Source organism: Amblyomma americanum, chromosome 9, assembly GCF_052857255.1.
Source record: "Amblyomma americanum isolate KBUSLIRL-KWMA chromosome 9, ASM5285725v1, whole genome shotgun sequence".
In the NCBI taxonomy this organism is placed as follows: domain Eukaryota; kingdom Metazoa; phylum Arthropoda; class Arachnida; order Ixodida; family Ixodidae; genus Amblyomma; species Amblyomma americanum.
Window position 1 is genome coordinate 41,315,373 of NC_135505.1, and position 72,089 is coordinate 41,387,461.

The 72,089-nt window shown below is 45.2% G+C and overlaps 2 protein-coding genes across 3 annotated transcripts; one reads left to right on the forward strand and one right to left on the reverse strand.

Moving 5' to 3' along the window:
- Nucleotides 1-22,893: 22,893 nt before the first annotated feature.
- Nucleotides 22,894-37,321, reverse strand: LOC144103830 (uncharacterized). 2 transcript variants are annotated; one of them, XM_077636531.1, is made up of 7 exons: nucleotides 37,085-37,321; nucleotides 35,215-35,318; nucleotides 31,567-31,801; nucleotides 28,761-28,819; nucleotides 28,523-28,696; nucleotides 24,382-24,480; nucleotides 22,894-23,038 (listed from the first exon to the last, which is right to left on the reverse strand). In XM_077636531.1, the coding sequence occupies exons 1-7, from the start codon at nucleotides 37,275-37,277 to the stop codon at nucleotides 22,970-22,972; spliced, it is 933 nt and encodes a 310-aa protein (XP_077492657.1). In that variant the 5' UTR covers nucleotides 37,278-37,321; the 3' UTR covers nucleotides 22,894-22,969. The 2 variants fall into 2 exon arrangements, with proteins under 2 accessions (XP_077492657.1, XP_077492656.1); XM_077636530.1 differs by having other exon boundaries at nucleotides 31,567-31,804.
- A 409-nt stretch (nucleotides 37,322-37,730) lies between these two features.
- LOC144103306 (uncharacterized) lies at nucleotides 37,731-59,931 on the forward strand. Its single transcript, XM_077636061.1, has 7 exons — nucleotides 37,731-39,039; nucleotides 39,781-40,038; nucleotides 41,736-41,996; nucleotides 43,386-43,718; nucleotides 54,703-55,058; nucleotides 58,221-58,340; nucleotides 59,860-59,931. Exons 1-7 carry the CDS (start codon nucleotides 37,731-37,733, stop codon nucleotides 59,929-59,931), a joined length of 2,709 nt encoding a protein of 902 aa, XP_077492187.1.
- Nucleotides 59,932-72,089: the final 12,158 nt, after the last annotated feature.

Consider the following 72,089-nt stretch of genomic DNA (forward strand, 5'->3'; position numbering starts at 1 on the left):
TTATACATAAAATCGAAATTCAGTTGTTCAGTATGTTTCAAGCAATTCATGATTGACGTGTACTTTCCTTAACATTACTCATGTTCTGCCCCATGCTTATATACTTGTCTTTCTTACTCTCCCATCCCTCCATCCTCGCCTCAAGGTTATATAATCTGCCACTTCTGGAATCTATAGAGAGTAGCAAGTAGCGTAGGTTCTGTCATCCCTCCTTTTGTGTGCTATCCTTTTTCCGCTTGATCTCGAGTAATTTGAACACTTACATGTCACCATCGTTCAATTGTCGAAACAGAAATGGCATAAAAATATAAACTAAATTACAAATTTTTTAGCAGTTGCAGGGAAGTATCACAGTGTGATTCATGTATACTAATGTGTAAGGCATTTGAAAGAAGGCAACATGTAAGCAAAAATTTCGCCCCTGTACTACATTTAAAGAACACCAGGTTGTCCAACTGAATCCTATATGTGTTGCTTTAGTACATTTAACCCCACAATTTACTTAAAATGGAGACTTATGCATTAGCAAAAATCAGTTGTGCATATTTTCCCACTTATTACATTCCAGGATTCGTGGATCATGATGATTCGCCAAAAGTATAAAAATGAGCGACGCAAGCTTGCATCAGACAGAGTTGTTGAGAACCGGCTGAAGTATGGAAGCAGTGTGAGAAAGAGGCTGTCTTCTGTTGACTATAATGGGGCCAGCTTGAAACAAGGCACTGTTGGGCGCACCTTGGTGAGTGATTAAAGCTTAATCTTTCTGTATTTTTATTTATTTTAGTGTTATACTTAATGCAGGTACAGAGTTTGCCTTCTTGTGGGGAAGACTCCTACAGCCTCGGGCTTCAGGAAGCTTGGCTTGTGGCTTAGTTTAAGAACCCAAACAGAGACACTTCTCAAATGAGCTTCAGAATGGAGTTAACACACACGGCACGCATGAAGCAGCTTCCCAGCATGGCGGTTGCAGCAGCTCTCGAGAAATTTCTGTATTTTATGCACACTGAGTGGGTGAGTTCATCAGAGCATGTGTGCAATTAATGAAAGATTGAGAACCTTGGAAGCAGCTGCTTTCATTGCGGTGCATTAGTGTTCAACACATTAGAATGAACTTATCTCTTTACGTGGAATCGGTGCAAAATAACATCACTGTCACTAAATTATTTCTTGTGCACATTTTGCAGGGTTTCATACTTCGGTGAACTGCAGTCAAAATTCCGCGTCTTCTAAGGCCTGCAGTGATTCTAATGTCATCGTGCAAAAATAAGTTCTTCAATTCATTGGAAAATGCATTTATTCTATGGTGTTACCAAGTATCAAGCAGTTGCAAGTTGAGAACCACTTATGTTCCTACTTCCCGTCTGATGTGTGCTGTATGAATTATACATAAGCAGGTGTTAAAGCACCCTAGAACTTTGATTACATTTTTTCATGCTTCCGTTCCTAATAACACAAGATGCCCAACTACCTTGCATCGTTTGTACACTTATGTGTGTTCAACTCAACAGCATAAGGGTTAATTCACAGCAGTAATGAAATAAACAAATAAGTAACGAGGTCGATGATTGATAATAATAATAAAAATAATTGGTTTTTGGGGAAAGGAAATGGCGCAGTATCTGTCTCATATATCGTTGGACACCTGAACCGCGCCGTAAGGGAAGGGATATGGGAGGGAGTGATAATAATATAATAATTAATAATAATTGGTTTTTTGGGGAAAGGAAATGGCGCAGTATCTGTCTCATATATCTTTGGACACCTGAACCGCGCCGTAAGGGAAGGGATAAAGGAGGGAGTGAAAGAAGAAAGGAAGAATAGGTGCCGTAGTGGAGGGCTCCGGAATAATTTCGACCACCTGGGGATCTTTAACGTGCACTGACATCGCACAGCACACGGGCACCTTAGCGTTTTTCCTCCATAAAAACGCAGCCGCCGCGGTCGGGTTCGAACCCGGGAACTCCGGATCAGTAGTCGAGCGCCCTAACCACTGAACCACCGCGGCGGGGAGGGAGTGAAAGAAGAAAGGAAGAAACGGGTGCCGTAGTGGAGGGCTCCGGAATAATTTCGACCAGCTGGGGATCTTTAACGTGCACTGACATCGCACAGCACATGGGCGCCTTAGCGTTTTTCCTCCATAAAGACGCAGCCACCGCGGTCGGGTTCGAACCCGGGAACTCCGGATCAGTAGTCGAGCGCCCTAACCGACTGATCTGGCTTACTGCTGGGATCCTTAGGCCTTCCACTGTAACTTCGATGTCAGGTTTATGTCTGCCCTTGGTGTAAATCAATAGCTCAAATTTTTGAGGAGAGCAACTGAGGCCGATTTTCGCCGCGTAATCGACCACAGCGGCCGCCGCTAGTTGGAGATTCTCTTGAATTTCTCCGTCTGATCCTCGGTTGGTCCAGATATTAATGTCGTCGGCGTAGAGGCTGAAATTGATGCTTGGGATGGTGCCAAGTCTTTGCGGGAATTTGATCATCGCAATATTGAAGAGCCGGGGGGACAAGACGGATCCTTGAGGTGTGCACTTCCCAGCTATCTTTATACTCGATGATTCTGCTTCCAAGAACGTCAGGGTGACCCTTCTCTCCGAGAGGAAGCTGCTGACGTAGGCGAAGGTTTTAGCTCCAACGTCCATGTCTCCGAGGTTTTCAAGAATGGCCGTGTGGTGAACGTTGTCGAAGGCTTTCCGGAGGTCAAGCCCCAGAATAGCCTTCGTGTCACCTGAGTGCCACTGATCGACGATGTCATGCCTCAGTCGCAGCATTACGTCTTGTGTGCTGAGGTGCTTCCTGAAGCCTGAAGCCGACCATTTCGTGCGGCCAGAGCCCTTTGGACTCCATGTAGTTATAAAGCCTCGTATGTATCACCTTCTCCATGAGCTTTCCAACGCAGGAGGTGAGAAATATGGGTCAGGTTTTCGAGCTTGTACGGTTTACCAGGCTTGGGGATGAATATGACATCCGCTGTTCTCCATGGCAACGGGAGTTTTTCTTGTTCCCAGACTAGTTGCATGTATTCCGTGAGTTTAGTGATCGAACTGTCGTCTAGATTTCTGAGAATCCTATTGGTTATACCATCTGGTCCTGGAGCCGTGTTGCGTTTTAGGCTGAGAATTTACGCTCTCACCTCCGCCTCCGTTATAGGCCTGTCCAGTTCCGGATTGCTAGCTCCAATGTAGGGTGGGAGGTCCTGGTCCACACTGTCGCCAATGTATGTCCTTCTGAGTTCCTCGAAAAACTCTTCTTCGGAGCCTTCGAAGATGTGTTTGATCTTTCGCTGAGTTACTTTTGCCTGCGTTTTAGTCTGCTCCGGGCACAGCAAGTGCCTAAGTATGTTCCACGTTTTGGAGAGGCTCATCTGTTTCTCCATGTCGTCACATCTCTGGAGCCAATTCTGTTCGCATACTTTGAAAGCCTGCTTCTCCATTTCCTTGTGTCTGTGTAGTCGCCTCCTAAGTTTCCTGTTCCATCTTTGTCCTTTCAGTCTCTTTTGCATGGTCTTCTTAGCTTCCCACATATGTAGTAGGCGCGAGTCCATCGGGGTCAGGGGCATCTTCGTCCTCGATCGTTCGCGTATTATTCTTGACTCTCGTTCGTATTTCTTTGGTCCATTTCTCGATGTCTTGGATCGCGTCTTCTGGTTGTGACTGGGTTCCTTCGTTCCTGAATTTATCCCAGTGATTCGCTGTGACCATTTCCTGTTCGATCCGAGTGTTTTGGCGAGAGAGAGGGTGTGACTGAGTACGTAATGATTGCTGCCCAGGTTACATCCGGTATTCCCCCACATAAACTCTTTTAAGTTTCTTGTGAACGTGAGGTCCGGCGATGTGTCCTTAGTGACACTGTTGCCGTCCCTGGTTGGGGAATTGGGGTCTGTGTGGAGAGTGAGATTGAGGTCGTGTGCATCCTCCCACAGCCTTCTGCCCTTAGCGTCTAGTTTGTCGTACCCAAGTCTTGATGCTTGGCGTTAAAATCTCCCATAATATTTATAGGGGCACGTGCCAGCGGCTTGAAGCGGTCCCTGTAGTTCCATGGTGGGCTGTATACGTTAAGCATAAAGATGCTGAGGGCGTGTTTGTTACCAGTGACGATTTCCACCAGTACCGATTCTATGTCTTGGAAGAATGTGTCGTGCCATATGACCGTGATGTCATTTCGAATTAGTGTAACTACCCTGGTGTCATCCCCTCTGTTGCTTCCATAGGCCTTGAAGTGCCTCTGTTTTGGCCATTCTATATTTGTTTCTTGAAGTGCGATGGCTAAAGGAACCTCGCCAAGTAAAGAAATGTAGTTTTCTAGCAGCGCTCTTTTCTGTCTGTAACTCCTGCAGTTCCATTGTAGAATGGTTGTGGGGGTGCGAGTGCTTATCCTGAAACATTTTTTCATGCTTCCGTTCCTAATAACACAAGATGCCCAACTACCTTGCATCGTTTGTACACTTATGTGTGTTCAACTCAACAGCATAAGGGTTAATTCACAGCAGTAATGAAATAAACAAATAAGTAACGAGGTCGATGATTGATAATAATAATAAAAATAATTGGTTTTTGGGGAAAGGAAATGGCGCAGTATCTGTCTCATATATCGTTGGACACCTGAACCGCGCCGTAAGGGAAGGGATATGGGAGGGAGTGATAATAATATAATAATTAATAATAATTGGTTTTTTGGGGAAAGGAAATGGCGCAGTATCTGTCTCATATATCTTTGGACACCTGAACCGCGCCGTAAGGGAAGGGATAAAGGAGGGAGTGAAAGAAGAAAGGAAGAATAGGTGCCGTAGTGGAGGGCTCCGGAATAATTTCGACCACCTGGGGATCTTTAACGTGCACTGACATCGCACAGCACACGGGCACCTTAGCGTTTTTCCTCCATAAAAACGCAGCCGCCGCGGTCGGGTTCGAACCCGGGAACTCCGGATCAGTAGTCGAGCGCCCTAACCACTGAACCACCGCGGCGGGGAGGGAGTGAAAGAAGAAAGGAAGAAACGGGTGCCGTAGTGGAGGGCTCCGGAATAATTTCGACCAGCTGGGGATCTTTAACGTGCACTGACATCGCACAGCACATGGGCGCCTTAGCGTTTTTCCTCCATAAAGACGCAGCCACCGCGGTCGGGTTCGAACCCGGGAACTCCGGATCAGTAGTCGAGCGCCCTAACCGACTGATCTGGCTTACTGCTGGGATCCTTAGGCCTTCCACTGTAACTTCGATGTCAGGTTTATGTCTGCCCTTGGTGTAAATCAATAGCTCAAATTTTTGAGGAGAGCAACTGAGGCCGATTTTCGCCGCGTAATCGACCACAGCGGCCGCCGCTAGTTGGAGATTCTCTTGAATTTCTCCGTCTGATCCTCGGTTGGTCCAGATATTAATGTCGTCGGCGTAGAGGCTGAAATTGATGCTTGGGATGGTGCCAAGTCTTTGCGGGAGTTTGATCATCGCAATATTGAAGAGCCGGGGGGACAAGACGGATCCTTGAGGTGTGCACTTCCCAGCTATCTTTATACTCGATGATTCTGCTTCCAAGAACGTCAGGGTGACCCTTCTCTCCGAGAGGAAGCTGCTGACGTAGGCGAAGGTTTTAGCTCCAACGTCCATGTCTCCGAGGTTTTCAAGAATGGCCGTGTGGTGAACGTTGTCGAAGGCTTTCCGGAGGTCAAGCCCCAGAATAGCCTTCGTGTCACCTGAGTGCCACTGATCGACGATGTCATGCCTCAGTCGCAGCATTACGTCTTGTGTGCTGAGGTGCTTCCTGAAGCCTGAAGCCGACCATTTCGTGCGGCCAGAGCCCTTTGGACTCCATGTAGTTATAAAGCCTCGTATGTATCACCTTCTCCATGAGCTTTCCAACGCAGGAGGTGAGAAATATGGGTCAGGTTTTCGAGCTTGTACGGTTTACCAGGCTTGGGGATGAATATGACATCCGCTGTTCTCCATGGCAACGGGAGTTTTTCTTGTTCCCAGACTAGTTGCATGTATTCCGTGAGTTTAGTGATCGAACTGTCGTCTAGATTTCTGAGAATCCTATTGGTTATACCATCTGGTCCTGGAGCCGTGTTGCGTTTTAGGCTGAGAATTTCCGCTCTCACCTCCGCCTCCGTTATAGGCCTGTCCAGTTCCGGATTGCTAGCTCCAATGTAGGGTGGGAGGTCCTGGTCCACACTGTCGCCAATGTATGTCCTTCTGAGTTCCTCGAAAAACTCTTCTTCGGAGCCTTCGAAGATGTGTTTGATCTTTCGCTGAGTTACTTTTGCCTGCGTTTTAGTCTGCTCCGGGCACAGCAAGTGCCTAAGTATGTTCCACGTTTTGGAGAGGCTCATCTGTTTCTCCATGTCGTCACATCTCTGGAGCCAATTCTGTTCGCATACTTTGAAAGCCTGCTTCTCCATTTCCTTGTGTCTGTGTAGTCGCCTCCTAAGTTTCCTGTTCCATCTTTGTCCTTTCAGTCTCTTTTGCATGGTCTTCTTAGCTTCCCACATATGTAGTAGGCGCGAGTCCATCGGGGTCAGGGGCATCTTCGTCCTCGATCGTTCGCGTATTATTCTTGACTCTCGTTCGTATTTCTTTGGTCCATTTCTCGATGTCTTGGATCGCGTCTTCTGGTTGTGACTGGGTTCCTTCGTTCCTGAATTTATCCCAGTGATTCGCTGTGACCATTTCCTGTTCGATCCGAGTGTTTTGGCGAGAGAGAGGGTGTGACTGAGTACGTAATGATTGCTGCCCAGGTTACATCCGGTATTCCCCCACATAAACTCTTTTAAGTTTCTTGTGAACGTGAGGTCCGGCGATGTGTCCTTAGTGACACTGTTGCCGTCCCTGGTTGGGGAATTGGGGTCTGTGTGGAGAGTGAGATTGAGGTCGTGTGCATCCTCCCACAGCCTTCTGCCCTTAGCGTCTAGTTTGTCGTACCCAAGTCTTGATGCTTGGCGTTAAAATCTCCCATAATATTTATAGGGGCACGTGCCAGCGGCTTGAAGCGGTCCCTGTAGTTCCATGGTGGGCTGTATACGTTAAGCATAAAGATGCTGGGGGCGTGTTTGTTACCAGTGACGATTTCCACCAGTACCGATTCTATGTCTTGGAAGAATGTGTCGTGCCATATGACCGTGATGTCATTTCGAATTAGTGTAACTACCCTGGTGTCATCCCCTCTGTTGCTTCCATAGGCCTTGAAGTGCCTCTGTTTTGGCCATTCTATATTTGTTTCTTGAAGTGCGATGGCTAAAGGAACCTCGCCAAGTAAAGAAATGTAGTTTTCTAGCAGCGCTCTTTTCTGTCTGTAACTCCTGCAGTTCCATTGTAGAATGGTTGTGGGGGTGCGAGTGCTTATCCTGAAACGTGGTGGGAGATTGTTGTTTACGTGACTAGCCATTATGGGCCTTCCAGACGTACTGCCGCTCCACACCCTTCGATGGCGCCCTTCGATGCAGGACGCCTCGCTTCGGACTGAATTCGTCGCTGTTACTGCATTTTTCAGCGCGTTCACTGGTCATACAAGAGCTAGCGCTCTTTTTATTTGTCTTACCTCGCCCATGAGAAAACGTTTGAGCGATAAATTTGCTTTGATTTTTATTTCGGGTGACGATTCTTCGCCTTTTAGGCCTAAGAAGGGCGTCGGCTTGTTGACAACAATGGTTCCTCTCGTAACCACCAGATGGTGCCACTAGGCGTTTAAAATGTGAGTATGTTATAAATGGCGTAACATCCGACAAAATAGCTGCATTTAGCGTACGCTAGCGTGCATACGGTTTTGGTATGTAGACAGCATCGATTAACCTCTTGCCACATCAGTGTACGCCGTGAGCAGACGACACACAGGCGATGAGCGGCGATGCGGTGGCCGGGAAGTGGCCCGCGGCCGCGGATTCCACTCCCTCTCGCCGCCAAATGTCCAAGTGTGAACGCGCCAGAAGAGAGACAGGATATATGCCGCCACGCCGCCGACGGTGCTGCTGGGGTTCTAGGAGCGAGAACCGGATGTTGCAAAGCGAACGTCATCTGATGACGTACTCAAGGGCGGGGCCCAGTTCCATACCTGCTTTCTTTATTTTTCTCTGGTGCCCCGCGAGTACGAGATGAGGGGGAGTTAGCAGTGTAATTTTTAATTGTCTATATCTTTGTTGTTATTGATGCTAGCTTAAAAATTCTTGCGTTGGGGTGACGATTGATGAAATGCCTATCTCTTGTCTGCTTTACGTAATCTCAATGTTTTATTGCATACTTCTTTTAACTGCCACAGATCTCATACTTCTTTTAACTGTCTCTCTCAATGAGGACGACCGCGCCGTGTCTTTCGTGAAGCGGTACGAGCTCATAATCGGTTTGCTCATTCACAGCAACGATGAAAGCATCATCAATAACGATTCGAATGACAGTCTGCCGGTGTGACTACCTGCGAGGCGCAGGTGGCTTTTTAAACCCTCGGGACGAAGACTTCCGAGTTAGTGGCCGCAAACCATGGATGTAAGAAGAGGGAAGCGTCCCCTGGGAACGATTTACATTCTTCTGTGTCGGTTGGATGTGCCACAACTCGAGTAGAAGCCTCCTGCGCGGGTTAGCTTCGGCTTCCAGTACATTATTGCCGTCAAAATCAATTCTGTGGTCGCATACCTCGCAGTGATCGGCCACTGCGCTGCGCTGACGGTCCATTTGTCGGATGTCCGCTTTGTGTTGCCTCATTCTCTCGGCGAAGTTATTCGTTTCCCCTGCGTACGAGGCCGGGCAGACCGAGCAGGGGATTTTGTATGCAATGCCTGACGGCCTTTCGGGCGGGGGAGTAGGCGTCCGACGGTGGTAGTCGGTTTGTGCGTTGTTAGCACCCCTTTTTTGCCGAGAATTCGAGCCAGCGCCTTGCTCACGCATTTCACATATGGAATGCAAAAACAATTTTACTTCTGACGTGCGCTTGGGGAAAGAATAGAGCTGTTTTTAATTTTCCTTTTTTTCTTTTTGGCCGACGCGTCCGATGAATGAACTGGGGTACTGTGTTTTCGTCGTGTTTTTTCGCCGTGTTTTTCAAAAATTAACGTGGTTGGTGTCTGTCATCTCTCAACTAAATCCGTTTTTTTCCTTCAACGCCTGCCCTGCAGCTGCAGGTTTATACGACCAGGTGCCTGGTCGATTACAGCTGTGTAAGGAAGAGGAAACGTTAAAACTTGCTTAATGAGAAACTGAAACGGTTTTCATATATCACGAAACGCTGTGGTTGGGAAGAAAGGACCATGAAAATCATGTGTGTAAATGTTTTCCCGATTCTATCCGCAAACGGAGCTGCAGTCGCATTTTAAAAACCCGCCGCCGGCACGCCCTCGTCCCTTCCGGAAGCGCCGGGCGAGGGGGTGGGGGACGGCAGAGAGGAAGAACTGGCGGAAGTGACGCCATTCACAGAGAGTCGGCGGGCCGTCCGGCTGCGCTTGCTTCGCTGCGGTCCGCGCATTGGCGAACCACGGATCAACGTAATCTTCTGCCAGTTCCGTTTACTTCCTCTCGTTCGGGCGTTCCGTGTAATGCTTGAAGCCTGTATATAAACCAGTTTTGGTATGGTACTCCTTTCGAACAGCGCTCAGCAGGCGGCTTGGTAGAATCTGCCGGTTGTTCTCCCCCAGCCTCTTCCACGTTAACCGGACAATCTGGTGGTACGCAGCATGCCGAAACTGACTGCACCAAATATGAGCAGCAATATTCCTTTTTTAGTTATATTACTTTCTTACCTGTTTGTAAACTCTTGCCTTATCCAGCCGGTTCACATCCCCGCTGAGCTAAGGCCACTTCCAGCACACTCTTTAATGCATACAATCTTGAACTTTTTGAGCTCGCTACGCACTGTGTGACTTTTTGCCTTTTTTTTCATTGCTTGCACCTCATGGCAGCACAAGCAATTCTCTTAATCTTTCATCAGCGCGCATCACATGCAGCTGCACCTAACTAGTGAGCAAAGCAAACATTTGCATTCATGAGCGCTTGGTCGTAGCTGACGATCGACAATGGCGCCAGAATTCATACAAATTTGTCCTTGAGTCAGAAAGGCAAAGTCGTCGAGCAGCGGTAAGCATACATCTATCTCATACACAAGTAATTCTGCTCGTTATCTCGATACGCAACAGCAACAACTATATCTCGCAGCACACTAGTTTTGATGAGCAGCACTGCGAGTTCCGTAAGGCAGCCGTAATTATTGTTCAAAAGCGTGTTCAGCATGCAAAAAACAACTTACTGGGGTAAGTGCAGAAGTTTCATGGTTGAACAGTAGCTCGAACATGCGAGAGAAGGAAAGCTCATATGGGAGCTGCCTCGTCTCTTCGCGCTGCAGTACAGCAGTAAACCCACTCCAACTCATCCAGTTTGGCATTCTTTTGTAGTTCTAAAAGGTTCTTCGGGGTTAATTAGGCAAGTAACTATAAATGAATGAACAAACAAATTGTTTCCCTGGCACGGCTCGTGTAAGCGTGCCGGTGATCTGAATTAGATCATGTTTACAGGCGTTACAAGAAATTGATGGCCAGGCTTTTATGCAGCAGCGATAGACAAAAACGTTCCGGCGCAATTTACTTTTTTTTGTTGCCACTTGCACCTACACAAAACATATGCATGCGCATGCACCCAGGCAAAGCATACGTATCAGTCGATATTTGGTTTTCGTGTTACCGTGGTAGGACGTGAAAGGCCCATGCTGGGTTAACGAAATTTCCTGCTTGCAGGCGCCGCCATGCGGTCCCTTCTCTATTACTTAGCTTCTTATCAGGTGGTGGCAATAGTTTTCTGTTTAGTCTGTAGTTCTCAACGCTTTCGGAATAGGTTTGCGCGCTCTCGTCCAGGTTTCGTCAGCCCGACGGTTCCACGGTTGCCCGGAAACAAAGAGTATGGGAATGCGCTGACTACCCCGGAGTCGACGAAGATATTGCAAGCAGAGGAGGCTGGGAAGCCATGTTGCGCAGCGAAGAACGCGCTCGGCAGAAACAAGCCAATCCGCCTGGCGGCTGATGCCGCGAAGAGATAAAACCTTTTTGTTAACGTTTACTCACGGAGGATCCGGCCCCCGCCCTCCAGGCCTGCCTGCACGGGGCGGTGAGCAGTAAGGGGTCTCCATTTCCGGTGGAAATAAAAGCTGTCATCCACCCATCCATCCAATCGAGATTTCCAACACGTGAAAATGTCGCGACTTGACTTTCGCTGCCGGCGCACTCCGCGGCGGCGTTGGTTCCGCCGTTTTCTGAAGCTGCTGATGGCTCGAACATGCATGGTGAAAGTCCAAACTGTCCAACAACGCTTGAATTATCTATAATTTCCTAAACGTAGTCCTTAAAAGCCCGCTGAAGCAACGCAGCAACGCCGTCGGTGCCGACCGGAGATCCCCGTGGATGACGTCATGACGTTCCCGACCAATCGCGGGCAAGAGCTGCGTTCGCTCGCCGCCCTGAGGCGATCGGGCGGGTCTTCAAAAAAAAAAACAGCTTGTTGCGTTCATTTCCGCTCTTTTTGAATGAGATATTGTTTTTCAGCGGACTAAAAGCTATAAAATAACGTAGATAACTTTTTTTTCTAAAAGTGCTTCAGCTTCCCTTTAAGCGAAGAAAGGAATATTCTTTCACGCTGATTGATATCGATGATGCAGAGAAACGTGTCCGCGCGATTCACGGGGGGCGACACTTCAATCTCGTATTCCACCAAAATATTGTTCGTATGAAGGCTTACCACGACAGGCTACCTGACTGAACGACGGTTCACTGCAGCTGTGTACTACCCTTTCGCTGACTTTTCCCTCCTAGCAATCCGCTGCGGTGGGTGAGTGGTTATGGCGCTCGGCTGCTGGTCCGAAAGATGCGGGTTCGATCCCGACCGTGGCGGTCGAATTTCGATGGAGGCGAAGTTCTAGAGGCCCGTGTACTGTGCGATGTCAGTGCACGTTAAAGAACCCCAGGTGGTCGAATTACCCGGTGCTCTTCACTAAGGCGTCTTTCATAGCCTGAGTCGCTTTGGGACGTTACACCCCCATACACCTAAACCTTTTCCCTCCTAGCCGCATCGTTTCGATGCTGCAGAAGATGAGTGCCGTGATACATGCCATTGAAGATGCAGAACATTAGCACAAGCAGAAGTTGGTCGGCTCTCGCTCACGCGCTCGGACCACTTAAGGACCGCCACAGTTTTTTGTCTCTGTTTCATTGATTCTCCTTCGCGTTGCACGTTACAATATAGTGTTTTACTCTGAGCTTCTCGTGCTTCGAACGATGCCTAGCCCATATCTACGCTGTACTGCCTCGTTTGTGGTTTAGCATTGGACACCTAGTGTCATCTTCCAACAAGTCTGTGATTTACTTCTAATCACGACGGAACTTCTGCCCTTGAGCAAAGAGCCGCAATCCCAAAAGAAGGCCGGCACCTTTGCTGCTTTCCATATACCGCACAGTACCTCGTATTTGTTGCAACCCCATAACGCCGTATGTTTCATTACCGCGGCATCTCTTCGCCCTTTTGCCATAATACACTGTTCGGGCTTTTCCGTGCATGTCTGCCCTTCGTTTAACAATACTCCAAGATATTTGTACTCGCCCACTCCTCGTATTTCATGGGCTTGTATTGTAAGCACCTGATCAGTTTCATCGTTGAAAATCGGGATAGCCTGCGTAAGTTGCTCTAAAACTAAAACCAACAGCGTCTCGTAAGTTGCTCTAAAATTAAAACCAACAGCGTCTCCTTCGTCTCCACAGCAATTAACCAGAGTTTGCAAATCTTCCTGGCTATCAGCTGATTGTACTATATCGTCCGCATACATTTAATCCGGAAGCCGTTGCCCAACGACTTTTCCGCCTGAACTGTACTACAGATTATAACCTAGATTGCTTCCTTGTAGCCTTCCTTTAAAAGTTATCATATAAAGCATGAACGGCATCGGTGATAGAGGACAACCTTGCCTTAATCCTTTGTGTACGTCGACAGCTGTCGTACTTTTTATCCCTTGTCAAGAAATTTCAACTTTATTTTTCCTATATATTTCATGTAGAAAATCAAGTACCTCATGCCCGATCCCTTCATCTTTTAATATGTTCCACATGAAATCTCTGTTCACGTTGTCGTATGCACTGCATATGTTCAGGAAGGCTGAATACAGTGGTCTGTTTTCTGCCTTAGCAATTTCTATGCTTTAGGTAAGCGCGACTAGACTATCGTCTAAGCGCGTACCCCTTCTGAATCCGTTCTGAAGTTCTCCGAGTATCCTATTACTTTTTAATTTCACCGCCTCCGTGCAACAGATGTTATCGTAATTGGTCGGAAAGATTTCATGTTCATCTTATCTGCTTTCCCTTTATAAATCAGATTCATTTTGGTCAGTCTGAAGTTTTGGCGAATTTGCTTTTTTTATCACTGTCTTACACATTGCTTACGCATTCCTCCAATGTGGGTGTATTGCGTAGCAATTGCAGGCACCCGCATTGGAGGAATGCGGGGGCAATCCTCCAATGCTGCGGCTGCGGCTTGGACACGGCTGCGCAGTGGTCTCATAATTTTTAACATATAAGACTGGTCAGTTTCTACCTGTTTTCTGTTGTGCTGTTCTGTGGTCTCCCTCGTTTGCTCGCTCATTTGTGCTCCCCATGACTCAGCTCTTACTGACGTAATCTAGTTCTCAGCGTTGTCTTCATATAAACATTTCCCCTTAGCATCTTGAATTTCTTCCTGCTCCATTTGGTTCGTTTTACCGAGCCAGCTTATATGGTTATAGAATTTTCTTGGCCCCCCTTTAGTTGCATCGCGAACATCAGCCAGCTTGCGGTCAGAGGACTGCTTTATTTTAGCCAAATGGAGGACCTGGACTTGCTGTTTCTTTCGACCACAAAATTCCATTTGTGGCATATTTCCTCTTAACATAACTGCGCTCACTTTGCTTGTCTGTGTTCTCATACAGCCGCCCGTCATTATTCGATTGTCTCCCTAATGTTTTTATTTCATCAGCATCGTGGCTTTCTCTTTTCGCTGCAGCGGTTTTATCTATTTACTCGTCTCTTATTTTTCTGATGAGTAATTTTGAATAGGCATATAATCCCACTTTTCCATGGGCGCGCGTTTCTGTATTGACTCCTGGATGCCGTCTGCTAATAACGCTGTTTTTTTCGACGTTTAACTTTGCGTTCTCTTTTTCTCTTCTCTGCAATTCCCTTTTGATCTTGGCTCCCAACTGTAGAGCAATACGCTTATGATCACTTCCCAGTCTGTACGTCCCCTCTTATGACCAGTTTCCACAATCTAAGAACTGATGGAGTGCTGGGAACGCCCTTCGACGCAGTATAATACCCGTGCTACACGGGCGTTTCGAATGCCTTCGAACCGAATGTCATTCGGCTCGACTGCCTAACTTCCACTATTGCACGAAAGTTTTCAACGGCATTCGGTTCAGATGACATTCGAGTCGACGGAGCTCTGCGGAGACATTCCAGAATTTGGAATGCCTTCGAAACGCGAACACAGCCCCAATCGACCAATAGGCGTCGCCGCCGTCATCGCTTCGGCCCGCCCACAGACGCGCGACTGCTTTCGGCTCTGTGGCTGCTCATCTCGATACCCGCTGCTCGCTTTTTCTTGCTGTTTGTTTAGCAAATTGCCCCTCTTCTGTCTAAGCAAGTGCTTGCAGATAATAGTACACCAATGAACATTTACCGCGTGAGCATGAAATTTCACCAAGAGTGCGCCGACGAGGACGGTTGGTTGCACTCATACTGCTGTTTACATCGCTGCGTACGAACAGCTAGCGCTCTTTGCATGATATAAAACGCATTCTGTGCTTTAGTTCTATTAAATAATTTCTTTTCATTTGTACCGGCTGTGCCCGTGCTTGTTAACGCCCAGCGACAATCTGTGGGAAGAGCCGATACGATCGCTCGCCTGAGAAACACTTGACAGCCGGGCTGCTGACATCGCGTACGACCGGCGCTTGTCGCCAATTATACCGACTTTTTCCAGCGTGACCAGTAATTTATTTTAACCTACTTTATCCAGAAGTAAAATTGGGGACCATTCGTGCTATTTGAAACACATGACTTGTTATCCACAAAATAGCAACGGCGACGACTGCTGCTGAACATAAAGCAGTGCTCGGCGGTCTGGGAAACACCGACGCTTCCCGTTCATCGTATGCGCGCCTTGCGATGTGAGCAATAGCTGGTTTCAGATCACTGTTGTCAAAACTACACTCGTTGATCATTTTCATTCGCTTGAACTTGTGGATTCGCTGTTAACAACCGCCGAATTCACACACGTACCCCTACTGATTCGCTAGGCCTAGGTAGTCGCTGTCGATTAAAATTAATTTGGCAAGCGCTAATCGCTGGTGAGTGTTCAAGTGTGCACAAGCGAAATATACCCGCTCGTTTCGCTTTTTTTTAAACACGGATAAGGTAGAAGCGCGAGTATATTCACACCATCTGCTCATCAGCGTGTTTTCGCTCAGCCGCCGGCCTGCCGAGGACAAGGCTGACCGTCCGCCGATCGGATTCGTCCGTATTGTTGGCCTAGAAAACTTGTCTCACTACAATCATATGCTGCAGTACCGTGACAGTGTCGTTGTCGCACCAGTGTGACCGCAGTGACCACCGCCATTGTCATCGTCGTTGTACACAGAAAACGAGCTGAGCAAATTTCAAATGCGTTCGGAAAGTGTCGTGTGGCACCGCAGGAGTCCGAGGAGTTCGAATGGCTCTCCAAGCCTCGAATGTCATTCGACTCAGATGTCATTCGAACGTGCCCGTGTAGCGCAGGTATAAGCTTGTCCCATATTTCACTGCTCTTTACAGCGTCGCCACACTCCTTCGAAGAGTACGCCCTCTGCAGGAGTAGATATACTCCATTCTTACGATGTTACCGGAAAAAATAGAAAAACTGCGGCGGAGCGAGGAGTCGAAACATTCAACATTGCTTTGCGAGCCGGGTGCGCTTCCTCTTCACTACGGCTGGATTTTGTTCCTTTATTACATGGAAATACTGCCGAAAAGAAACGTATAATACCCCTGTCACACGGAACTTCTCCGCGGCCTTTAGCGTAAATTTGTCTTAATACACTAAAGGAAGAAAACCGAAAACGAATAGGGGCACTGCTACACGGCAAATCTAAAGGAGCTTGTCCGCTTCTTTGCAATGTACAATATCATTTAAAGCCGACAAACCGCTAATTATAATTCGTTCTCAGTAATCATCTTTGTTGAAGTTCGGTTTTATCCACACACAGCCATATATAATGTTTTCCACATCTACGGTGAACATTTGTACTAATTTATTATATGCCTGCAAACTATTGAGCAGGTGCAGGCAGGGCTTGTATATCACAATGATACATTACTGGCGTCCGATGTCCTGAAGCGCTTCTGTTTTCCCCATAGAATTATACCACCCTCCACAGCATTAGGCTCCTTCCAATCTGCTCTTCACTAACAAACGCTAAATGTTTCTGTCATGTAACCTTGTGCATACAAAATGTCATTTTCTTTTGTGCAGGTAGAGTGTCATCCTTCTGGCCCCTGTGGACCATAAATACCGGTTTCGACACGTTTCTGCAGGCAGCCCAGGACAATGCCACGACTCCTATGTGTATACTCAAGCGAATCTGGCTGAAACAGTTGAAGGGCTCACAGTAAAAAATTGCACACCATTAAAGGGAGCATAACTTCCTGCACACCGTTACTCTCGACAAATTAGGAGTTTCTTTTACACATGCTCCAGTCCTGCACCCAAGGTTTTTAGAAGTTTGCATGAACGGGTGCATGGGGCCTTAATACTCCTGGGAGTGCCGTCGAGGTGCAAGGGTATTCCTTTAGAAAATGTTAAGTCGGCGTTTAGTCGGCTTCACCTCAGCGCTGCATGTCTTATTAATTCGTGAACGGCAAAATTTTAAAACTGGAACATAGAGCCCTAGGCTGTGTGTTTTATGGAACTAAATATGTTAATGTAGTTCCTCTGACACAATCACGAATGTCATCAGCCCTTTATCCACGTTTATGTCCATGCATCGACGCAATTATACAGGGTGTCCAGGCTAACTTAAGCCAAGGGTTAAAAATAAGATATTTGCGGTAGGCCAGAAAAACCACTTACATACAGCTACCAATCGGCTTGCGCATCCTAGGCAATTTTTTGTTTTGCAATTAATTGGCAATTAAGATATTTTAAAATATTGAATTTAACAGCAAATGTGAATTCCAAAGTTGGAGTCACATTCAGAAACCCCCCTTACATTTATTTGCGATAAAGAAAGCCTCGCGTGTATCTTTTTTCCGAGCTCCACAGAATCCCGCGAAATGCAAAAAAAAAAATCACGTGAATAGCGCTTCGCGCGCCACGATTGTGCTGCTCTCAATCCTGGCTTGAGTGAACGAAATTAGCTGCTAGCAAGGCGCGACGACCCCTTTGCTCCGGCAGGCCGATATGTCGACGGTGGTTGCGACTCCTGCGCGAGCCAGTCTGCCAAGCGTGACGATTTGTATTTCGCGGGCTTTCTTTGGAGCTCGGAAAAACGATACACCTGAGGTTTTCTTTATCGCCAATAAATGGAATGGTGGTTTCTGAAGGTGCTCTCCAACTCTGTTATTCACATCTGCTTTCTAAAGTCGATATTTACGCATATATAAAAATTACCTTAATTGCTAATTAGTTGCAAAATAAAAAAATGTCTATAATGCGCAAGCCGGATGATAAGTGTATGTAAGTGGTTGCCCCGGCCTACCTCAAATATCTTATCTTTTAACCCTTTGCTAAAGTTAGCCTGGACACCCTGTATTTTATGCCACAATGCGAACCGAACTCAACGAATTATAAAAGGGGTCCAGTATATGAACGCTTTGACGATGCCAATAGTATGCGCTGTCATTTAGGTGGGTGGCCAAGAACATATATGCGAGCTAGGGGAGAACCGAAATATTTGCTTACTTAATTCTGCTAAAAAATATAAATTCTCACTGTTCACTTGTTTGCAAATGCCAGTAAAGAATATATGGTTGGAATAATTGCTCATTGCTCGTTTGGATAATCTCGCGCTCCACTCAATATTGAGATAAAGCAGTTACAAGCAACTGCAATGATGTAGCGTATCGCGAAATTGCTATTTGATGCGACAGTGAATTTCAGTCGGAGTACATCATAGAGGCAGAGGGATCAAAAACGTTATTTGTCGTTTAAGAGCGTAATTAAACAAGATGACAACAGCTAGACGAAGAAAACTTTTCTGTATGTAAACCTCAACCTGGCCAATTTAATTGTTGCATTAGTATGACGATATTATGAATGTCTACACAAAAGCTAGCGTTATGCTTTACAAAACATTTATATCCCGACCTACCCACCCATTCCTCAATTGCTTCTTCGCGCCCTTCGGCCTCGAATGCTTTGGCGCCGGCCCTGTGCAGGCCTTCGAAAGTGACGGACCAAGCAAAGACTGCTCGTGTTACCAGCCCACTGCATTACTCGAGCAGTCTCATCGCTCGATAACCGTGAGCCAGGACAACGCGCAAGTGGAGGTTGAGAAGGCTTGCGCCCCAGCTTGCACGGCTAAACAACTGATCAACAAGCACGTACCATGCACCTATGTAAGAGTGCTTATAAGGACAACCAAATAGTCTATGGCGCATAGCCTTGTGTTCAAATGAATGCCACCGCACGACTCACGTAAAAGTTTCTTCCTCCTGTCCTCCCGTGCCAATGTACATGCACCATGGTCAATGGCTAGCGAACCAAGTAGAGAATGTGCGCCATCCCAAGCAAATTCAGCAGCAATATGAGGGCTGTCCTAGAATGTGCTATGCCTTGCCGGTCGTGCTTTTCATACTTGCATCCATTTTCAACGACAAGATAAGCTGCATTTCTGTTTAAATTCACCTCCATCAAATTACAGCTGGAGTGGAAGAAAGCAACAAAAAAGTAATTCATTAAGTATAGTGCAATAATTAGTATCCAGTTCAGTTGACACTTCAAAGTGGTTTTAGCGCTTCATGCATCTCTCAGGAACAGGCCAACAGCCTCCCTTCAAATAAAGCTCAGTCCCTTTTAACTGATCAGGTTCATGTATGTGACTTATAAGAGTGTGCAACTTAAGCAAACTGAAATTGTGCAAAGATGTTTTCATGCATATGTTAATAGTCTCATAAGGTGCTTTAAAAAACTACATAACCTTGCACTCTGCACAATAGCAATTGAGCCTCCTACTGTGTTTGCTTTAGCACTTAAAAGATCCTTAAAGCCATTCCCAGCCCCCAAATTGCTTTAACTTGCGAGAGCAAAAGGCCATGATGCCTACTGCTCCTAACCCAGCACGTTCGTCACAAGCTGAGATAGGAGTAGCATATACTACCTCTCAAAAGTTCTTGTTTAGGTTAGAAGCTTTGAGCAAAAGGCAATGACTTTCATAAGTGTGCTGCTCGAACATGCTTGTAAGCCAGCCACAATGCTGTGGAAGCTATTAGCTAAATCACATCAGTTCCACTCCATTGACAGAAGTTGCGAGATGGATTGCAGTAGTACTGCAGCCCAAAAGTTCAAGGCAAAATGTAATAGTCGCTCTCTTTATCATGAGCATGCGCTTAGACTGGGGGCACCCAGCTGATATATGGGTGGCTACTGCTCTACAGAACTGTCTTTTTTCTCTGAGTCCAGTTATTTTCACTGTTCCTTTTTGGTGTCTTTGCTCAAAGCCTCCAATCTCCTAAACAGTATAGCAGCTCTATACTTAATCCTCTCGGATTGCACTGATTGCAATAAAAATAGAAGCCTTAGTGTGTATGCTAAGCCTCTGTGATGGTACTATTAGCAATGAATGAAACGCCAATAAGAGAACTCAAGTATGCATGGAACAAGTCACTTCTTTCTGTCAAAAAAGGTTTAATTACAAGTGCATAGCTAGTACTACAGCCAAAGTCAGAGAAAAATTAAGGCGTGAATCAGCACAATATAGCATAAGATTAGACGAAATGTGCTTGTAGTCAGCACAAATGCTTTCAGAATTAAGCAAGCCACATGTCACGCAGATTTCAGGGAAGTCCCGCTTAAATTGTAGCATATTTTGCAGACACAAGGTGTTTATCACTTATAATGTGAATTGTAAAGCTGTCCATTCCAAGACATGTCATGTCAGTTGCAACAGTCCTCTGTGAAAGCTTCCTTACCGCATAGGCATGAAAATGTTCATAAAAGTGCAATGTTTCAAGCTTTTGCAAGATGAAAAGCAAGCACCTGCTTGCAGAATAAATGCCAGTGAGCAGAACAAAAGTGGGCAAATCTGAAGATGCGTCTGTGACTATGATGCTACCAACAGCATATGCAGTACCAGTACGACAGACTGATTTGAGAGAAAAAATCTCTTTGGTACTCATACCATCTGCAGAAATGCAGTCTTTCACATCCAAGGGCAAATCTTCAAAGATGACAGATTTGCATCCCACTGTGTGCTCTAATGTATCACTCTCGGAGCATGACTGCAGATACATCTCATAAAATTGGTGCCGGCTTGCAATAGTAAGCGTCATATTCTTAAAGCACTTCAGCTTTCGGGCCATGTCCTTAAAGTACTGATGTTTTGCTTCATACCGCATGACCCAAATATTGACAAGTGGACCATACATCATCATGTATTTTGGGTAGTGAATCAAAAAGTGCAACTTGCAAGGTACAGCTACAGATGAAAAAATTCCCTTGAAATCTGCACAGAAACATGTAATGAGGCGCTCAAGGTAGGCAATATGCTCCACCGTTAACCGTCTGCTCATAATTATGTCAACAATTCTTCTCAAAAGAAGGTACAGTTCCCACACCTCTTGTCTTCTTGGAACCAGCTCACCCACACAGAATGGTAGGTATCGAAACAAGCAATAAACTTGAGAGGCACTTCCTTTAATGGTATTTTTCGCAGCATAGCCAATGAAATCAATTCAGGCTTATTGCACCTATCACTCTGAGAGTAGGAAAATCCAGAAATTAATGGCCGAGTTTAAGCAGTCTATTGTGAAAAACCCATCTTTCACAAGACAAGAAATGGCTAGCTTTAAAAAAAATGGAAGGACGCCTTCATGCAAATCATGCATAACATCAGGAGGAAGGTGCTGTGTAGGCTGGAAACCTGAAACGTTCACACCGCAGTTGCTGCGCACTCCATACAGAGACAAGGGGCTCAATCCACGGGAAAGCAAGCTGAGGTGCTGGTCATGTACGGCTTTTGTTCTTTCAATAAAGTCTGATGGCCGGTGTTTTCTAGATATTTCATCACGCAGTGCCATGCAGTGCCGGCATATTCTGCCATGTCTAAAACTGCACTTAAAGCCACCAAGCCTGTGTAAGGAAAGATTGTCACCGGTAACAAAAAACACGGATTCTGTTCTGACTACTCCATTGATAACGATTCCGACAGTTTCAAGGCAAGCTATGTCGTTACATAGAGGCTTCAGTATCTCATTTAATCCATACTTGACAACAAAGGTTTCTTTAGCAAGCACTGCCAAGAGGATAGATGACAGCCGTGACCTTGCATCGACTGGAGCATTCAGAACAGTGTAATAAACTGCCATTATCTTGTGCCTGCCACGCCTGCTTCCAAGAGGATCACAGACCTCGAACTCATCGATATAATGTTGACGGCAAATTTTTCGTGTATCTCCTTGAAAGAAGGCATGTTGTCGAAATGCACTCTCATCAAAAACATCAACAAGGTAATCGCCTTGCTTTGATTGATGACTGGAACGTGCATCAGCCAAAGACTTTTGGAATGAGTACTCCACAACCTTCAGTACTGGGACATAACTGTAGGTTTCCTGTTTTCCACTTGAGTCTGTACCATGAGAAATAGTCTCAGCTGAAACAAATGGCAGAACATGTTTACAGTACTTTTGAAGCTGGTGTTCACTCAGGAGACGCTGTAAATCAGTTTCAATAAAAGATTTGATGTTTCTGGGGGTGCCCTCAGATGCCGTAGATAAGAAATGGTCTGAAAATGATTTCAGGTACATAACAAAATCAACTGATACATCTTGGAGTGTTGTACTTGGCAGCCGCTTTCCCTTCTTCCATTTCAGCTGAAGGAGGGCAAACTGCTTGAAAAGATCTGGATGTTCACTAACTGCAGCACCTGCCATGGTATGATCAGCTTCTGCACAGTTAAGGTCACTGTTGTTTTCAATGTCACCACTGTCTTCTACCACTGCTTGCAAGTGGAACCCAAGATCCTTATCGCTGAAGCTGTCCAAATGATGCCTTGACACATGTTTCCGGTATGCCCTACCGAAAATTTCCATACAACGGAGAAAGCGGATCCATACGTACGGAATTATGGAACTACGGACTCCACAGTGTACGGGTATCCGCGTTCATCCGTACTTGACGGATTCTTATGGATCTCCGCCTGTTATGGACTCCGTACAGTTGAACTGAACGGACTCCACAGCAGTCCGTAAGCGGTGGACTCCACATATTTGTGTGGACTCCGCACTACCATGTGGAGGGCGATTCAGCCCGAATTACAAATGCACACTGTGGGAATGCAACAGCATGCATGCAGCTTTTAGCAATATGAGGCAACTATACAGTTCTATATTCGTATTGATTATTATTTGCAGAAGTAAAAATTCACAGTGAGACGGAAATATGTACAGTATATAGACAAAATTTTCTCGGATGCAGATTCGAGAAAAAAAAAATATTTCTGCATTGTCTCAATATGCAGTCAGCTGGTATTTTTGCAAATGGAGCACGCATGTGCCCTCATGATCCAATGATTTTGATTGTCTTGCTTCGCCTAAAGAAATATTTTTCTGCAAACCCACATCATGCAAACTTTTCTCCATATATGACTCTACATGTATGTGTTGACATGCATGAACAGCACTCACTGCCAGTGTAAGTGCTGCTAAAATGTACAGCTAAGCAAAGTACTTTAAATATCTTTAATTCATATATGTAGCCACTCAATTTTTCAGCACTTTCAGCATGTCGCCAAGGGATCTATTTATGCTGCGCAAGCGCTCCTCCCTCGTTTTGATGCTGGGATGCTTTTCCATGTGCATCTCGAAGGCCGCTGAAAACAGTAAAAATAACTGAGTACACAAAGTTTTGCAAACTGATGCAATCTATGCGCTTTTTATGGTACTGAAAGATGAAAAAAATGGACCCTTATAATTACTTTCTACTATATTGATTCAGACTGTTTCTTGCACCATATGCTTTGAAAGGGTGACAAGTGTCGTCTTCATAGCAGAGAAAGTTATTTCCCTCTGGTTAGTTACAGGTTTGTACCTACAATTATGGAATCCTCAAATCAACTTCGTATTATATGCAACTCCAAGGACCAAGTGTTAATGCATTATAGTCTCCAAATATATGAATGAGAAAAGAGTAACATGCAGCGAAATACTTTACAATGAATAACATTACCTCGGAGAGCTTTGAGTTTTTCGGGCGTAAGAGCCCGCCTCTCTGGTAGCTCAGGAACTCCCTCTTTGTGCAGGAAACGGTGGCAGGGCCTACCGGTTATGCTCCTATTGTAGAGCTCTTTCATACCCCATAGAGCCTTTGCCATTTCCCGCACAAAGAGAGAGTCCTTGGGCTGTGTCTGCAGGTAAGCCCATTTCCCTCTAGGGAGGGTCACCCCACAGGCCAAGTGCACCTAAAAAAATTTTGAAGTAAGGTATGTCAGACACACTAAGAAAAAGTGCATCATCAAGTAAAATATTGGTTACTGATAATCAACAAAAACTGTTTTAATCTTCATACAGTGCTAATGCTAACCATAGTGCATGCAGCAGCTGGGCTACGATAAGGAATAAGAGGAAGTTATGACTTGTAGACCACAACAGTTCCGAAGCCTGAGGAAATGCAGGCCATCAGTGCAGCCCTAAGAATTTCCAATTTTTAATCTTGTTTACAGTTCCTCATCAGAACAGGTACAAAGTGCCTGTCTCTATGACTGCTTTCGAGCTTCTTTTACGGGTGATACGCTCATAAAAGTTCTATACAAGCACATCTCTCTTGTGAGCCATCTCCAGTTAACCCCCTAAACGAAATCAAGCGAAATATTTGTAATTCCCTGTTAGCTAGCCATAGAAGACAATGCAACAAAGTTCTTGCCACAAACAACCATTTTTCAGGCTTGTTTTCACTTCAACAAAATTTTCGTTCAGTGGAGCTGGGCTTGAAAATTCATTTTATGATAACATAGGCATAATTAACGCATACTGTAGTAACTTTTCGTACATCCACACCACTAACAACAACATATAAAATTAATGGGTGACGATAATCAGACCTGAATGTTCTTTCCAAGCTCATCCTGACTGTCAGGCTTTGTTAATTCACCTGATGGCCTGAACCTTATTCCATTCATTAAATCTGCGAGTAAAAATGAAAATCTCCATTCTGTACCTCCTCGTTTTCTCTACCACCATTCTGTGTGTCGCCTCCTCTTGGGGCCCCTTGCCGCTCCTGGGCGATTACCGATGAAGTGGGCACATAAATCTGCGCCTGCAAAAATAAAATTGTCATTTCAGTTCCCAATTATTGTACACAGGTATTAATCAAGAACTCTGCAAGTAAAGTGCACTATTACCATTTATTTAAATTTTAATTAAAGTTCGTCACGGTGTTAGGTTATTTGCTATGCAAGCAAGTTATGTGACAGCACCTTTGCAATAAGCAGGCATGAGGGTTTCATATTGAGTAAAGAATGAAAAGGTAGTAGTCTAATACCCCTGCCACACTAACAAATTTCCCTTCAGTTTATTTTCATTAAAGATCCCAAATGGGGTGTTACATAAAGGGTGGGATAATGGTGCACCAGTGACAGCAGTCATAAACAATGATGGGCAAGTTATGGCAGCGATATGATAGGGAAGGCCGTCTACAGTCAGTTGCTACTCAATAAAATAATGAGTTGGTAAAGACGTTGGCACCGGCACACAGGTGCAGAATTTCGAAGAGGGTGATCGATGCGATGGGATCTGCGTGGTGGTGGTGCACAGATGTAGGGTTCTTGTCTTTAATGTCACTAAATTAATGTCATTCGGTCTCTTTTGGTCCTACATGGTAAAAAATAATGTCATTTGCAAATTATGGTAATGACAATTGCTGAAAAAAAAGTCTAATTAAAAGACATCAGCGCCCATAAAACGTGCTTGAAATTGTTGCGTACTGTTTCAAAAGCTGTTAAGAACATTTCTGGGCCATATTAAGGCTTCAAATATTATTTCTGGCAATTCTGCAGCACTTAAGTTTAGCCATCAAAGTCCAGCCAAGGACAGAGTCAACCGCAAATCTGAAAAATGTAAACAAACAAAATGGCTGGCATGACACGGTGGAGCGCAGATTGTTGAAATAACTTCCAAAAAAGTGAAGTGCTCAGTTACAGCTTTAACTACTTCCCAGCCAAACGAACATCGAATGCCAGCCAGCAATCTACAAAAATATCCCCATACAGAACTCGAGCATTGCTATTAGAATAACTTTTGAATTAATAGTAATAACCACTGCTGTAACAAATGTATTTTTGAGGAGATGCCAGCTATCCATCTCATCATTCTGTGTGGAGTAATTAAAAGGGTATACGTGCATCTTCTCGGGAAAACTAGTTACTAAGATAGATTACTCTATTCAAGCCCGTGACCAGCCAAAACAGAAAAAAAAATTCTTGCATGACTGCATATGTGGCTATTAAATACACAGCTCCTCATGGATTTAGATTTTCCCCTCAGAAAACAGTAGCGGTTCTGTTCTCTTTGAGACGAGGCCTACAGGCCAACCCCACAATATATCTAAACCAAACCCAATTACCTGTCAAACAAGAGCATAAATTTCTAGGGATAACTTTCGATACAAAGCTCACTTTCTTGCCACATATAAACACCTTAAAGAAAAAAGCTTCCCAAGCCCTCAATGTGCTAAAACTACTGTCAAGAAAACGCTGGGGATCTGATAGGACATGCCTATTACATATATATCGTTCTCTGGTTCGCTCTAAGTTAGACTATGGGTGCATAGTATATGGCTCAGCAAGACCGTCCTACATAAAACGACTAGATCCTATCCACAATCTTGGTTTAAGGTTGTCTTCTGGTGCTTACAGAACTTCACCAATAGCAAGTCTGTATGTGGAAACGAATGAACCTTCCTTAGAAGATCGAAGAACTGCACTAACTTGTACATACATCCTCAAAATCCTTTCTCACCCCAAACATCTCTGTTACTCAATCGTCACGAAATGCCCATCCAGAATACTCTTCAACAACAAGCCTCACGCAATTAAGCCGTTGCTCTTGCGCTTCGAAGAAAAATGCCAAGCACTAAACATACTAAATGAAATTAAAAATATTGCCCCAAGATGCGAAGCGCTACCACCGTGGTACACTCTTCCCACAGTGTGTGACGTCACACTAACACGCCTCAGGAAAACTTGTACACCACACGACCAGATAATACAAGAATATCTAGCACTACAAGAAAAATACAGAAATTACACTCCATTTTATACTGACGGGTCAAAAACTTCTGCTCATGTAGGAAGCGCAGTAATACAAGGAAAAAATGAAAATGCAGTACGACTTCCCTCATGTGCTACAGTTTTCACCGCGGAGTGTTATGCTATTAGTGTTGCGGTGCAGAAAATAACAAATGAAAACATCAAAAACAGCATCATCTATACAGATTCACTGAGCGTCCTTACAGCATTAAACTCTAAAAATGCCACGGAGCCACTGATACTGATTGGAAGCATCATACATAATACAGTAAAGGTCACAACACAAAAACATGTTATAAAATTGTGCTGGGTTCCCAGTCACGTTGGCATTCAGGACAATGAGAGAGCCGACATGTGTGCTGCACAAACCAGAACCATGGAAATAAAACATGTGAATTTGCCTCCTAGGGATTACATGAAGTTAGTGCATAGCAGACTAAGAGACAAGTGGCAAGCTTCCTGGGAAAATGAAGGACACAAGCTGCATACCATAAAACCCATTATAAAAGAATGGAAATCATGCCACCATAAAGAGCGTTTTATCGAAGTAATTTTATGTCGTTTACGCATAGGTCACACACACATCACCCATAACTTCTTATTAACAAAAAAAGACAAACCTGTGTGTGAAATGTGTGGTGAAGAGCTCACAGTAAATCACATTTTAATTTCTTGTTCGCATCTCGAAGAACTTAGACAAAACGTTTTTACGGTATTTTACAATGAACACATTCCATTTCATCCCGCATTGCTTTTAGGCGAGCAAACACTCGTCGAATTTTCACTTGTTTGTAAGTTTCTAAAGAAAGCCAGTGTTTTAAATCTATTATAATGTAACCTCTGTACACTTGACATAGCATCATCTAACCTTGTGTTTGGCGCATGATAGCCATAGTTGCTTATGCGCCATAAAACCCCATACAACAACAACAACAACGACACAAGGATGACACGAACGATAAGAAAGACTGGAAAATTTTAATTATATTCGAGAAGTAACAGATCAACAGCAAGATCCATTATCCCACACAAGGCATTAACACACCTTGCATGGGAAGTGCAGCCCAGAAATAATAACTAATAAGAGGATTTTTCACCACTGCAGTGAAAGACAGGACATATTTGACAGGGCACAAAGAATGTCCTGCCAAATGGCAAATTAAATTTGGAAAGTGATACGCTACATGCCATCTTGCTTTCTAAAAACGCAACAAAAAATAATCAACACCAACCAAAAGAATGACGAACTAGATATTTCAGCTACCACACAGGAGCTTTGTTCACAATGAGGGCTGAACGAAGAACGAACACATTGCTCCGCACCAACCGTGCACGCGGCAGTCTTGCAGCAGACAACGGCACTGTCGGTTTATGACATAGCTCAGGCTGCTTCAATATGGCTGTTGCTGTCAGGGGGAGGGGCTTAGAGCTGATAGCTTTAATTGAAATTGCCACTTGAAAAGCGCAAGTCCAGCTCCGCATCTTTTTTAGGCATGCATAACAATGTTGTGGCTAGTACCTGCAATGTAAAACCACGATTTGTTGGTAGACCATGTCATGACCCCTTTAAGACGTCGACTCTACCTTTTGCCCTCACTGTGAACAAGGCTGCCGCGTGGAAGGCGAAATGTAGTTGTCTTCGCTCTTTTGGTCGGCATCATTTATTTTTTGTCATGCATCAACCCGACCAGATGGGTTTCCGTCAAAGTGTTGACTTCAATATATTCTAAAAACACACTGCCAATGTATGTTTCCACGAACTATAGTTAGGGCCAGTAGTTTTCTTTCGTTAAAAATATTGATTTAAATAAGAACTTGTTTCCCAACACAATCAGGCTTACTTATAACAGCCATATAGTTATAATGAACACTCAGTTATGATAAAACAACGAAAATATTACTCAGGGCAAATGGGCTGATCTTCTACCCATCACACTGGAAGACTTGTCCTACTAACTGAACAACATTCAGTGCACCAAATACCATTACCTCTCTTTTGGCACTACAAGGTAATAATGGTCGTTAACTGTATATATCATGTGTGCCACTCACTTGCACTGGTAGCCCCTGCTGTGCTGGGCTCGGACTGCTGGAGGCAGCAGCCTCTACTGCAGTTCGTGCAGCTGCAGCCAGCTCTGCCAGCCCTTCACCTGGCACGTCTCGTGCCCCAAGAGATTCTGAGCCTAGCTCAGGCTCCCTCGTGGCCGGTATGTCTGAGTTGCACACCTACAAGACAAATTAAAAATGCCCTTGTATATGCCAGTATTGAATCTCACTACACTTCACATACCTGTTGCTGTTCACTGCACTGGAAGGTTTTTCTTTTCTTCAGGTGTTCTTGCAGCTCTCCTGCACGATGAAAGCACTTTTATTCATGCCAAACAGATAGCTTCAACACCCCGTCACAAGTGAAAACCCAATAATGATGAAAACAAAACCGCAAAATCTGGAGACAAAAAATGCGATTTGTGCAACATGTTAAACTGAGTGTTCACATAATGAATACTTCTCAATTTCTGCCATTACAGATGGCCTTTGTAATCTTTTTTTTGCACCCATAAGCAGAGACACTGTAGATACCGCTTGTGTGCAACATAAGAAACAAGCCTGTTTCCGATTAAAAAAAAATCCAAGAAGGCCATGAAAATAACATTTCTTCAAGCCAGTAAGTTTTCTGCTTATTTTTATCCAATTTCATACTTCAATATACACTGTATCGCATACCAATGCACTCAGCAAGACTGCATAACTGGGGTGCATAGCAGGGGAGGTGTGAAAACCGGCCAGGCAAAACTGGCCCTTGAATGCATGAATGACCTGACAAGAGAACAGAGCAGCTTAAGGTCTTCAAACCTTTTTACAAATTAACTATTGCGACTGCGCATTTCACACATCACAGGGCTTTATTTTTCTTTGAGCTCAGTTCGAGATTAAGCTCACATAGGAGAGAAATCCCTCTAGAGCAGAAAAATATGGCCGCTCATTGCGTTGGTAGTGTGCATGATCATCTGCATTATACTGAATTAACTCTCAAGATGTCTGAACTCAAGTTGCTGTCCTAAAGGATGCCACATTAATCCCAGAGCACTTAACACTGTGCCAAAATTTCTTTTCATCTGCTGTACTGTGCTTTTTTTTTACTTCTGTGCTTATGTGACCTGCCTATAGAAAAGAAATACCCACATCAAGACTGCATGCAGTTCCCAATTACTTTATTTTAAACATTGCAAGAATTGCAGCACAGCATGGGTAATTATAATTCATTTCAGGAGCATTCACTTTATTTAGATTAAATATAAACATGTTGAAACTGCACCTTTCATGAATAAGAGAGTTCTCTTCCTGACACTCGTCTCCTTTAGGGTACTTGTGTGTAAACATAGCAACCCTATCTTTTTAGACAGGTGCGACGAAGAGAAAAACTTTTGTAATGTAAAGTTCGAAATCGCAACCTTATACAGAGCGACATTGTCAAATCCCTCAATGGCGAGAGGCGCCACTCGGCTCTTCAAGGTGCCGAGTGTCATGCATTTTATCGAGCAAAATCACTGTCATGTTCTTATACTCATGAATCACCATATCACAATCCTACATGAGATACCTACATCGCCAACTTAACCAAGTGTGCTCACATGCTGTTCATACTTCCAAGCTGCCTCCCCGCTAGCGTGGTGCCAGCGCCCTAGATGGCAGCTCTTGATTTTGCCCTAGTGACATTTATGTGCAAGCAGGCTACTCCTCTCAATGGTGAATGTACTGCACTTTTCACACCTCCCATTCTAAGCACACCTTAGCATATCTGTTTGACCAGTGGGGTGAATGACAAATTACGACACAGTGCTATTCGTGAAGCTCCAATTCAACAACAAGCAGTCTTAAGGGCGACCCACATGGAGCATTTTTCTTGCAAAAAACTGGCGTCCGGCGGGGCGGCCGTTCGCAGCTGATCAAGCCGGGCTAGATATATCCGCCCGGCAGTCAGCCGCTCGCCGGAAGCGGCCAACGTGGGCTGTCAGCGCGGACCAATCAGGGTGCGACCGCGTCAGACTTCCGTCCGCTTCTACAACATGGCCGCACCTGCCGAAGCGGCCTCTCGCTTCACCACGAACTCGTCGTTACCGCTACACTGTGCCTCAGGTTCACGGCAAACAAAAGTCGCACGAAGCTTTCGCTTTGTCCGAAGGTGCCCGCAGCACAAAATTTTTGCTATGAAACGCGCCAGATTTTCAGAATTCTGGATTTGCAAAGCTGCTAGGCTTAGCCACTACACGTCGGTTGATGTCAGGAAGTGCAAGAGGTTCAAATAGGTTAACTATTTTGGTTCAGTAAGGGGTCACAAAGAATAATTCGTCCTCTTTGTCATCATGGAATCAATAGGTTAATTGTAAATGCACACCTGTTCTTTTCAGCATTTTACTAAGCATATGGAATCACGCCGTTTTTAAATCCTTGCAGCAGCGGTCTGGTGGCAGCCACCCATTTTCCGCCGCTTGTGGTGTTGCACGGCGGAAGAGCGTTGGCGTTCTGCAGTGCAAGTTCGCTCCATGTGGGTCCCCCTTTAAAAACGAGCAATGAAGTAGACCTCAGGCAAAGACAATGCCAGCACCAAACGTGATGCCCGTTTGGAAATGAGGCAAAATAGATATGTCATGTTATCTTGATTGCATCATCATTGGCTGGAAGCCGTCACTCATTCTTCTATGCACTACACACCACCACTCATTCCACTATACACCTGCACTCATATACTACTCAAAAAGATAAAACGGAATTTCTCACAGCAAATACCGCCACAACGTTTTGAATTTTACCCACCAGAAAGTCAGCAATGAAAATATTATCAAGACCCTGAGGCAAAGAACTCAATTTCACAAGGCTCACCACCTCATTTATGATAGGGCATCTTAGTCAAAGCATGCATTGCCCCTGCCTAATGTTCTCTAAAAGCCCAAATACATGCTTGCTAAGAATAGTTGCTATAAACGTGGAACTAACAGCAGCCACGCTGACAAAGAAACACCTCAGCAAACAATGTTGGCACTGCATCTCTCATGCACCAATTTTGTTCTTGAGATGCAAACAGTTATGTGCCTCACCAATTCCTTTTATGACCACTTCTTGCAGGTCATAGTTTCGTTGGCGTTCCTGTGACAGCTTTTTTCTAAGGGACCTAATTTCCAATTGTAGGTTTTCTATTTCTTTTTTTTTTCCATCCAGTGCCCTCTTCTCCATGAGGTCTTCATCTAAAGAAGAGCTTTCTTCAAAAGAAAAGCTCAGCTTTTTGTGGCAAGCCTCCTTTTTCTGGGCCTTTTTTTGTTTTTGGCTCATAACCTGCTGAAATGAAAAGGAACATATACATCTTATTACTATCATTCTAAAGCACATTCATGGGCAAATTTCCAGTCCCATAAAAAACTAACTTCTAAGAACGAGATAAAATGGAAGAATAACCATAATTATGGTGCAATTTCTTGCTTTCAGCACACATACCATGGGGCCCACTAGAAGTACTTTCCAAACAGCATAACCAACTTGCAAGTAGTCTGCAATTGTCTGACTACAAAAAACAAGAAGTGTTGCCCAACCAACTCTGTCATCATCCTACGCAAGGCTTTTATGCGAATGAGGTGAAGAAAATTTCTGTGACCATTTTGACTCCACATGGTTGCATCTCGACAAAACAGATAATAACATTTTAATGCCATAAACTCATTATCAACCAGTGAAGAATTCCAATTTGTGGATGATTTTGCTATTAAGAAGCAAATCAACAGGTGATGTCACTATATTTAAACACATAACTGCCTTTTAATGTCACTATTAAAGGGAAACCAGATGGGAACACTAAGTTCTGATAGATTTATAGATTAACATCTCAGGATGATGACAGTCAGAAAATTGCCTCCAAGTGAAGCACCTGTGGTAACACCCCATGCAGATTCAAGAAACTGAAGCTCGTGGCGTGCCTGCTTCGCCAGTAACAATTGGTTGAGTGGTTCGACGCACGGCCAAGCAGTCAAGAATGTGAAATACATAAAAACAGCGCAAACTAGATGATGGACAGAAAGGTGAGACAGGAATGTCACTACAGAGACTTTTACCTTGCATTCTGTGCATCCACCCTGTGTGCAGCCATGCTATGAGCATGTTTAGAATGGTATGCTTGCAACAGATTTACACTCCGTTTTGTTTGCTCGGCAGACAGTCAAGCGGTTCAGTTCTCGGTTAAGCCTTTGAACAGGCTTCTTTCCGCGCGCTTGTGGCATTCTCAAATTATAAAATGTATTGTTTTCTCCTGTACGGGCATGCTATGAAGGATAAAATCCTCACCATTGAAAAGGTGGTACGTATGCATAAACAACCAAACTCGCGAGTCTGTGATGAACAGCGCTTGTGTACCTTATCCACATCGAAAAAAGCAAACCGTGCGGTTGCATTTCATAACTTCACACTTTATTACTAATCAGTAAGGAACTTTCGCCATAATCTTGAATTTCGGTCAACGGTGGACCGCCGGCCCGTTTCGTGACGAGGCCTAGCGAGTACGCAGGATTCGTGTGTGCGATTTCGGCGATTGCAAAGAGCGAATTCGCGAGTTTTAGCACCTTAAATAGCTGTTGAGCTTAACTTTGGCTACAGTGCCCTCAAAGCGACGACTGCCTACATCGCAGGGTGCGAGTACAATAAAGGGGAAGTGTCGATATGTGACCCGGTGTTCACAGCATGTGCTGAAGGCAGCCGGCAGCAGCAGTCGGCGTCGACTGTGGACAACAAATCTGGTAGTTTTCATTATTTCAAGTAATGTCCAAACTTATCTTTAGCTAAAGCGCTTTAAAATCAAATACTGATGACATAAGAGGAAGCAGATGCATTCAGCGGGAAGCGCCAGTCCTATGCGAGGCGTTTCCCAAGCAGGCGACATAGCATCAGCGGTGCTTATTGCAGTGTTATCATAGTGTGTAGACGAGGCAAGCTACAATTTGCGAGCAATACTACGTAATATTTAAGATAAGGAGAGCCCACTTTGAGTTTTATGCCAAGCAGTACTGTTTGCGCACAGCTATGTAAACAATCCCAGCGCGGGGCTACATGTTGTTGTGATCATCGCATTCCTAGGCCGCAATGCGCACGCACAGTAAACGCTAAATGATGTGCTATCATTTTCAAGCACTCATCTAGACGGCGGCGACCATTCATCGGTGTGGGCAGTGAAAACATTCGAGTCGCGTAGGGATTTGCAAGCGGCTTGGTTCCTGCAAAAGGCTTCTATGAGCCGAAGGGAATGTATGTTACAAATGCACACATGCAGCGGGAAGCCGTCTCATTCGGCATTTTTCTCTGCTCCTTTCGTGCCTCAAGGTTACTCCAGTGCCACCTTGTGATAGTTTGAGTTTAATTATCAAGCCGATGAATAGCGGACAACAAACTGGTATCCAGCTACAAAACGACGCGGCTTTCACGGCGCACATCGGCGAAGGCATGCAATGCACGGCACGTGCCGCTTTTCGCATACAAAAGCACTCGACTGCTCAAAAGAAACCACACTCATAACATAAAAATAACTTGTTTATGAGCGTAAATAATAAAACAGGGGTCCATCGATTTCTGTTTCCTCAACAATCCGAAAAGGGGTGCCACAAGCAAGTCTGCTTTCCTAAGGATTTCTCAGCTAGCGTACTAAGCTGACGGCTTCCGAAAAGAAAACACTGAAAATGTATTTTATTTGGATAAGCTCAAAAAAAAAAGAAAAGTTTTCGAGCGACCGCCGTCTATGACGTGCATGCAAGCACCTCAACAGCGCGCAGCAGACAACGCGGCGTGCGCATGCCCTTCTAACGTCAGCGATCAGAGGTTGTTGCCAGACCAGCAAGCAGTTCGCAGAAGAAACAGAAAAAAATCGTTTTCAAAATATTTGCCGCACAGAATCAACTGAAAGTTGGGGGAATTTTAATTAAACGAGTTGAGAATTAAATGCGATAAGCAGGGTATGCGTGAAAATAGGCTGTCAAGGCCCCTTTTTCTTAGTATTCCCATTCAGTGTCTCTTTACAGACAGCTTGTGCACACTGAGTATAACTCTATTATTTTCCCTGAATTCTCAAATAATTGCTGGTCTTCCAAATGTAATCTGCAACAAGAGTTGAACTCACAGAATACTGTTACATACAAGGTCTTTAATGGTCAAGGATTGATAAAACTGCCAAAGCTAGCACTAGTTCGTCGGCCAGGCTTCAGGTACCCGGTTTATTCTTAGGCTACAAAGGACATTATTGTCAGGAAGGCCTGATAAGCCTCCCACCGAGGTTTGACTGGAGCCCATTAGAATAAATTACGAATACTGATCATACACAGGCTGCTTCCTTTCCTTTGCGCATCTCCCCACTCGCTTGTACTTCAATCTTTCAATCCACAATGGAGCACACCGCTAAAATAGGCAAGCAAATACATAAGATGCACTACGAAATATTCGAAAGCGAAGAACAGAGGAAAGAGCTGCTGCTAATGACACTTTTCCTGATGCAAGGTCGGCTTTGGCCAAACAGTGCCATGCTACAAAGTTGTTTCGTTTAATGAAAGTGACTGTTTACTCAAAGTGGGAAGCCCCCGACCAGAGGAAAGCTTTTACCCACTGTATCAACAACAGGTTCCCGGCATCACTAAGAATTGAATGCCACACTTCCCACATGTGAAGCAGATGCTCCAATAACTTGGCCACTGAAGTATTGCAAATTGACAGACGGATACCTGAGCACTTTGCTGAGCAGCTTCATGAGCAGCATCATCAAACACATGCTTCGGCCACCGGATCCTTCGCTTGTTCAGTTTTTTTGCCAGTTCTTCTGCCGTTGCTGCATTATAGACATCTCAATTAAACATAATACTCATGAAACTATACAACATATGAACAAAGCAGTGTACAATTAGCAGAACAATTTCAAATATTATTGTCAGCCATGGATTTATGTAATACATGCTGGAGCAGCTTGCCATTCTATACATGAGTGATGCAAGGTTAATCTCTACCTTGAAGAAATAATTTGTGCCTATTAAGAGCTGTCCAACACCAGAATTGTGCATGCTTGAAGTGGTAATTAACATGACAAAGCTGTGATTATTTTGTTACCATGTCTTTTGTTACCATGACTATGGTGTCAGCCGACGCTTCCTTCACTGACGGCTCGTGCACCCAGTCGCTCATTACAAGTTGTAGGCCTCAGCGCCTTCCACAACTTCAGTTGCTTATGAGTAATGAAGCTTTTTCTTGACATTCAGAATTAGTGGATGCCTGAAGCAACCACGCATGGCCACAAGTCAATGTCCTGGATGCAGCTGCTTGCCCGCAGTGGGAAAGGGTCCAGCTGTTTGTTTTCTCCTCATAACGCTGCCTATCATATTTGGATAGAGTCGCTGTGTAATCTCCAGGAACCAAAGCCATTCTGTTTGCAAACAGTTAGGCTACTTGAGCACGTCACTTACAAGTAGGGGTTCGACATTTCAGATAAAACCAAAATAAACCGATAAAAGTATGCCGATTTCAGTTTTCGAAAAACGTCAGTATTCTCGGCATGCAAGGCAAAGATAGCTGGCTGTTGAAAGCGAGTTACACTCTGCCAAAGCTGAAATTAAGTAAGCAGGAAGCCAGGGGCATGATGCAACAATGACGTTGATCCCTTTGTCCTTGCCCATGGGGGACGAAATTTCCTCAATGCGTTCTGGTTCGGCATAGAAGTGGGTTTGAGACCCCTGCTAGAAGTGAAGGGAGGACAGGAACATAGAATATTTGTTTGTTAGTGGTATCTGACATTGTGCGCTTATTGTCACAATATGGTTTATGGTTTATCAGGGTTTAACATCCCAAAGCGACTCAGGCTATGAGAGACGCCGTAGTGAAGAGCTCCGGAAATTTCGACCACCTGGATTCTTTAACGTGCACTGACATCGCACAGCACACGGGCCTCTAGAATTTCGCCTCCATCGAAATTCGACCGCCGCGGCCGGGATCGAACCCGCATCTTTCGGGCCAGCAGCCGAGCACCATAACCACTCAGCCGACGCGGCGGCTTGTGTTGTCACAATACGTGCAATGCGCCCTCCCTGATGTGTTAGCTTGTCCACTCACGCATGTTTTATCTATGAGTATCGTAAGTAATCATGGCTCAACACTGCACATTTGTTGATCACGTGTTTCTTATGTCTCTAGAGTAGACGAGTACAATAGGCTGACTCAGCAACGTGCGCAGTCGGGTGGGAATGACTACCGGAAAGTTGAAGCCGCGCAAGACCTGCAAGCAAAGCTGTACCCCGATAGCGACTTGTGATGAAGTCACAAAACCGCTGTCATCATGAATGCTAGCGACAGTCTGTTGCGGGTTTTCTCCAGAAAAAGCCCTGCCTGACGAAACTGCGAGGGCAAACAGCCTAGCATTTCCTGGTCTCTCCAGTACTTGTCACGCCCGCCTGCACTCGCGAGGGGTACCCTCAAAGGCAGCTGTACCGCATGCACTAGCGTCACGCGCGCTGCGATAGTTTATAAATTTGCACACCTCCTACAAGCGTAGCAACGAGACTGCTTTCCGGATTTCTTAGTGTGGACAAAAATACTGTTGTCACTTACCAGCCAGTTCTTCTATATCGCCAGGATAATAATCTTCATCACCGCCATCCGGAGCGTCTTTGTCCCGCCAGTAGACCAACTTGTTTTTCGCCAAGTCCTTTGTAGATTTTGGGCAATAATCTTTAATTAGGCTGACTGGCACGACGGCCTTTTCACCGTCTTTATACAGCACGTATGCGAGCAACGGCTCCATAATAAAGAAATATTTTCGTAGGCTAACAAAGCAGCGCAGCTAGGGACCCCAAAAAATTGCACCTAATACCTAACACAGCTACGATGGCTAGAAGCTTTGGATACTTTTGGCTTGTTATGGCCATGCTTTGAAAAGGCAATTTTTTCTAGCGCGCACGCGGAGCATATTTTAATGAATACTTATAAACTTTACAGTTCTTTTTTGCGTAGAACAAAGCTGACTGCAGGTACCCAGTGGACTTCAAATTGCTACAGTGTTTTGCACAGCGCATTTCGCGGTTGTATCCGGAGGGCGAAAGTCAAGACAATCAAGACTTCAAGAGTCAAGACCGGTCAAGACCGATAGAGCAGTGGTCACTTGGTTGTCACCTTCTGCTGCTATTTTGTTCAATTTCTCCCATTCTAGTTTGGTATTTTTTGCCTGCCTGTTTCATTTAGTTTTTCTTAGACTACTATGGATGGGGACGTGACCAAGAAACGACGGAAGCGTTATTTCTACAAAGACGAACCGTTTGTTGTCCCGAAGACCACACTTTACAGGAGGCAGCAAGAAGTGCGGCTTCGCGCTCAGCATTGTGCCTCATCGACGTCAGCTGCCAACGACGGAGATGTCAACGGCGGAGGCGTTGTGGGCGATTTGCTGAACCTTCCAAGTGGCGAGCAACCAGCAGCAGAACAAGGGGCGCAGCCAGCCTCGCCTACTTTGAGTGCCCACGATGAGCAGGCAGGCGGCACCTCGTATGACGATGACGAAGATTTGTTCCAAACAGACGACTTTGACCGGCTTGGCGAAACACCCGAAGACAGCAGTTCTACGTCGGGAGAAACCGAAAACGACGACGGCGAACGCGAGTTTCTGGCATCGGACTTTGTCGAGCTTGAGGCAGCAGTAATTCCGGGCTCCACAACGACAAAGGCAGCCGCGATAATAATGATAATGGCGTTTGTCGTCACTCATGGACTCACTTGGGAGGCCCTGAATGATCTGCTGCGCCTCATAGATGGTCTGTTTGGCTTTAAAGGTGATGTACTTCCTCGGTCAAAGTTTGTGTTCCGAAAGCTTTGGTCGTCGCGCAAGGAAAGGCTGGTGAAGCGGTTTTTTTATTGTGACACCTGTGGCAGTGTGCTTGTGTCAGTGCCCGGAATGTCATCAATGAGGTGCCCGGACTGCGAGGTTAGCACGGAACTTTGTGTTCTAAAAGCTAGGGGACATTTTTTCATCATTTTAGATTTGAAAGAACAGATGAAATGTTTGCTTGCAAAATCAAAGGCTGCATTGTTTGAAAGACTTGTGAACTTAAAGGCAGTCATTCAGCAAGGAGGAGCCGCACTGTTGCAGGACATCACAAGTGGATCTATGGCCGAGGAGTTGAGGAAGAGCGGCAAAATTGGCTGGATGGATCTTACCATCACTATCCACACAGATGGAAGCCCCGTATTCAAGTCATCGTCATCATCTGTGTGGCCAATCCAGTTTTTGATTAACGAGCTGCCACCTTGCGACAGGCTAAAGAACTGCTTGATAGGTGGGCTGTGGTTCGGCCAGCACCCGTACATGAGAACCTTCTTAACCAAATTTGTTGAAGAGATCAATCAGTTTGGCAAGATCACTTGGAAGGCAGGTCATACATTGCTGTCATCAGGACTTCATGTACTGTGCTGCTGCGTGGATGCGCCAGCCCGAGCATCTGTGATCAACATGGTCCAGTTTAATGGTCTCTTCGGCTGCCCTTGGTGCTACAATTGTGCCGAGTTTCACGAAGGTATGGTTGATCAAATTTGTCATTGCATCTGGCTGAACACTTGTGCATGTATGTTAACTTAGTGGATATGCTTAATAATTTCATATCTTAATTTTGAACAGCTTGTAACATGCCCTGAAATGCATTTAGAGTGTTCTGTCTGAGCTGGCTATGACCAAAAAATGGATAAGTTGAAGCGGTGTTCAAATACTGCTAAGGAAAAACGTTGCATTTGCAGCGGTCAGTTTGTATCAAAGTTGTCAGTGCACTTTATGAAAGCTCTGGCTGCTGAAAAATTTGCCATTAGAAACATGTGATATAGATCATGTGCCACACTTCTCCGTGACAGCAGATATGAGGTGCAAAGTATTGAAGGCGGGCCTAAAATTCCCCATCTAGATACATCATGCGAATGTCACGTGAGAGGCTTATACCCAGCAAGAGTACTGTCATAAGCAAAAGTAAGGGCTTTCAGTCTGCACTCCAAACCAAACTGCACTGTATACATGTGGATGCTACCTGACGAAGTGCTCCTAGTGTCAAGATTGGCACACTGCGACGTTTTCAACAATATGAGCGTTTCGTCAGGCAGCGCCAGCATGCAGCGTGGAATATGGTTCGCACCATGGACAGTTGGATCGATTACTTTTGCTCATAATAGTTTAGTGCATAAAACATAAGCAGGCATTGCTTAATTCCTGTAGATTCTGCTTTCTGCAGGCAAATAATCGAGCATGCACACTATTTCTCTCCTTTCAACAGGGGCCCAAAGGTACATGAGTGTTACAGTCGGTGAGGAGCGGACCCCAGGGGAGATGTCGAAAGACATGGAGTTTGCGGAGAATATCAAAGATGCTGTGAATGGGCTTAAAGGGCAGTCACCACTGAATCACCTGAAACACTTTAACATTGTGTTTGGCCACACAGTGGAGTATATGCATTGTGTGCTCATTGGGGTCACGAAATGCCTTACTGACCAGTGGTTTGATTCAGCAAACTCTCAGCAACCGTTCTACATTGGTAAGTAGCGGAGAAAGTAAAAAGGCTACACTTCTACTCATTATAGCACTAAGTAACCTTAAAATTTTTTCTAATACTCTGTACTACATTGCTGAAGGGTACATTGACCTAAATTAAGCATAGGAAAAAAGTGATAACAAAGGTTGTTACTGGCTGGTACTCCTTAACCCATTCCGGTCATACCTCGGGCATCACCCGACAGTGGAAAAGTATGCGTGTGGTTGGTATAGTCCGGCATGGCTCGGCACAGGGCTTTAAATAAATGTTTATAACCAAGCCATGATGTGGCACTCCCTTTCATTGCGAGGAGCTGGAAAGACCAAAAGAATGCTGACCATTGCAGGAGTCAGTGGGGAAGCTATACCTGACCAGAAAGGGTTAATTAACTGTTGCCGTCTAGTTCAGCTGCTGACACGATGGAGCTTAGCTTTGATGTTCAAGTTGCAGTGCTCATTCAGCTGGCTCCTCAAACAAGGTGTGGTCCTATGTCCTGCTATCAAAATTAGACATGAAAAATAACTAACTTACGAAAAAGCACTAAGGGACTTATGAGCATGAGGAGGTTCATTGTTTCACAAACAATAAAGAACAGTCTGGCATGCTTGAGTGCTCAGAAAGTTGGGTAAGCTGCATTTGTGCAGCTCAAAAAAAGGAACCTGGATATGATTTGCATGACAGCCACGCAGTGCCACTGAACGCCAGTAGGGGTTCATATTATTTGCATTGGTTGTAAGCAATCACCAACAGCTTGCAGAATGCAACTTTGGCAAAAATTTCAATTTCTTAGCATCTTGTTCATATCACTTGAAGTTTAATGCTGCACCTTCTAATTTAAACATTTCAGGCTGCATGCAAAAACAGCAGTGCAATTAATTTCTCTATCTGATATTGCATTCCATAAACATCAAAATTGGCTTTTGAGGAAAGGAAATGGCGCAGAAACTATGGGAGTGAAAGAAAGGAAGAAAGAAGGCTCTTAGTGTAGGGCTGGGGAATAATTTCGACCACCTGGGCATCTTTAACGTGCACTGATGTCGCACAACACACGGGCGCGTTTTTGCATTTCACCTCCATCGATGCGAAACGTGGCCGCCGTGGTTGGATTCGAACATGGGAACCCCGGCTCAGTAGCTGAGCACCCTAACCACTGAGACACCACGGCGGGTCTCCATAAACTTATGACAGTGGATCCAGAAAAAATTCATTTATAGAGCTTGAATTATGAGTCAAAACAAAGTGGTGTCATAATTTTCACCTTGGAATTGTGAGCTGTGCGACATAACATCTTGGTATGTTGTGCCATGCTGGAACGTAACCTAATCCAACGCCTTTCACGTTGGTTCACTTATGTTCTAATTCTGCGTCACAGCAGCCAGTGCCATCTTCTCAGCCAGTTTGTGTGAATTTGTCTGCAGCATGTGAAGACAAAGGCAGAGATTTTTTGTTCTGTTACCCTTCTCAATGTTTTCTATGCAACGTAAGTGCCTGACGTCATTTCAGTGCCCTTTTTTTTTTACAAGATGTCCTGCTGCTATGTTGAGATTTAATGCTTAAAAGGGCCCACAAAATTTGTGCATGCAGCTTCAGCTGCTATGGTTAGAAAGCTGCTTTTTAGACTAGAACAGTAAACAGTGATAAGCCATTGCCCTTGTTACGTGCACACCAGCGCCAAGTGCACAACATTTTTATTTGTGCAGGGCGCCCCGTAACAATGGCCAAAGTGGACAGAAGGCTGCTGGCAATAAAGCCACCTCATTCATTCACCCGTCTGCCACGTTCGCTCAAGGACAAGTGCCACTGGAAAGCCAGCGAATGGCGGCATTGGTTGCTTTTTTATGCCCTGCCCTGCTGCTTGGGCATACTACCTCAGCGCTACCTGAACCACTTTGCATTGCTGGTTGAAGCCATATTCACCCTACTGCTGGAAGAGCTGACATTGCAGCAAATAAATCATGCAGGTGAGGCCCAGCTGTATAATGCAGTATTAGAAGCTAGGCACCAAAAGTACTTATTGGTAGTTCAGGGAAAAAGTGTGGCATCTCAAAGCAAGGAGAGCCTTGTGCTTATGGTCTGCAGGTGTTTGTCATGAACAGTTTATTGTGGTTTGTAGTATTTGTGCTGCTTCTGATTCTTTTATTCTTTGCTCTATAGATTGTGTCATTCTTGAATATTTCACTAAAGTGGTGCCACTGCAGGATGTACTAATGTAGTCTGATATAGCTTAAGGACGAACCTGCAAATGAGACGATTCAAATTCATGACGACTTGACTGGAAAGGACTCTGCGGTCACTGCATGAAGCGCATGGCAATGTCAACTAGGGATATGCGAGTAAAAACTGCCTACATATCATTGCAGTTATCATCTGACAACGACTGATGGTGGTGATATCTGCATTTAATTTTGTGATGTTTTCTAGTTCATAAGATTTCCCATTGCATTTTTATTAGGCTGCTTTAATCTATACAGGCCTACTTCATTTGTCACTCAGTGTTCCTTTAAAAGTTGAGTGTTTGCATGTTGTTGCCCACTTGAGGGGTACTGAAAGCTTAATTAAATAGTCTCTTTGCTGAAAAAAAGTGCATTTTTGTTAGCCATTGATAGATACAGCCTCTAGTCTTGTGTGTGCTGTGCTTAGTGGTGGTCTTTCTCTAAGAGTTGATGTGACAGCACTCTGCAGCTGCTCAGTTTTTTTTTAGAAGCATTCAGGATTGTCTATCTTAGGGTGCCTCAATGACTAGCGCTGCTTTCAGCGTGCAGTTTAGTCCAGTCTATTGACCACGATACTCTACATTTCTATTACTTTTCTGACAATCAGGATTAGTAGTTTCCAGCTGCAGTTGCATATTCTCTAAAGAATGCCGTTTAGACAGCTTGTTGTTCACCATGAGAGGTTCCCCTCTCTCTCTGTGTTCTCTCTGTTCATTGTTCTATGGCCATCCATCATTCGTCCACATTCTGCTCACGCCAAGCATGAGCCAAGTAATGCTATGCTTAAAAGGACGTTTAGAAGCTCATGGTTTCATGAGCGCCGCATAGCAGTGGGCTCAATCCTTTTTTTTTCCAAAGTTATCTCATGTTTGTTTTTATTATTAAATACTGTTTTTCTGTTTCGAGCCTGACTCGGCCGTATGAGCTTGCATTTCCTGTAGTATGTTCCCACAGTGTTCAACATCCCTTCTCTGGTTATCAGCTTATTCTAGAAAGTACTTATCAGTTGTCCTCTTGTGGTTCACGTAATTACTTTCTTTATCTGATATTACTAATGGAACGCACCTAAATTACACGTTACATTTTTGGTATCACTAGATATTTTTACAGTGAGATGTTGGTACTATCTTGGTGCAGGCCGCCTACTAGAGGACTTCGTTTCACGGATGCCAGCACTGTATGGAGCGCGGCTGATGACATTCAACGTCCACCAGCTTCTCCACCTGGCGAAGGCTGCTAAGAACTTCGGGCCACTGTGGGCACATTCGGCATTTGTTTTTGAAACTGGGAATGGTAGGGTGCTTAGAGCAATAACATCAGCAAATGGGGCACCTGACCAGGTCATTGAAAGAATGATTATGCTGCAGCAAGTGGATTTGGCTATGGCACTTTGCACTGTTCAGGAGCAAGCCAGAAATTACATATGCACAATGCTGGGGCACCCACTCACTCTGAATGCCACACGTGTGGGTAACTCTTATATGTTTGGAGCTTGTGATCCATTTCCCGTGCTTTCAACAGAAGAAAAAAACAGCCTTATGTTGAGCTTTGGATGCGTTCCTTCTCTTGAGGAGCATTTTCGGTTTAGTTTCCGCTCCACTGTGCTGCACAGCACAAGGTATGAGAGGGCAAAGAAGAGCAACAGTACAGCTATTTGCACAACAGAGAATGATTTCTTTGTTATAAACCGCATTTTTCAGGTTACCGAAAATGAAACCAGAGAATGCATTTTGTTGTGCACTAAGGTTGTTTGCATGGAAAGCCAGCACAAGCTACCTCCGCACATCATGGAATGCTTTCGATCTCTTTCAGGTGTTATTACTGTATTGAAACTGAAAGATATCCATGCGCCATGTGTGTTGATTGAATTTGCGGAAGAAGAGGGGCTGTACATTTGCAAGCTGCCAAACTTCATTGAGCGTGATTAAAGGCACAGTAAAGAATCTGAAGTCGTCTTTTTACCACGGGAACTGTATCTACACATTCCGGGCATTGTTAAAAACTTCGAATTATTGTCCTGTGAGGCCGATTGCCCTAATTAAATCGGATGAAACGTCCTGGCTCCCACCTTCTTTTTTTCTTAACTCAACATGGCAGGTAGGAGGAGTCAACTAAAGAGTCGGGCAGTCCCATGGCGGCTTGCCGCTCTGTCATTGGCGAAGTGACACGTAAATCAAAGAGTCCACATGCATTTTTATTTCTATGGGCATAACCTGTGCCTGTATTGTCTGTGACTGAAGCTGTTTATTCACAGAAACTTAAAAATAAGCGAAAGTGAAGCCGCCACTGGGCTGGCTAAAGGCACTCCACACGTTGGTTGACTCCGCTTACCTACTGCGTTGAGTTCAAGCAAAAGGCGGGAGCCGGGATGTTTAATCCGGTATAATTAGGGCAATCAGCCACACAGGACCATAATTCGAAGTTTCCAAGAACGCCCGGATTGTGTAGATTGAGTTCCCACAGTAAGTTCAGATTCCTCTTTAGTGCACGGTGAAAATTTAAAGTAAACTGTACAGCATGGTCGAACGTTCCAAAGCAATACCTGGGCTATGAGAGGTGCTGTACAGTGTAATCCACTTATAATGATACCAGATATAACGATATATCGCTTATAACTATCAAATTCTTTACATTTCTCAATTCTCCCATTGCCACTATATGAAAATCAACCGTATATAACGATAGAATTATTGGTGATATAGCAGATACAATGATAGGATTCTAACCACCCAGATGGTATTTACAGTCAAACTTTTTCTGAAAGCTTGATAAAAAACAAAATCCTTTGAAGTGAACGAGGTAAAAACTCCGAACGGACCGGCATGGCGAAATCCGTGGGGGAGCGTTGCCTACGGCCTCGAGAACCAAGCACTATCGTTGACACAATAGCTGGAGGGAGGAGCTTGCTTGGCCGCTGCCGCGCAACATTGACTAAAAAATTAGTTTCCGCCCAATGTGGTTGAGAATTTACTTTTTTTAAGTGTTCCCTTTTCTTGCACGTTCCCCGTTTTGCGCTGTCTGCATCACAGTCCTTGGCAGTGCACCAAGATGCTCTATGATGATTATGCCGATAACATTACTGCCTGTTTATCTTTTGACGGGAGCTCCGGAGGGGGTGGGGTGGCTCGCTCGGCTAACTTGGCAGAGTGCCAAGACGCTGTGCGCCCTTACATTTATGGAGTAATGCCTACATGCATGGGGGAATACATGGATGTGTTTTTTTGCCAGTCCAGATATAACGTTAATTGGTTATAACCATCAAATTTTCTGGTTTTTCTAAATGTCGTTATAAGTGGATTGCATTGAAGTAAAGGGCACCAGAATTATTCAGACAGCATAGTTTTTTTTAACACGTGCTGACAACGCATAGCACACCGCTTTTTGCACTCCACCTTCATTGGAATACGGCTGCTGCTATCAGATGACCAGGGGATCAGTAGCTGAATGCCACACTGAACCACTGTGGTAGATTGACTATTACAGTGGAGAGGACTCGCCAAAAGATAAAGATTTTATTATTTAGGAATGACTAAACATATTCGAGATGCTTCTATCACTAGGGAATTTTCTAAGTGAACTGCGCAGCAAGTAAACTGCTTATGTGGGTGTGCTATTATGAAGGCACGGCATTAATTTCGCAGCTCTGGTGTCCTGAAATATATGCAAAGTTGCTCATTTTCCTGCCGCTGGGACTGAACTTTCAGCCTCATGCTGAGTAGCAGAATATCACTCCCACCGAGGCTGTGCAACGTGTAATGCAAAATGTACCCTAGTGCACAGCTGGGGAGGGGACACTCTTGGTTTCATTTTGATCTCAATCTGTGCCAGTTTGAGAGAGGAGGAAGTAGAGCACGGCTATCTTTCTCACTTCATCCCAGGAGAGAGTACAAAGTGTGATAAATTGCAGGGGGGGTGCACTATGCACACATATTAGAGTCGGTGGTGAAATGTGTAATGTTAAGTTTTCAAATGACTTATTTGAAATGTTACACAGGTCCACATTTCCACTACAAGAGCTCTGGAAGCCTTGCAAGTGTGCCTCAATTTGAGAGTTCATTGCTGTAGAAAACCTGAAGGACCTGTGGTGCATTACGCAACTTATTGTATGCGACGCTGTGGACAAGGCAGAGGGGCGTTCTTAACGTCCCTATTACAAAAGAGCTGAGGACTGCTATATCATCTGCCCGGCAGCAGTATGCTGCATATCTGGAAGCAGTAAAAAAGAAGCAATGTGATGATGTCAGGGAATCAAAGAGGCGCTGCATCGACGAAGAGATCGATGCATTAAAAAAAAGACACTCCAGGCAACAATAGCTGACATCCAGGCTTCAGTGGATACGTATGCGGAAAAGGCAGAATTAAGCAGCTAACGATCTGAAGTACGTGGCCAGATCAAATAGTCTGAGGAAGGCTGCACGAAGCAAGACTGAGGAACTGTGTAGCATCAGCCAGAAGATTCAGGAAAAGCGGCAGGTGCTCTCCTGAAGTTGCTATTTGCAGTTTTGCAGAATGGATTGCTGTTCGACATATTGGTGCAATGCACTGCAGGGTGTTTCTCAAGGACGGAACATATATTATGTAGGTTTAGTGCAATACAAGCTGTTCCTAGAAATGTTTTTTCCTCGACTTTGTTCAGTAAAATTGGTACCTGGTATTGCAAACTGCCGCATGTAGCATTGTGTTGAGTCCTTCAAAATACTCCATCTAGGCCTTGAAATTCCTTCAATATCCTTGAATGTGCCCATTTTGAGTCTGTACGAACCTTGTGAACTGTTTTGCATTTTTCAAGAGCAGTTTTACTGCATTGATATTGTGACCTGAATTTCACCTTTCCTTGGGTAAATGATTTTAGGTCACATGCCAATATTTGTTTCATGCTTCATTTAATGGTCAGTACATTGCAACGTTCTTGTTTGGTGATGACAGTGTGCGTTCAAAGAAAAAAATTGTCTGTGAGCTAAGGGGCAAGCCCATACATACGCTTTGAAGAACTGAACTCATACCAGCAAGTGCGCTGTGCAGTCATTTATGATCAGAATTCCTTGAGCTCTCAGCTGTGCTAAATTTAGATGCAGCAACTTTCGAGACAACTAGTTTGTATCCTACTGCATCAAGAAAGGCTGTAGGCAGTGGCAGAAATGTTGCTATAAGGCTTGCTGCTCAGAGAATGACACGCGAAATAGTCATCACTTCCAAGCCATTTCTATCCCACGTGTTGCAGAAGAAGGTGATGCACAATTTACCGAAGACTTGAAATGGCGTACTTCTGTGCTGCAGTCCTGTATTGTAGTTCTGTTTTCAATACCTGGTTACTTTTCATAGCAGCTTTATTGAATCAAATTTTCCTCACTTTTTGTGTTATCCAGTAAATAATTTGTTGCAGAAGTGTGATATATATGTATTTAAAAAATACATGTGATTACCTTTTCTTCCCTTATTCTTATTATCAAGTATCTAAAATTTTACCTCAATTTCACTCAGTAACAAGAAATGACCTATGCGTTCTGCCGTATCAGAGACCAATGACTGTTTTGTAAATATATGTATATATATATACATGTAACATACATGTACCATAACATGTATGTGATGATGATGATATGTATCTATTGTAAATATATGTATTTAGTTTCTTTGGCGCGCATTTCCTTGAGCACTGCATGGTCGGCTCGGCTACTTATGATTTTCAGCAGTTTTACTTGCAGCTCCTAAACCGCATTGTAAACATGAGAAATATTGGTTTTGAAGTGCATATATCAGTTGTATTCAATAAACCGATCATTATGTGTATGAGTATGCATTGCAAGTATATGCTTCATTTGTGTTACTTAATTGTGGTTTATGGGGTGTTTAATGGGCCATATATGAGGGATGCCATAGTGAAGGTCTCCGGAAATTTCGACCACCTGGGATTCTTTAACATGCACTGACATATAGCACAGTGCATGAGCCTCTAGCATTTTGCCTCCGTCGAAATGCGACCGCCGCAGCTGGGATCAAACCCGCATCTTTCGGGTCAGCAGTCAAGCGCCTTAACCACTGCACCACCGCGGCGGCTATAAAATTAAATTGATTATATCTGGTACTAATATACTGCCATTGGAGGCTGTGGTCATTGTGCATACCTGGTCGTATGCCTTTTGCAGGAATTGCAAGCTTCAATTGTGTTCTCAACCCACTTCCACACTGTCCGTCAGTTTCCATACATAATTGACGGACTCCGCGTCGAGATTTTATGGATTCCTGTGGTCCACAAAGTCTCTCCATAACACCCATCCATAAAACTCCATCACCCGTAAAGTCATTGTCCACATGTGTCCGCAACCACCCCACGCACTCCGCAAAATCCATAACTTTCCACAAACAGTTTTGTGGAAAAATATGTGGACTCCATAAGTCCATACAGCATCCATACAAATTTTTGTGGAAATATGTGGAATCCATAAGTTTTCCATAAGGCTTCTTACGGAAATTTTCGGCAGGGTGCTCCATATGCTCTAAAGGTCTTCAGGCATCCCTGCAGACCGCATAGCCAGTTCCTTTCATGGCCATGCGCTGCATGGAAGTGTCGAAAGAGCGATCTCATTGTCACCTCTCTCTTCCGACATTTGTGGCACTCAAAGAAGCGCAATCCAGGCATCTGAAAAGTATAAAGAGGCATATATACCATATTTATTTTGCTAGATTTATTTATGCCTAATTGCAAGGCAGCAAACAAACCCAAGTAGAACACATAATATATGATGCTAAGAGGTACTAAGGAACTTTTCTGATATTCCGAGGCTCTAATCCTTAATTCATGGCACTAAGCACCTGTTAAGTGGAAGCCCACAGGGCCGATCGGGCACCCCTCCCCGCACCTGTTACCAGGAGCTGTCATGCCCGGGGGGGGGGGGAATCAAGGAATGTACGTCGAGGCGTGACGCCCGCGCTTAAGGTGAGCTGCGGCACCAATCCTTTCTGTCCCGACGCGTGGCAATCGGTGGATCGAATGCGCATGCAGCGAGCTGCGCATTCCACTGGGCTCGGACCGGCGAGCCCTGGGCTCCGCCCACTTGCACATACGGTGCCACTGCACTGCGGATGGAGGCAGTACCTTCCGGAAGGTTGACGGAGCACAAAATCTTGGGGAGAAGCCCCGGGGACCAAAGTCCAGGCGAGGCCTCGGAGTCAAGGCTCCACGTCAGCGCTGACAGCGAGAGAAGCGTACCTACGGAGCGAAGCGCGGCGACTTCGGCGGCATCTGTGGCTGGCGACTTCATCGGCCTGGAGGACGTGACGGGCACCGCAGTGTGCACCGGTGGGACACCCACCCCTTCCGCCACCAGCTGAACGTGGACAGCGGAAAGACAGACACCGACCCAGCGCAGCACGAACAAGAAGTCTGCAGAACACAGGTGGGCCCTTTCCCGTTTTCTACGGGAACGCGATGTCAGTCACTACTCGAGCACAGAGGCTGCGCGTGGGAAGTCAAAACGCTAGTGACACGGACTCTGACGGGGAAGACACAGAGAACGTGACGATTATGGATGGGCAGAACGCTAAGACCCCGGCGAGTGACAGCAGCCAGGGTAGCGCGCGCTTGAGGGAGCAGGAGCTCGAGATTGAAGCTCTTAGGCTAAAAATTCAGCTCCAGACGCTGATTCATAGAGGTCAGGGCACCTCGGGAAATGGCAGCAGAAGGGAAAAAATTGGGTCGGCACGCGGATGATCTAAGGGCAGTCCTCGCGCCAATGCCACAGTCGGAAGACCTCATTCCTGCATGGTTCAAAAGCGCCGAAAATATGATAAGGGCCTGCGAGATCCCGAATGACATCGCGGGGCCACTTATAATGCCCTTCCTGAATGAAAAAACTCGGGCACTCGTGGCTAACCAGTCGGTCGACACGGTAATGAGTTTCGAGAAAATTCGGGAGCTAGTACTCGCGGAGCTCAGATTGACGGCTGAAGAATACAAGCGGAGGTTCTACACTTGTAGAAAAGATGCCGAAAGCTGGGGTAAGTTTGTCACCCAATTGGACGTAACGCTTGGATGCTACTTGCAAAGTAGGAAAGTGAGAACATTAAAGGACGTTCGGGCCTTAATGGTGGCAGACCGCGCTAACCAGACTATGCCGGACAAAATGCGCGAGTACATTCTCCAACAGGAGACAGATAAGACAGATAAGTGGTTGAAGCCCAAGGAGCTTGAGCAACTTGCCGAACAATATGAAGACAGTAGGCGTGGGCGCCGTCAAGGGGCTGCAGAGGAGCCGAAAAAGTATGAGGCAAAGCCGCGCGAGCCCGGAACCAAGGAAATCGATCCAAGGACAAACACAGGGAACCGCCAAAATGCTATGGCTGCGGTAAATTCGGTCACGCGCAGTGGAACTGCCCACAGAAGAGGCCCAATGTAATGTCTGGTAATGAGCTAGGTCGTCACCAGCAGGACGCAAAGATGACAGCGAGAGCCGCGGTGGAATCTGTAACGCGAGCTGAGGGTATGTATGGGCGCGTCCCTCAAGGTCCATTAAGAATCGTTCAAAAGACATGGACAGGGAACTGGACACCACCTATGGACCTAAATAAGGCTACGTCAGAGTTTCTGATCAAGCTGCGGCAGCAAATGGCTGAAGTAGCAGGGAGGGTAGATCACCAAATCAAGCAGCTGCAGAAAGCGTATGCGGAGAAAGACAATCTAAGGGCACGGGCCAAAGGGTTCTGTGAGGGTGAGGAAGTCCTCGCGTTAGATACGAACCAGCAGAACAAGTTGCGACCTAAATGGGTGGGCCCAGCAACGATTAAAGAGCATATACGACCCGATAGCTATGTTGTGAAGTTCAGAGATGGTTCTGAGCGGTGCGTGCACGCCAATAGACTGAGAAAGTATTACGCCAGAGTGAACAACGTAGGCGTAATTTTTGAGTCTGACGGAGAGTTTGGGGATATAAAAGGTGTTCCGGAATTGCATACTGGGAGTTGCACCTTTGAATCCACACTACATGAGTCCACGCATCTGACCGAGGAACAAATCAGGGAGCCGCCTGTGCTAGGTAGATGGATCAGACTTCGCGGGCCAAGGAACGTACGGGACGGTGGCCCAACCTGAGTGTGTGTGTGTGAGTGCTTGTGGACTGCCATCTCAAGTGCATTAATGATGGACTCCTTGTGTGATGAGTGTTTCGACTGTTATTTGCTCGCAAAGAGAAAAATATGTAAATCTGTGAGTGTAGATGCATGCAACAAGATATCCTTGTGAGCATGCTCTTTTCGCTATTGCCATAAGTAGGATGTGAAGTGACCCTCCTTGGTTTTTGTTTTTTTTGTGCTGGTACAGCGGCCAGGGGGGGCACGGACCCTTGTGCTTTTGCGCGTTTTGTATGTTGTTGAAGGCCGCATCCATGGTGCTATTGTGGGCTTCGGTATGTTGTGTGTACAGCAAGTGTCCCCCCAACATTCTTGGTGGGGAGGTGTTAAGTGGAAGCCCACAGGGCCGATGGGACCCCCCACCCCCGCACCTGTTACCAGGAGTGGTCATGCCCGGGGGGGGGATCAAGGAATGTACGTCGAGGCGTGACGCCCGCGCTTAGGGTGAGCTGCGGCACTAATCCTTTCTGTCCCGACGCGTGGCAATCGGTGGATCGAATGCGCATGCAGCGAGCTGCGCATTCCACTGGGCTCGGACCGGCGAGCCCTGGGCTCCGCCCGCTTGCACATACGGTGCCACTGCACTGCGGTTGGTTAAAATGGGTGAGAGCTAGATTACTCAAGCTCCGCCCAATTATCGAAGGGGCTAAAACCCGTGGGAAACAACGTCTTGGGACGAGCGCGCTGAGTCTCAAGCTCGGCCGTTTTTAACAGCCTTTTTTAAACAGCCTTTCTTTAAACTGCCTTTTCTTCAAACTGCCTTGTCATCACTGCCTTGTATTTCGGTCCCGCCTTTAATAAATAAATTTTGCTTTGAGAAGTTGGAATTGCTGCCCCAACCGGCAACGTGTCGCCGGACGAAGACCTGAAGTGCTCTTCGTACTGCTAACCGCCGTTCCCATCAGTAGGAGGACAGGAAAGTTTAACTGCACCTCTCATATTGCTACAGGTAGTACTGTAATAGCATGCGCATCTCCATGGCCACCACAGGATGAAGGGTTTGGTCTAGAAATCACGGTAATAGCCTCCAGCCATACCAGCAGCAACCATGGCGTTTAAAGCATGATGAGTTTCTGCATGAATTAAAGCCAAGCCACGTGATGCTCTCCATTAATATTTCCTTTGGTTCAGTGCAATGTCATGGCACATTGAGGAACCCCACCCGGTTTAAATTAATCAAGAGCCCTCCACTGTGACAATCCGATAGATGATGTGTTGCTTTGGGATATTAAAACCCCACAACTGACAATGTACAATTATTTGACTCCCAGTGCTCAGAAAGTTAAAACAATAGCATCAGACACACAGCCCCAAATTGCTGCTGCCTAAAAAGCAGAAATTCGGTGTTTGGCAAAGCATATACCTTTCATTTTTATGAGTGTCGGTGATTGCTGACAGCATTCTGAACAACTATTTGAGTGTGCGCCCCCAAGAGCAACTAGGAACATTAAATAACGACACCCTAATTTAATACAAAATATGCAGCATCTTGTTGCACGAAAATTCACTTCTAGAGCTGCTAGTTCATTTCATAAAACACCTACCGGTGTATCTTTATAAAAGGAGCCAGTGCACTTCTATGCATAGCCAAAAAACAGAAGGTTAACGCTCAGTCGCAGGTTGCTCCAGAGAAACTGCTTTCCCCACGCTTGCCGGTTGCTTCAGAGCTGGCCAGAGTAGTGCAAAAATATCTTCACTTAACCTCTCTAGTTCATGCTCGAATCTCAATAAGCGATTGCAAATGAGTGGCTCATCATGACAAGGAAGTTATTTTACTGCAGGCGTGATTGAATTCCAGGTGACACCCAGTTTTCTTAAATTTAAACACTCAGGGCGATTCAATATGGCTAGTATGCATGAGACAAAAATTTGTCAGAAACACTTAAGACTGCCTAAATGTGAGAATGCGAAAGTATTACAGTGCTCAGTCATGCTATGTTGCAGAATGACTATGACTGAGGGCTGTGACTATGACCCATGACCAGACATACTTTGTTCAAACTCTACACACATTACATTGTTACTTCTAAAGTGCTCAGTCCAGCTGCATTGCAGAATGATTCATGGATCAATATTATGACCACACGTACTTTGTACAAACTCTAAACACCTTTCATTACTTGTAAAGTGCTCATCGTGATATGCTGCAGAACGACTTAGTCATGGCTTTCATAGGTCATATTATGTACGCTCCATCATTCATAACTATGCAGACTATCGCAACGCTAAACGTGCACTATGCGAAGGCTGCTTGTTAAAGGGGGGGCGGGGGTTGTCGCCACGCAATGCAGCCGACGACGTGGATTTATAATTAATTATGGTCGGACCAGGAAAGCACATCATCCAAACTTGGTATAGAAAAAGCAAGACTGGCGTATGCCATCTCTGCGTCATAATCCAGCGCGAATAAGCGGGCGATTTAACCGGCAGAAGCCTTTTACGGTGCGCGTTTAGCGTTGCAACAGCTTGTACGTGTTCGCTACATTTTTGTTGTGGCATCGTACACCGGCGTACTGCATCATCCGAAGCTCCTGTCATAGACCACGGCGGACGGCGAATTTCGTGCCAGGAACGGCGACGGACGCCGGCTTTTGTGTTAATTGGACATATATGCCTCCGTATTAAAATAAAAACGAGTAGGAGATGTGCCCTCCATAAGGGATTTGATCCCAGCGAGCGATGTGCTCTCCGTGTCGAAGTGTGATGGGGGAAATTTCAACGAGAAATGATACTTACCGCCGACGGTACGCTCTGAAGTTACCGCAAGAAGGGCCCGGCGCTTGCTGCATGAATCTTACGATGCTTACAGTCTTGCTGGGCTTGCCGTTAGTATCTCAAGTTACAATCATACAGTCACCCAAGGCACTGCCAGCGCTATCTCCATGCAAGGCACGGTGCAAGCCGAATTCAGAACTATATAACCACTCAGTGTTTGTGGATCTTAAATGTACGTTTCTCATCCACATTGTATTTCGCCACCATCGGTAAGTTGCTTTCTTTTCCATAGAATAAAGACTAAAATAAGAAAATCAAATAAATTTTGTATTTTGGTGGAAAATTCAGGAACTGAAAGCAATTTGTTCACCGCACGCGACGACTGGGAGCAGCGCCGTCTGCTTCGGAGCACAAGCAGACGCCAGACGCCCGCCGCTGCTGCTGCGCGTGTTCGTTCACGCGTGCTTCTACCGTAGTGGCCATAGTCTCAAAAAACAGTCCTTATTAATAGCTTACAGAGACGGATAATTCGGCACACGTACGCTTTTCGTGCACTAGAACGAAAGCAGTGAGAAAAATCGCACGCGGCCAAGTATTTTTTTTTTTTTCGCAGCTGTAGCGCTCTTCCACGACGACGTTGATGCTGGCGCCGCGGCGCGCCGAGTTCGAATTTTGCCGGCGTACCGCCGGCGGCCGCTACCGCGCTGCCCGGACATGACACAGCAAGATATCTTGATACGCTGCTGTTCAAGAGGGAGAGAAAAGCAGCTCAAATGCGCAGTTCCTTCGGATGCTTCGGAGCTCAAGATGGCTGGCGTCGAAGGTGCGGTTTGTTTGTTGCGGGTGGGCGACGATGGCCCTCGGCGAAAGTTGAAGCTGGCTGAGCGTAATCTACGAGGTCTGAAAGCCGCCATCAATGCCTGTGGTCTCCTGGCTGGAGAAGTTGATGTTGGCGTCGGCCGCTTTCAGGTAACTTTTTAACTTTTCAATGTGCAATGCATTAGCTGATAATTCGGTGACACGTATCTGTTAGTTTGTGTATATTCATCAAGGGTATTCAAAACCGCCAGTAAACGCTTTTTGCACGCTGTTTGTTGCTTTGTCATTGTGCGGACGTTAAATTTACTTAGCGTGAGTCAGGATGGAAGCTGATTGTACACGCACGACAAATCACGAAGAAACGGGAAGGAGCCCAAGATGGCAGGCGCGCTTGCTTCTTTTCCGGCGCATTGTTCGCTGATTGTGAAACGTAATGATTATAACTGGCGCAAGGGCACCAGAGTATGTGCATCATCTCGCAAGGACTGTTTTTGCTTTCCACCGATATTTCATGTGTGCCGTTTCGTGCAGTCGCAAAGACTTCGCACTGGCATGCATGGTCTCGTTTTGTTTGGTGGCGGCTTTGGGCCTAACCCCATGCGGCCTTGAGTTGCGGCCGGATTGAGACAAATCGGGCAGCAACTGTTGATATCTAGCTCACGAAAGAGGGCGATTCCACACTGAACAGCCAGATGTTATGAGTTGCGGCTAGATTATTCTCAATCCGGCCGCAACTCGGGGTCGCATGGGTAGTGCTTAAAGACGCCACAAAAAAAAAAAAAAACGACACCATGCACGCCAATGCGCAAGTCTTCACGACTCGGCGTAAACTTCAAGTATACAATTATATATGTAATCGTGCACTTGAAGTGTACGCAGAGAATTTTTGGATAGATAATTTTGCTCTTACAACTAAAAAATGTTGCGGAAAATGCCCCTTTAAAAGAGGCCCTGCTTCAATTGTATTATTGTTATGCTGTTGTGGCTAGCACTCCCCTTGCTCAGCTAGCTGCAAGGGGATTAATTGTGGCATCATGACATTTTCTTTGAAGGGCGTTTACCGCGTTCTAAAGTGGGTGTTTGAGTATATGTAGTAATGTCCGAGAACATTAATTATTTACTTATTTATTCATGTTACCTTCGAAGGTCCACAAAGGAAGGGTAGTTGGGCGGCGGGTATGGGCCTGTACGCTCGGTATTCATGATATTCTGAGGAATTGCTCCTCAAAAAATACCTAAAATGAAAATTCAACAGCGAGAGCTTCGGGCAATCGTGTTCAATATTGAGTTGTATTGGCAAAAGAGCCTGTTGCAAGCTGGATTATTGTCACATCCGCCCGAAGAAAGTGCCAGGTAATATTTTTGCCATGCAGATTTCTGCGCACGCAGCCGCTGCCCTACACCTCCCCATGGTGGGTCTTCGCTGCCTGGAATAAATTAACAATCAGTGCTTTCAGGGGCAGATTTGTAGCTACTTTTGGAGGTGGCAGGGGAAAATCGAGTTGAATGGGGGGGGGGGGGGGGTTGATTTGAGCAATGCGTTTCTTAAATTGCCTTTGTTGAAAAACGGGGCTTATCATGGTTTTCCCATAAAATGTCTTACTAAGGGGAACGAGGCAAGGAGCCCCTCCTCTAAAAAAAGAAGTCTTGTCGGGGTGTTTCGCATGCTACTGCTGGGACTGTCTTTACCTAAGTTCAGCAATAATGCACAGGGATGCTGTATTTTTTTTTGCTTGCATATTATTTTTTGTGTGCCTTCCTCTATTTCTGATTTCAGACGTTTAAAAAAGTACCAATCTCGTTTGCTTTTTTAGGCTGTTCTACATGTGGAGGTTTGCACCTTGGAGATGTTGAAGAGCCCAAAAAGCAAAGGGATTGGCATTTTTTCCAGTAGTGCACTGCTGAGCTGGAAAGAATTAATTTAGCCCACGGTAGTTGTATATATATATATATAATCAATGAGCAGAAAAGTATATCTGTTGTTTAGTATAGTAACGCACCATGTGAAAATATAAGACATGATTGATTTGATGTGCATATGGCTGTTAACCGAGTGTAATGGAATTAATTGTGGAGGTTTTATTTTAGGTTAGAAAATAAGTTGGATTAAGTTTTCATACCTGACTTCATACATCCATTTCCCCACACACCAGCCCAACACTATGATGGAACATGTTCATGGCTGCATAGGGTAGAAGGATGCCTGCCACTTTGCAGCAGCCAAATTCTCCCCTGTTCCTCGACTTAGCAAACGTGGTTGCCAGGTGCATTGATTCATTTTGCACTCCCCTTCAGGGAGCACTCGTGTTGCACATTTACTGTGTCATTGAGGTCAGAAAATGCACTTCACATATATTGCTCTGCTATTGAAAAGAAATGTGAGGTATGTGCCACTCACTAATATGGTTTTAGTCAAAAGTACAGATTAATTCTGAAGGTGAGTTAGTATTTTAGGCACTCTAGAAATTCAGCATAATTTCGCCGACTTGCAATCATACATAGTAGATGTACGGAATTGTGGGACTGTGCAACTACCAAAGTTTATTGTTCTTTTGTTTTTTTTCAATAAGCAGTTGACATCAATGAGGCACCTCCATGGGTTCAAAGTTGATAAATCCAGCTATCAAAGGAGCTCTGCATTTTTTTAAGTTAATCTGCTGGTGCAGATTGGAGCAAAAACATGAAATGTGGCGACTTTTGCGTCTTGATTACTTTATAAGTATTTATTGTTGGGCTACTGAGAATGCATTGAGTGTGGTATGTAGTGCTAGGAAATCATACAAATAATATTAAATGGAACAAATTTACTTTTTATCACGCACTCCTGTCCCATCACTTGTGTTGTTTTGTTTTCCTGGTGTCACACCATCATAAGTTAGCATTTATGTCGTTCAGCATAATTTCGCCAACTTGCAATGATACATAGTAGACGTATGGAAATGTGAGACTGTGCAGCTACCAAAGTCTATTATTCTTTTGTTTTGTTTTTTTTTCAATAAACAGTTGACATCAGTGAAGCACCTCCATGGGTTCAAATTTAAGGGGCAAAATTTAGGTTTTTAGTATCATGATGTCTTGCAGAGGCTGCTGAATATTAAAAAAGTGGAAAACTTGGAATGGTGCGTTTATTTTCTGATTCCAAAGAGAGGACCAATTTCATGTTTTAGAGTAATATAATAAAGAGAATCAGTAACAATGTTACATTTACACAGTATTGCTGAGCTTACAGTTTTGATCATCCTCTAGTGATTGATATGTTGTACCCGGTTTACAAACGTTCTCAAGTCATCCTTGTTTTTACATTCTGTGCAGCTCCTAGACAGATATTTCAGTGAGTATGTTGACCTCATGGATGATGATGATGATGTGCCTGACAAGGCTGTTGTTCGGGTTGTGGAGCAGCTTACTGGCACAAGGGTCACGACAGAGGAGGTATTTTATTAATGTATGTTGTTATTGTTATTTTTTTGCTGCACTGTGCAATACAAGGGACATTTAGAATGACCAGTAGAACCCTTACCAAAACCAATGCACAAAGCTACAAAACTAAAGAACCAAGTCAGATGAAAGGAAAGGAAGTGTGAATAAAAGAAAGTTGGCTTGAAGCTGGAACCAATAATAACCCATGTCTGGTGTTATTATTTTGCAACAAAGGGATGAAAAACTGAAACTGCCATGCTAGCTGTCATATTTTATACAGTCCCACAAAAAACTAACTCTGCTCTAAAAGTACTCTGAAGACAGTGTGCGTGTTTGTCTTTAAAACGAAGATACTTTTGTGGTAGTATCAGTTTTCCAGCCTAACAGGTTCATGCCAGGAAAATTTAGCAGAGAAGTGTGGTCCTGAACAGTAATTACCATACATAGTCATTTTCTGCATGACAGTGTGGCATGCCCAAACAAAATCTTGTCCTAATGTCTCTTAAATATTTCATCTTTTAGTGTGTTGTTTGGTCAAACTGGAAGCGAGCAGATGGAACTCTGGATGCATGTAGCATTATGATTGGCACTTATTTCCTTTTGCACGTATTTTACTCCTACGTTAACTGCACCACTGTGGCATAAGCCAAAATAAAAGTAACTAACTCCTGTTTTTTTAATGTATTTTTCAGGCAGGTACATCAAGTGCACCTAGCACAATGATGCCTAGAGTTCCTAGCCCTATCCCTATGACATCAAGTGTACTCAGCCCTGCAGTCTTTGGAAGAGCCTCTCAACTTCATTTTAACAGAGATAAATCAGGGTTGCTTGATATCATGCTGCACTAAAAGAGGGAGGAAATATCTGCTTTACCATGAAATGATTTTGCAGTGGAAAGTTTTTTTTCTGTGTTTCAGCCTGCAAGCAGACATTTATATGTTGTCCTGTTTGGGTTATGAACTTATTGATTTGATTTTGGAAGGGCCCACATAATGAGGTTTCTAAGCAGTATTTCATTAATTAATGTGCATTGGCAAGGACCAGGGAAAAGTGAGGGATGGCAGCAACAGTGAAAATTGCTAATCATTTCCTTGAGAAGCTGAATAGAAGGCTTTTTTCTGAGAATACAACGCATGAAGAGCCTCCTACTACAAATGAAGCGCTCACGATCGCATCATCCGGAGGACAAAAAGCTGGGCAATTGGTTTGAATTGCCATGTACTAACAATACTGAAAATGCCAGACCAAGAAAGATGCAAGACAATGCAGTGCTAATATAACTGAATCCTTTTTTTAGAAAGAACTGTTTTTATGTAAATGCTGCACATGGAAACGAGGGTAAGCAACGAATACTTCCAGAATTTAAAACGATGAAAATAAAATGGTTCAAACAGATACCAGTGGGACATTTTTACATACCCCAGCCCTTCAAGCAAACGAAGTGCCAAGATGGCAGGCAAAACGCAGTCAGAGCCAATCAATCATGCCATGCAAGCACAAATTTCAGGGCTGCACTCGCATTTTTATGCAGGTTCACTGGAGCCTTTGTCATACACGGTTCCCCATCTTCCAGGATAAAAAATGCTTCTACCACTTCAAGTGACACTTGGTTCCGACTTCTGTATAGTACACTCATGCCTTTCAAATCATATTGACAACCCCTGCAGTCCCAGCATCGCAGAATGTGATTGGAGCAAGGCAGTTTGTCCATGGAATGCTGGTGTTCTTTGAGGTGTGTATTACACTATGCCCAGTTTGCCCTACGTATGTTTTACCACAGGGAAGAGGAATTTTATACACTACATCTTTTCTGCATGGCAAAACCCCTTCGTGACGAATACTGCATTCGCTCCTGGTGTCATCCATATTGCTCTGTTGCATGACTGCTGGACTTATCCTTTTCACCTTACCTTCTGCTTTGAAAAATACTTGAACCTGATACCTATCGCCAATTTTCTTAAGTAGTTTGAAACCCTGTGAACAAGTGCGATGGCAGAAGATAGCTGAAAAAGGGTACGTACAGCGGTTGGCTAGCGGCTGAGCAATGTAGATGACGACACGAGGAGCAGGTGCAGTATTCGTCACAAAGTGGCTTTTTTTGCCATGCAGGGAAGGGGTAGTGTATGAAATTCCTCTTTGCTGTGACAACACATGCACAGGGCAAACTGGGTGTTGTGTAAGTACACACCTGCATTCCCTGGGCAAACTGCCTAGTTAGCTAATCACGTCATGCAGTGCTGGACCGCAGTGGTTGTCAACCAGATTTGAAAAGCACATGGATACTGTACAGAAGTCAGAACCAAGTGTCACTTGATGTGGTAGAAGCATTTTCTATCCTGGTAGGTGTGAAACTGTGTATGGCAAAGGCTTCAGGGAACCTGCATAAGAATAGAGTGCAGCCCTGCAATCGGTTCTTGCAAGGCATAACTCACCGACCCTGACTGTGCATTTTTCCTGCAGTCTTCACTCTGTGATTACATTGATATCTGTTTAAACATTTTTATTGTCATCTTTCTAACTTCTGAGAGTGTTCAATGCTTATGCCGTTTTTCAACTGCAGCATATGAACATTTCTTTCTAAAGAAAGTTTCAGTTATTAGCCTGCGCTGTGTTGCCTTCCGTCTTCCTTGGTCTGTCACCTTTAGTGCTGTTACAGTATGGTAGATCGCATCATGCCTGCCAAGAACTTGATTCCCTCTACTCACTGTTTTGTTCTTCACACCATTCCACCGTGAATATCTTACCAAGATTTGTACAGAACAATTTGAACACTGTCATTTTAAGAGGAGTGTCAGTTCTTTGTTGGTGTGAAATTTGTTTTGAGTCCACGGTTCTACTATATTCAATTAATGGGTCATTGGGCACACTAAGCGTCTAGCAGGAAGGCATCACTGTTTTTCCAGCCATGATGCAATTGTTGACAAAGCGTTTCATTTTTTTCCCTGTATGTCTCTCATATCTTTCATTCTCAGTTCGCACAACTTTTTTCTCTAGGTGGTGGGTGGGGGGTGGGGGGGGGGGCTCTCTTTTTTGAAACTAAGATATATTAATTGCCTCCCTTTAGCCAAGAAGATGACGATGGGAAAAGTTTTTCCCTCCCAGAGTTCAGCTTTTTGCATGAAGGACAAGAAAGCCCAATTGGTTCCTATGCAATGAGAAGATTTGTTGATGCTGTGTACCAAGAGATGCTAAATCACATTGTAAGCATGACGGCGTTTTCTTCCGTTAGACTTTCAGTATTTTAATATGCATGTCCTAAAACTCATTTATATTGTTGGGAATCATATTTTGCACGTACCCTTCGAAAAATTTTTTCCAGAAAGTAGGACGTTCACTTGTGCAGCGCTACCCTCACCTAGCTGATGCATGTGGTAGTGGACATGTGAGTATTTTGCGCTGCAACTTATGTGATTTTGTTTTAATGTGATACAAGCTGATGGCAGGGCAGCCTTGTTCTGTTTATGCCCACGAGGGACATTACATGAGGGGTGGACTGAGAAGACAATTAGCATGAATACAGATGATGTTCGAGGGCGGTTTTGAACCTGCTGTAGTTTATGATGGTTGCCACTTCGGATGGAAGGTCATTCCAGTCTCCGACTGTTTTTAGAAAAAAGACAGGTGATATGTTTCGGTGCGGGCTTTCACAGGGTAGACGGTGTTAGGGTGACAATTACGGGAAATACGATGAGCACGTGTGATAGGAATAACTTTGTGATTAAAGGTATAGAAAAACTTATGATATAAGGAAAGACGGGCGACCATGCAACGACAGGCCAATGTGGAGAGATTAAGCTGAGACTCTACTGCGGAAACGCCAGTGTGGTGTGAAAAATTAGAACAAACAAATCTTGCAGCGCGATTCTGGACTGATTCGAGTGTGTCAATCAGGATAGCAAAGTTAGGATCATAGGCGGAGCATGAAAACTCCAATTTCGACCGTACAAATGTTAAGTAAGCAAGCAATTTTATGGAACGCGGTGCTAAGGCAATGTTACGGCGCAGGCACCCTAAAACTTGATTAGCTGAATTTGTTACATGGTTAACGTGTTGCGGCCAGGTTAGATTTTTACTTAAATGAATACCGAGATATAAGCATACTGATTTAATGGGAAGGTTGTTAATTTTATAAATTGCATCCTGGTGGTTGCGCCGGCGGTGGAATGAAAGAAGGGAAGTTTTGGCAGAACTTAATGACGTTAGCCAGGTTTTACACCACTCTTGTACGCGTAGCAGGTCTTGGAGGATGGTAACGTCTGACTGGTTGACTATTGGGCGTTAGATGACACAATCGTCAGCAAATAGCCGTATGTTAGAAGTGATGTTAGAGGGCAAATCATTTATATAAATAAGAAATAGAAGGTGGCCTAAAACAGATCCTTGCGGAACGCCAGACAGAACAGGAGAAAGTGATGATGAATGGGAATGAAGTACAAGTAGACATCTAATTGCCAGAAATGTTCTGTAAATCCTGCAATTCTGTAAACAATTCCAGTCAAAAAGAACCATTGGATTCCAATTGGAAATTTCCAAATGTGTTTTCGACACCATTGGAAAATACCAATTGGACTATTCCAATTGGCTGAAACCAACTTGAATATTCCAGTTGGCCGAAACCGATTGGACTATTCCAATTGGTAGACACCAACTGGTCCACTTAATGGCCGGTACTCACTGGGCTGCTCTGATTGTCGGGCACCAGATGGCTATTAAACAGTCAGGAGGCAAGCAGTCTACTAACTGTAGCAGTTTATTATAGGTATTTGCATGAAAATACTTTCCCTACAATAATGCCCCATGGGCATGTAGGTATAAGAATGAATAAATAAATATTCATGAAACAAATCTTGTTGCAGCTCCTGGCAGGAAGGCTCCATTTCTTTTGCGAGCTCCCTGCAATCAAATAGAAGCACGACACAGATTGCATTACTCCAGAGAACCTACAGACCGAAAAGCAAATAACAAGGAATAAGATTTAATGTGTGAACAAACAAACGAAATCCATTAAGCTGCACACTAAGATGCTCTTTGTGGAATCAAGTTAGGGATGAGCATTCAATGCAGTAACTGTTCTTGTCAGAAAGAAGATGGAATCAAAAACGATGGGAGCGGAGTGCGCAGCTTGGCCAGTTAGCAGGCTTTGTGACAGGAGTACGTGTGGCCGGTGTTTACAGTCAAATGCGCGGTCAGAAGAAAGGCGGCTCAAAACAAAAAAACGCGCTTTCGTAGCGGCGGAGGGGAACGCGCGCATCGAGTACGGTGTATGAATAACATAGTGGAATCGAGTCACCCTGAAGGCGGCGCGGCATGCACGCCCCAGCGTGGTGTGGGGGTGGGAGTGGGGGGGGGGGGGGGGGGGTTGCCTCTTGTCCTCGACGTTGTCCCTGGCTGGGGCGCCACCGCCGCGGTGTGCAGGGAGCCGCGTTGGCTTCTGGGCGCACCCGGTGCGAGGTGATCGAAGATGCTATGAGTTTCTTGCGCTCCTGAGATTGGTCAATTCCGCTTGCGCTGCTGGTGGCTAGTACTAGCCAAAACTGTGGCAGTGTTTGCTGCGCCCCACAAGTGTGGTTGTGGCTCTGGTACAGAGTCTCCTGCAGCAGCATATGTGCCAGGTCCATCAGCCGCTACTTCAGGCTCAAATGAGCTTTCCAATATATTTCCATGCGAGAGATAATATGTATAAAGAGGGCTTGAAACAACGACGAAACGTGAACAGAAGCATTCAAAACTGTTGGTGATATAATAGGGCAGCATTCCACGCAACAGAAGCTTCGAGATAAAGCACTTGCTCGCAAAGAAATTGAACAAATAACCCGCAAATTATTCTTTTTTTCAATGCTCTCTTGAGTGTTCTCTACGAAAACCATATTTATGTTTACAGCCGCAAACCACCTTTTTTTGTGCCGTCACAAGAGCGTTACAACTGAAATGAGCCTCTGTCCGTTAACAGAGGTGGGCAACCTCTTGAGGCCAATCTCAGCCTCAAAATGACCTCAACCTCTCGCCGTGAGGTGAGGTTGAATCGTGGTCGGTGATCGTTCGAAATTTTGTGAGTTAGGTGTGCAAATCAGATCTCAACTTCACACGTGAGATGTAGGTTGAGTGAGGTCGACTTTCAGTGAAGTCGAAATTTTGATGTGGAGACTTTTTGCACTTTCCACGTCTTACTTCGACGAGAGCCGATTCCGAAGCGGAGTTGGAGCTCACCACCGCAGTGTTCATGCAATGACGCTTGGTGTTCGGTTTCCCCTGTTTGGGCAACCGGATGCCACAGTCCGCTCTTCGCTGTCGGTGCTACGCCGTAATATTCGTTCAGCCCGGGTATACAGGGAAGTAGCAACCCTCTGGTCTTTCTGGAAGGAGTGCTGTTGTCACGGCGCGCCTCTCTCCCTCCCCCTTCCTCCGCTTGGGTAGCAGCCGTCGGTGCCTGCCGGTCGGCACCACCTCCCGGGAGTGCGCAAAGCTCATAACTCCCGCTAACCCGCGGTAGCTTTGTCTGATTCCGCAAAGAAATAAGTTCAGTAAACAGGCACGCCAAAAATTCGTCACAGGGGGGATGGCCAAACGAAAGATTGCTTCGTGTTCATGCTCGCTGCCGACGCTGACATCATGGCTCTTGCCTTGCAGTAGAGTAAATGAATCCTGCTGTATATTACACGGTGACTTAACAGAAACTGGAGCAGCCGGCACAGGCGAGAGATTGTGTTTCCTAACAAGGACACATGCTGATTCGATGCAAAAAGAAGGAACACAAAAAAACATGTATAACACCGTCGAAGGTTTTGATCGGTGTATTCCCCTTTCGAATCTCACAGTGTGCCTTTGTATTTTCCTGTTCCCTAATGCAAGCAGGTGCAAAATATAATTTTACTTTTATATCCTTCCAGATAACGTGTTTGGTTACCAAGGAATGAAACGCAGCAGCACGCGGCGAACGTACCATCATAGCTGCGTTATAGCCGTATAATATGCAAAACTATAATGAATGTATGATAATGTGGTAGCTGTTTGCTTTTCTTTTTTTTAATGAAGACGTGTGAATTGAACTGATTACGTGGTGGCGCTCTGCTGCTGAGCCGATGTTTCAAACTTTCTAATACGACGTTTAATCAGGCACACTTTTGTTAGCTTCTGTTTTTAGTGTGGGTGCGATTTTTGTTTGTATGTTTGTTATCATTCCCGTTGTTTTTTAATATTTTTTCATATGAGATCAATTAGATTGGCAGCCTGCCTTGCAGACGACCAGGCACTGCTTACACCGTTATATTTCTTTCAACTCAGTTATTTTGCGGAGACCCATCGTTCACCTTAAACGGCTTCGCAGAAAGCTCGCGCGGTACTCGTGAGTAAAAACTTCGAAGATGCCGGTGTAATATTGATTAGCTCAGTTTTGAAGGAAAACAAGGGACTGACTCAGAACAGCTTATCTCACGCTGGTTGACGAAACAGTACCCAGAATTCTGTACAGGCGTATAGTATTTAGCCGTTTTTTTTTCTTTTGTCCGGAGTTCGGAGATGGGGGGGGGGGGGGGATGCTGGGTAAAGATTTCACTGCGGCAAAATTTGAGCGGCCTGCACAGTGCCGCGGGATCACCGAGTCATCACAAAGAATTCCCAGGATTTCGAAACCGTTACGATCGGCACTTGGAGTGAAGTGGCGGAAACGGGGGTGGGGGGGGGGGGGGGGGGGGGGGGGGCACAGAATACCTGTCTTCGGTTGCTGGCAATGAACAGTATTTAATCAATATCCTGAAAACATTTATGTGGAAGCAGTATATCGACATCCCCGGGCTCATATAGATACACTTTCAATGTCATCATCATCGCCATCACCTCGATTTCAATGCTAGGTCTCATTGAATGATCGTTGCAGATTGTCACACATGAGAACTGGCGCGTTTACCTGCTGGACAATCCTAATGTCATTAATCTGGACCGACCTTTGCGCGCTCTTTTTAATGCGTGGTGCGCGCATGTGTAGTTATGTGGGATCCATATGGACCTGGAAATGGGGGTGGGTAGGGAAGTCGTATGACGTGACATTACATCGTTGTCACATGACTATGTGCGACGTCACATTACAGCGTTCTCTCGTGACCTGGTATACGTCACACTCATATGATGTCATCAGTAAAACTAGTTAGTCTTAGTGTTGCATAGTTACACTAATAAGCATTGAATTGCCATGTTGACCAGTGTATGTCAATTATCTATAATTAATGATGTGACATCATCATCGATGTGACATCATCGTCGACTCACACGTCACAAGGTGCCGTTTCTGGCGGCGACTTTTTTGCGAATATGACCTTGAAACTGAGCCATTTAATGCTGTCGTATTACCAAAAGGAGCCCCTCGTTTCTACACGGACATATATACAACGCGCCTCTGTTGGTGTACTACACTTGAAAGCAGCATACAGAGCAAACTACGCGCTTTACTACCGCGGCCCATTCCCTGTTCGCCACTTTCCTAATGCGGTATTTATCTGCGAGAATCCTATCGAGGCTAATTTCAATTTCCTTTTATGCTACTATGCGGATCCAACAGTGACGAAGCTGGTCAATACATGCTGCTTCTGCAGTGCGTAGGCATGACGCAGCCGCCGGTAGCTGCGGCAGCTGCGGTAGGCACGGGCAGGCGGAACTTGCTTTGCCTAAAATGCGAAAGTCGCTGCTGACATCAGCGCCACCGCATCTTCGTGACGTCGCGAGGTGAAGGTCTATAGACTCGATTGTGGCATCAAAATGACGTCAAGCCAGGCAATTGAAAAAACGTCCGGTCTTCGCGAGCTGCAACGTCCGCTGCTTGAACCGAGTTAACTGACTCTGCAGTTGGGCTGACATATGTGCGAAAACTTGGCCGGCGGGCAGCACAGGTCGCGGCTTGTGAACTTCCGCCCACTACAAGTAGGGACACACGGAGCGGCAAGCATCTATGCGCCGCTAGACTCAAGCAACTCAAGCTTTGCCGCCCCACACCAGTGCTTGAGCGCTGCTTGGCTTCTTGAATCTCACACGATAAAAGACATCGGAAAGAGTAGTGAGTGCTGTAATCGACTGACGACAAAGCAAGCCTGCCAAAGTAGGGAGCATTCGGCCACGCGCTTGACGCGGACTGCCGGGCACGAGGGGCTGGAGGGAAACGAGGCCGCGGACACTAAAGCTGGAGGATACACTCATCGAGGTCATAAGGCATTGCGTATACAGGGTGGCTAGTTTTTCTAGCACGATGTCCCCTCCATCCTTCAACAGATCTGCTGTTACCTGATCCTCCCCAGCTGCTTTTCCCCTTTTCATTGCTTCTAAGGCTTTCTTTACTTCATCTTTCGTTACTGGCGGGATGACGCATTGCTGTGCACTGCTGTCTTTCTCATTGGCGCTCTGATTACATTGGCTACTGTACAGCTCTGTGTAGAACTCTTCGGCTACGTTAACTATCTTATCCATATTGCTAATGACATTGCCCTGCTTGTCTCTTAATGCATACATCTGGTTTTTACCTATGCCTAGTTTCCTCTTCACTGTTTTTAGGCTACCTCCGTTCTTTATAGCATGCTCGATTCTCTCCATATTAAACTTCCTTATGTCGGCTACCTTGCGCTTATTTATTAACTTTGATAGCTCCGTTAGTTCTATTCTATCGGTAGTGTTAGATGCCTTCATGTTTTGGCGCTTCTTAATCAGATCTTTCGTCACCTGAGATAGCTTCCCGGTATCTTTTCGAACTGTCCTACCGCCTACTTCTACTGCGCACTCCGTAATTATTGATGTCAGGTTATCGTGCATTGAATGAACATCAAGATCATCTTCCTCAGTTAAAGCCGAGTATCTGTTTTGCAGCGCTATCCTAAACTCCTGTGCTTTCCCTCTTACGGCTAACTCGTTAATGGTCTTCTTCTTCGCTAGCTTCTTCCGTTCCCTCTTCAAGTCTAAGCTAATTCTAGACCTTACCATTCTATGGTCGCTGCAACGCACCCTTCCGAGGACGGCCACATCCTGAATGATGCCAGGTTTAGCGCATAGTATGAAGTCGATTTCATTTTTAATCTCACCATTGGGGCTCTTCCAGATCCACTTCCTGTTTTCTCGTTTGCGGAAGAAGGTATTCATGATCCGTAAATTATTTCTATCCGCGAATTCGACTAATAACTCTCCCCTGCTATTTCTAGAGCCTATTCCATAGTCACCTACCGCGTGGTCGTCAGCCTGCTTCTTGCCCACCTTCGCATTGAAGTCGCCCATCAGTACAGTGTACTGCGATTTTACTCTATTCATTGCTGATTCTACGTCCTCATAGAAGCTTTCAACGGTCTGGTCATCATGGCTGGATGTGGGTGCGTAGGCCTGCACCACTTTCAGCTTGTACCTCCTATTCAGCCTAATTACTATTGCTGCTACCCTCTCGTTAATACTGTAGAGCTCCTCTACGTTGCCAGCTATATCCTTATTAATGAGGAAACCCACACCTAGTTCTCGTCTATCCTTTAACCCGCGATAGCACAGTATGTGGCCTCACCTGTCCTCCTAACTTCGCTAAGCCCTATCACATCCCATTTAATTCCCGCTAGTTCCTCGAACAGCACTGCTAGGCTAGCCTCACTACCTAAAGTTCTAGCGTTAAACGTTGCCAGGTTCAGATTCCAATGGCGGCCTGTCCGGAGCCAGAGATTCTTAGCACCCTCCGCTGCGTCACAGGTCTGACCGCCGCCGTGGTCAGTTGCTCTGCAGCCGCTGGGGACTGAGGCCCGAGTGTTAATTGGTTTGATCATAGAAGGTTGTGGCCAAGTACTACACCAGGGTGGCCAAATCCTGCTCTGGTGAGAGAGTGCGTTGTCGGTTCTGGTCACCGAGATAAGGCCGCACTCCAGGCCTGGTTATGCAATTCCATCGACACGCGGATTTTTTTTTTTTTTAAACCCGGTGGAGAATTGCGCGGCACCAGGATTTGAACCCCGGTCCTCTTGCACGCGAGGCGGATGTTCTACCTCTACGCCATCGCTGCATCTATCTTCCTCGACTGTACCAGAAGCTTGGAAGAATGCAAACATTATCTTAATTCATAAAAAGGGAGACGCCAAGGACTTGAAAAATTACAGGCCGATCAGCTTACAATCGCTAATAGAGTCAGGGCAACGTTAGACTTTAATCAACCAAATGATCAGGCAGGCTTTCGTAAAGGATATTCCACAATAGATCATATTCACACTATCAATCAGGTGATAGAGAAATGCGCAGAATATATCCAACCTCTATATATAGCTTTCATTGATTACGAAAAAGCATTCGACTCAGTGGAAACCTCAGCAGTCATACAGGCATTGCGTAATCAGGGAGTAGAAGAGCCTTATGTCAAAATACTGGAAGATATATATAGCAACTGCACAGCTACTATAGTCCTCCATAAAGTCAGCAATAAAATTCCAATAAGGAAGGGCGTCAGGCAAGGAGACACGATATCGCCAATGCTGTTCACCGCATGTTTGCAGGAGGTATTTCGAGGCCTGAATTGGGAACAGTTGGGAATAAGAATAAATGGAGAATACCTAAATAATCTGAGATTTGCTGATGACATTGCCTTGCTGAGTCACTCAGGAGGTGAACTGCAAATCATGATCAACGAGTTAGACAGGCAGAGCAGATCGATGGGTCTAAAAATAACATGCAGAAAACCAAGGTAATGTTCAACAGTCTAGCAAGGCAACAACAGTTCACAATTGGCAGCGAGAGCCTAGAAATTGTGCCGGAATACGTCTACTTAGGGCAGGTAGTGACAGCTGATCCGGATCATGAGAGGGAGATAACTAGAAGGATAAGAATGGGGTGGAGCGCATATGGCAAATTCTCGCAGATCATGAGTGGCAGTTTACCAATTTCCCTCAAGAGGAAAGTGTACAACAGCATAATCTTACCGGTACTCACCTACGGGGCAGAAACGTGGAGGCTAACGAAAAGAGTTCAGCTTAAGTTAAGGACAACGCAGCGAGCCATGGAAAGAAAAATGATAGGTGTAACGTTAAGAGATCGGAAGCGGGCAGAGTGGGTGAGGGAACAAACACGGGTTAATGACATCCTAGTCGAAATCAAGAGAAAGAAATGGGCTTGGGCAGGGCATGTGATGCGAAGGCAAGATAACCGCTGGTCTTTAAGGGTAACGGAGTGGGTTCCAAGAGAAAGTAAGCGTAGCAGGGGGCGGCAGTAGGTTAGATGGGCGGATGAGATTAAGAAGTTTGCAGGCAAAGGGTGGATGCAGCTGGCAAAGGATAGGGTTAATTGGAGAGACATGGGAGAGGCCTTTGCCCTGCAGTGAGTGTAGTAAGGCTGATGATGATGATGATGACACTCATCGAGCGACTAACGTGCCCCTCTCTCCTCTACCTACCACGAACGCCTCATAATGTTCCGAACACAAAGGCAAGTCAGTCCTCCACCACACCATAAGCCAGCAACGACAGAAGCGAGGGATTCCCGACAACTACAGACGAACGCCTTTCCTTACTTGCACAAATATATAATCATTCCCGATAGATATGACGGAATCTGTTCCTGCTGCGGTGGAATCCGGACGACATGCCATGTAACAAGGGGTTGCTCAGGTCCCAAGCCCCTGAACAAGACAAACATCAATCCAAGGAAGAGGAGAGTCAGCCCTGTTAAGCTTTGATTGTGCGACTCAGCGTAACCTGATATCCTATAAGCAACAGCGACTGTGGTGGACTTGGAGTCCTAAATTAAGGATTCCGCCGATAGTTCGTGCTTCCTCCTCTTTATCCTTCCTTTTTTTCAATGACTGCTCTCTACTTCTATTTCTACCTCGTCTCCCGTTTCGGCGGCAAATACCTCTGCAGGAAGACGTCGCACGTGGAATGAGAAACGTGAGTGAAGGCTGAAAAGCAGTATGCCATTAGGGCTAGGATGAAAGTGTTTTTATTTTAGTTCTTCTATTTTTTCCTTCTCCTTCAGTCCATGTGCATGGCGCTGACAAGGTGCTTTTCACTGCCAGAGTTGAGAACGAACACTGTCTCTGGTGTCTCCCTCTATCTGTTGTGAATTTTCAAAGCGCGCTGCCAATGACCGTTACACCGCAGCAAGTGGTGCTCTTCCGTCGCCGGCTCCGCGGCGTCTTTCGCTTTAGCGTTGTGTCCCTTCATGTGATATTAATTTCAGTGCAGAAACAGTTTTGACAGGGTTAGGTTTAGTACCCGTGACCTTCGAAATCCGCGCCTCTCTCGTGACCCCACCGCCTATGTTTCTTGGCCGGCTCGACAGACTGTCTGCGTGAGTCTTCTCTGTCAGCTTGTTACAGCCGGACGACAGTACCTGTAGTGTTTACCTTTGTGCTTGAGACGTTCGTGTGCGGTGGCACTCGTTCACCACCCCTACGTAAGACGACGAATGTACACGCTGTCCTGAGCCGCCTTTAAATACCAGACTTTATCGAAGTGCTGTGTTTTGCTCCGGACAGCGCCTGCTCCGCTCCGTCTTTTGGGAAATATTGTGTAGATACGGAGACACAGTAATCAAATATGATACGCAGATGAGCCGATACTTTGTGCGAGGACGCGAGCTGAACGCAGCGATGAGAGTGTACTCATTGGCAAAAAAGTGGTGAATGGAAATGCATACATTTTGCTTTAATTTGCTGGAATCTTTTGCTGTCATGAGTGCAGTAGGTGAGATTGCATGTCAATGCTGTATAATTTCTCGCCAAAAGTAGTGCCATTAAGGTTCTGTATCAACCCCTACAGCATTTTGCAAGCA

Bases quoted from the DNA above. Each gene is read 5' to 3' on its own strand.
- LOC144103830 (XM_077636530.1), bottom strand. From the start codon at position 37,277: ATGGAGCCGTTGCTCGCATACGTGCTGTATAAAGACGGTGAAAAGGCC. The intron at 35,319-37,084 runs GTAAGTGACAAC...TCTATAATGCAG, and splicing joins CGATATAGAAGAACTGGCTG to CAACGGCAGAAGAACTGGCA. The intron at 28,697-28,760 runs GTATGTGAAGTG...TTTGTCTTGTAG, and splicing joins AGTGCAGTGAACAGCAACAG to GTGTGCAACTCAGACATACC.
- LOC144103306 (XM_077636061.1), top strand. From the start codon at position 37,731: ATGGATGGGGACGTGACCAAGAAACGACGGAAGCGTTATTTCTACAAA. The intron at 40,039-41,735 runs GTAAGTAGCGGA...TTATTTGTGCAG, and splicing joins TCAGCAACCGTTCTACATTG to GGCGCCCCGTAACAATGGCC. The intron at 41,997-43,385 runs GTGAGGCCCAGC...ATCTTGGTGCAG, and splicing joins GCAGCAAATAAATCATGCAG to GCCGCCTACTAGAGGACTTC.